The following is a 62,214-nucleotide window of genomic DNA, read 5'->3' as shown; positions in this document are numbered from 1 at the left end:
AAATTTTAATTAATTATATATTTTTTTCTCAAAAATAATTCTTTTTACACAAATGTACACACACAAACACATCACATATATACATGTATATTTCTCTACCAACATTATAAATTTCTTCTTTTAATCAATAAAAAATAAAAATAAATTTCCATCACCACATACATTTTTTTATATGAGCAACCATTTTTTATGTATATATATATATATATATATATATATATATATATATATATATATATATATATATATATATATATATATATATATATATATATATATATATATATATATATTTCAATCATTCATCAAACAATTCTTCACACACATGTAAACATATCTAAAACCCTAAAAACCATACATTAATTTAGATAGAAAAACATCATACTTCCACACATGAATTTTAAATCATGAACAAATCATAAACTATAAAATAACACACATAAAAATCATAGAAATTTAAATTGAAACTTAAAAATAAAACTAGGTTAAGAATTACTCACAATTACACAAGGACAAAACACCAAAATTGATGAACCAAAGGGGTGATTAGGCGTGAGGATTAGAGCATTTGGGAGTGTTTTCTTTACTTGCAGATGATTTTGAAATGAAAGGATGTAAGGTAAGGAATTAATTAAGGAATTATGGGATTTAATTGTGATAATTTCCTTAACCATTCAATTGCCAAAATGGAAGTTACAATCTTCCCCAAATCCTTCATGTGGCCGGCCAAACCCATACACATTCCCATTTTTTTTTTTTTTTTATTTTTTTTTTTGAAATTAAAGATAGATTAGGAAAAAGGTTTGGACTTAAAATGGTTTTTAATTGCCTTAAAAGTTGAAGTCTCATGATTTAATCTACTAACAAAATAAATAATATAAAGAAATATATTTTTCTAAAAAGAATAATAATAATAAAAATAATAATATTACTAGCAAATCATTTAATATATCGGGAAAATATCGGGGTGTTACATTAAGAGTATTAACACTTACACTAACATACACAAATAATAAATATAACATATCCTTCATACTACTCCCTGCTATTCCCCAAATAGTCCTATTTGATTGGACACATTTGTCAAAGCAATAATTCTATCAATAGTATCTCTAATTGTGTATACTTAAAAATCGTAAAAAGTTTATAATAATAATCTTGAAACGAATCAAACAAAATTCTCATCATCATCATCATCCTACCCAGTATATCCTGCTTTTAGAAAACTAAGGCCAGGGTCTGGGGAGGGAAAGACGGCGGCAACTCATACCCATAAAGGAGAGCGCGGCCAAAGGAGTCTCCCGGCTCGAGGAAGATAAAGAAACGTGAATTACACATGCAAGTAGAGGTGTTCATTCGGGTTATCGGGTCGGTTTCGGACGGGTGTCATTCGATTCGGTTGTATTTCGGATCGGTTATATTTCGGATGCGTGTTGCGACGGGTCATACTCGGTTCGGGTCGATTAGTCACGGTTCGGTTGAAGATCGGTTATTCGAACTATCGGATTAGTATCAGGTCGGTGTCGGTTAAAGTTCGTGTCGAGTTTCAATCGGTCTCGGGTTGTCATCGGTTAATAATTGGTTCGTTTTACCAGGTACAGATCGGGTTCGGGTATTTTTCAAGTAGCATTACTATTGATCGAATCAGTATCAGATTATGTTGTTAGTCATTTTTTAATTAATGATAAAGTTCCTTTTCTTAAAGGCCTATAAAAAATAAAACCACTAGCTAAGAGAAATTGTGTTAAAAATCAAATGAGACTAATAAGAGTATATATAGTAGTCTATATATCAAGTAGATTCAAATTTCTATCCTATAGATCACCTAATCCAATCAGCGTTCGTTAGATCATCAGACTCCGTATTATTATTACACATAGCAAATTAAGAGATATAAACACGTTCACCATATAACGGCAACAAATGACAGCAAGCCACACATGTAACCTCCCGGAAACAACACATCAAACAATCAAACCCACGTGTCAGCACCCTAAAACCCTACTAACGTTTTCTATTTTCACTCTTTTAACATTAAATAATCAATTAATTATGGTCTTCATTCTTTATATAAAGAGAACAATAACATACAGCACAATATCCACATCCACATTCATAACAAAAGCAACTTAAAAGAGAACGAAGAATGGAAACAGCAAAGCAGAAGGCGGCAGATGCAGCAGCGTCGGCGAAGGCAGGAGCCGAAAAGGCGAAAGCGACGGTGAGTGAGAAAATGGATAAGATGAGGGGACATGATCAGGTTGATAAGGATATTGCTACTCATAAGAAGGAAGAGCGTCAGGAAGAAGCTGAGCTTCGTAAGCAACAAGCTCATGCCCATAATGAGGCTCAGAAACAAGCTAATACTGGATATCGTGCTCCCAATATTTAGTTTTACTTTTAATTCTAGCTACCTTTTCCTTAATTAAAATTTATGTTAATTACTGATTGTATTAATAAGGGTAATGATATGTTTTAATTGCTTTCTGTTATTAGAAGTTGTTTTGTTGACTTGTTGCTGGGGCTTAGCTTGCTAGTAGTGACAACTAGTAAGTTGTAATGTTTTTTAGTTTGATGCTTCAATAAATTATTAAGCCTTTTTTAAGTCTACTTTTATATGAGACTCAAAACTTACATTTGAAAATACTTATTTATTTTGTAATTGTTAAATATGAACTAAATTGACAGAGATCACATAAATAAGTAAACAGCTACCTTCTACGCGTCTCTAAAGCACGGATTGTTAAAATTTGATGGCTTATTTATATTATTTTTAATGACTACTTATCGTATTTTTTATACTGACTTATTAATATTTTAGGTGTTTATTTATATTATTTTTAATGTTTATTTATAATATTTAAAAAGATATATAATGGACAAATCTAATGATAGACGATTTCTTTAAAAAAATATATAATGGGTTAATTTAATGAGAGATGGTCTATCAAGAATTTGTGATAAGTAAATACTACTTTCTTCTATTCATTCTACTTGTTTTATTTACTTTTTCACCCATATTCGGTTAATATTTTAACCTTTAATTTTAAATAATCAAAAATTATAAAAATTTGATATTAATAATCTTTGTATTGAGGCGAACAAAATAAGATCTTATTTTGATTATATTTTAATTTATGGATTAAGAATAAAATAACTAAATTAACTAAAAAGCAAATAAAATAAATAAAATAAGATTTTAATTAAATAGATTAATTATAAAATATAAATTAAAAATTTATTTATTTTAATTGAATAAATTAATAATAAAATATAAATTAAAAAGAATAAATAAATAAAATATAAATTAAAAAGTAAATAGTAACCAAAAAGTACTATATAATCAAAAAATTAAATTTCAAAAGTGTACATTACATAGGAGTACGTTTGAGATGTAAGGAGTGAAAATATTGAGTACACTACACCAAATTTAATTTTTTGCGATATTATATTTAGTCGCATTAAAAAAATATCACTGATTTATATTTTTATTTTTAGTGTAATAATTATTGGTTTTTATTTTAAGTTTTATTATAAAGTAATTTAGCGACATTTTATTTGGTCTTTAGTGGCATATGTAACTGTTACTATAGTCGAAATGTCACTAGATTCTATGTCGCAAAAAGATTTAGTATGATTTTTTTATTATGCTGCTAAAGGATCTAATAAATACCACTAAATCCTATATTATATATCATTAAAAATTTAAAATAGCGAATATATCTCACCAAAATAATCCTCTATTATATATCATTAAAAATTTAAAATAGCGATTATATCTCACCAAAAATAAAATAAATTATGTTGTAGTTACGTTTATATATTGTTGGTTCACTTAATTACAATAGTTATTTTTTTCGTTATTTAGTTCATAAATTCATTTTCTTTTATATCTTCAGATTGGTATACTTATTTTCACACTTTCCTCCATAGCAAAAACTACGACGAGAGAAGTAACATTTCGTGCCATGATGATGAGTTACTTATTTAAATAAATAAATTCATAATTAAAGATACAAAATTAAAAATAGACGAAGAACCTCAGAAAAAATTGATACAGAAGTACAAATTTTACCAATTATCATTTAAGCTTATACATTTTTCCGTCAAATTATATAAAAATTAAGAAATAGTGAAATTATTTGATTTATTTTGATAATATAAAAGAAAATAAAAATACAAAAGTAGGGGAAAAAATCATAAAAGAAAATTATATTAAAGTAAAAGGGATAATTAAAAAAGAAAGTGTAATAGTCTCTTAAGAATTAAAAAGTGTATTGCGGCTAATAATATATGTAAGAAAATGTGTGAGAAAAAATAATAGGTAAGGGAAAATTTATTTGAATTGTCCAATTAAATATTTTACAATATTAACTTATTATACTCACTTGTTCCGATTAAGAAAATAGTAGTTTTACATTTTTATTTAAAAATCTCAATTTTATAGTGTATCTTATTGTATATATAACACCTAATCTTATTGTATATATAGTGTATCATTTTATTAGGAGAAATTTGCAAAGAAACACCTTATAAAATCAGTTTTTTGTAAAAAAACATCTTTTAAAATTTTTTTGTAAAAAAATACCTTTTAAGAGATTTTTTTATTAAAAAAAACACCTTAAATCAGTTTCCGGTGACTTTTGTCAACTTTCAGGCGTTGACTATGCCATTTGTCAACTTTCAGGCGTTGACTTTTGAGCTCAAATGGCATAGTCAACGCCTGAAAGTTGACAAAAGTCACCGAAAACTGATTTAAGGTGTTTTTTTTTAATAAAAAGTCTCTTGAAGATGTTTTTTTACAAAAAAAATTTTAAAAGGTGTTTTTTTACAAAAAAAACTGATTTTATAAGATGTTTCTTTGCAAATTTTCCTTTTATTGGTCTATTCATATTTTTCTTTAATTTGCAAAAGTTAAATAATAATTTTTAAATAATATTTTTAAGTTAAAATCAAAGACTTTCAAAATTAAGATTTAATTAATATCCCAAAATATAAATATTTAGAATCAAAACATCCAAATTATATACTTTTTGTAAATTAAATTTTCATAAAAAATCAACAAGTATAATTAAATTCACAAATTACTCAAATTAATTGCAATTTGGTAACATAGAGATTGGAGAGACCCAGAGAAGAGACTACTTTTGTACTAGTAACGCTATACGAGTTACTACCACTTAAACCTTGAAAAATCGGATATGGCGATATGGTGACTATCGATCTACAAAGACTTCATCTTCTCCACCATGCAAACCATTTGCAACGACTCCATAAAAACTTCAATATTTGCTGCCATTTCTCTTCCTCCAACTCTTCCACTAAATCCTTGTATCTTAGGATGGGGTTCTGTAGCCCCATTCCCCCCTCTTTATCCCTTATACTTTCTTCTTCTACCCCTTCTATGGTTCCCTGGCTTCGCGCTCCTTCACTAATTCGCTATTCCCCGTCAAATTTTAAGATAAGGTACGGTTTTCTTCCATTTTTTCTGGTAATTATTCATTCCAGTTATATATGTACCTTTGTAATTGATCGCCATGAATATTTCCAGCTAATTTGGTGCGCTGATTACTGTTTCATTTTAAGCCATATTGTCGGCCAATATATTTGTTTTGTTAGGTTTTTGTATTGGCATTTCATCGAACAGTTGGTAGGCGAAGGCAATGTAATAAATTAAATACTCCATATTCTTTGGCAAATTTGATCGAATTAGCCGGCGAATTATGTTACAATGGTTTGATTTGGTTTTGCCCACATAATCAGATCAAAGGGTGTTGATAAATGCTTTGGACGATTGGGCTCTGTCCAACAAGCTATTGAGAATTCATGTCAGTGGTATTAGCTATTCAATTTCATGAACAACATTCCCAAGTTTCTGCTCTGAATGATTTAATCACCATTTACAATTTTACAATGTTAACTTGTTCTTGGTTAAGGTTGATTTTGAACAAATTGTGAAAGATTCTCCTGTAAATGGTGGTGGGTGGTGGTTCAGGTGACTATATGTTTGCATTATTCAAACGCATGAGGTGTACATGTGGTTTGTGGCATTTGGGAGTTATTAGAGGATGTGAGGATAAGTGTAGCAGGTAGCGTAGACGCTTAGGGGTGTTTCCTTCACTGGTGTTGTAAAGTTAGATATGAATGAGCTCCTCTCGAGTGAGTGTTTCATGGACTTTGTTCAAAAATGGAGACATCATAAAAATGCTAAGCATAAGATTAATTGCGAGTGGCTTAAATGAATGGTTGCCATCAGAAAATGAGGTGGGACTTGGGAGTTTAGCAGATTACCAGTTAAAGAGACACTACTATATGAGTTTGAATGTTGGGCTTTTAGTTGCATCATTGTAAGAAAAAACGGGTAGTTGTGATGCGTATGTTAAAATGGATGAGTCATGAGTGGACATACATTTAAGCATATAATTCACATAACGACTTAAGATAGGGTCTCGAAATGTTAAAATGGATGAGTCATGAGTGGACATACATTGACATGTTCTCTTCGTCTGATCTGATTGGATCTGATCTGAATTTACTAAGGTCTGATCTGATCTGGTCTGATCTGGTCTGATTCAGTCTGATCTGATCTGAATCTTTCTGATCTGATCTGGTCTGATCTGATCTGATCTGATCTGATCTGGTCTGATCTAATCTGATTGATTTGGTTTCATTGAGTTTGTTATTAATAATAGTAGTTAGTATTATTATTATTATTATTATTATTATTATTATTATTATAATAATAATAATTATTATTATTATTATTATTATTATTATTATTATTATTATTATTGTTATTATTGTTATTATTATTATTATTATTATTATTATTATTATTATTATTACATACTACATAGTTTCTCCATCTAATAATAATATACATTACATTCTACAAATTAAACATCAAAAACTACGATGTTTCTGCTTCTCTTTGAATTGATGCCCAAATATCGTTGGCTATATTTAGTTGGATTCTATCCATTTCATTCTTGCGCTCTATGTTGAACATGTTGGTATCACTTCTTGGTTCAATGTTAACCCCACTTGATATTTGGATACCTAATTGATGTAGGCGAATAAAATTATGAAGCGTAAATGTTGACACCATAATAGCCAACTGATATTTGATCTCCATACTAGGCATATTTTTCAATATCTTCCATTGATTTTTTAGCATTCCAAAGCATCTCTCAATTGTCGTACGCAAGGATGAGTGTCTGTGATTAAAATGTTCAAGCATCCCTGTAGGAGGTTGACCAACACGAAACTGAGGCATATGATATCTAATATCATCATGTTTTATTGGACTGAGGTATCCAAGAGTGTTAGGATATCCGGAATCGACCAAATAGTATTTTCCTAAATTTATAACAATAGTTAGACATTTATATTTAAACATGGATTAATAATGTATATGTGTCGATGATTATTAATAATAATAATAATAATAATAATAATAATAATAATAATAATAATAATAATATTATTATTATTATTATTATAATAATAATAATAATAATAATAATAATAATAATAATAATAATAATAATGGTATGGTTTGATCTGATCTGGTCTGATCTGGTCTGGTCTGGTCTGATCTGAAACTTTCTGATCTGATCTGAATAGTTCTGGTCTGATCTGGTCTGATCTGATCTGATTCCAATAAGAATAAGTAATAAGTCAAAAAAATAAGTTGAAGAGAACACCTTCTTAAGCATATAATTCGCATAACGACTTAAGATAGGATCTTGGAATGAGAGAACGCTGTTTACGTTGGTTTTATAATGTGCGAGGAAGATTAAAAGATGTTCCCATTGGGAACATGGAAGATTAAACTTTGAGGTACTTAGAAGAGTAAGAGGTAGTTGAAGATGATCTAGATAAGTGAAAAACAACATAAAGAGCTTGGCTTTACTGTAGCGTATGACAATGGATGTGAACCGGAATGAATGGAGGAAGATAAATGTTGATGATCACATGACCAGTTGATTACACCTTGCATATCAATCATATACATATCCAACTATTCAGAATTAGCTTCCATACCAGAACAAGATTCTAAAGAAGCTAATGCTCTAACTATGAGCTTCACTAAAAGAATATTACCTTTACAAAAAATTATCATATTATATGTTTTTTTCTTGTTTAGAAACTTCCAGACAAAGGATATGTTGCTTTCAATTGTTTGAAACTGTTTTACTTTGCAGGTTGAGATTGACAAGCTGTGGAGAGCTTCTTAAAGTCAAGTTTGAAAAGCAGGGACTTCGGGAAGGTTTATTGTTGGAATACAAAAAAGATTCTGAAAGGGTATTGCTAGCAGTTGCTCAAAAACCTGATGGAAAGAAAAATTGGATCGTATCTGATCAGGTTTCTGTAAAATAATGAAGAGCTTTCTATTAAAAGATAATGAAAAAAAATATTCAAGTATATGGACTTTCAAAACATATATCCTTTACGCTTTTTTCGTCATATATTTCCTTGCTCAGAGTGAGCTGACTTTGTTTTGTTTTACTAATTTCTTTCTATGTTTATTTTTTGATTATGTGCAGAATGGCACGACATGCTCGATAAAACCACAACAGATAACTTATGTTGTTCCTGGTGTTGAGAATTTTGACTATACCCAAATTCCAGATTTTTTGCAAAGAGCAGATGATAACTTGGTTAGTTGTGTACTGTAGTTACTCATGATGAGAAAAATGCCTTGTTGAGTTTTTGAACTTTGAACTTCAACAGAAGTAGATGACTTGATGCAGGATCCATCTCTCCTTGAGCTTGCCTGGGTGGAGCTGCTTGAAAAAAATAAATCATTGACTCCTGAGGAGCTGGCAGAGGTACTTTATTCATTTATTTTCATCGTTATGTCTTATCGTTGACCTTGATCATGTTAAGCCATTGAACAGATCATTTATGGTACTGCTGAACCTCTAGAGAGCTATTGTGCACATCTCTTGCTCTCAAAAGATGAGATATACTTTTCTACGGTGGAGAGTAAAGGTTATTTTACTGTTTACACTCCTCGGCCTACTGATCAGGTAAAAGCATTTGGTCTAGACTCTTCTCTCTGCATTTTCTACATCCTTCTTGGACCCTTCACACTCCTATTTTTATTAAAATAGAGAACACTTGTGTCATATGATAATTAAAGAAAGTGGAACCAATTTCTAATATAAAAATTTAGCAAATTGATTAGAACAAGCAAAAATAAAGAGTGTAGCAAATTGGTTGGGACCAAGGGAATATATTATAAGATATTGGTTCAATGCATAGACTTGGTTGATTTTATGCTTTTCCCTTTTTCATCTCATAAATGTGTATTCATTGATTCAAAGCTTTATCTGGCTGTAAAACACAACTGCTGTTATTTACATCGTGATTGAAGTAGCGGTCAAATACCTTTTTAGGGACTGCAATTTTCTCAATCTTTTTTTCTTTTTTTTCCTCTTCTTTATGCATTTTAGCTTGCTTTTGGTGCTACATGAGATATCATCTGGTTTCTTATGAAATGTTAGGTTGAGGAACTTTTGAAGAGAAAACTTGTCAAGGAGGCTGCTGAAAAGGAATTACAGGAGTTCGTACAGCTATTATATAATGCTAAATCAAGACCTATTGATTCAAAGCCGCCTAGATCCTCATGGACTATGGAAGATAGAATCCGTGATCGTATTGAGTCTCTTGTTGCTTATACGGTTGCTGCACATTGCAGTGATAGTCAAAAGAGAACTGCTGAGACGGTAGTTTCTTCTCCTTGACTAATCAAAATTCCTCAATCACTTGTTGATAATTGAAGCTAACTGTTGATTATAAGTCTAACTAGTACCACTTGTTACTGGCTAGCTCATCTTAATATATGCGTCCCTCATGTAGTGAGTAGTCATGTCTAAGGAAGTAATGAATCGATCTATCTGAAGTGGGTACTTGCAGTAGATGCATTCTTAAAAGTTGAATAGGGCTAGAGAAATTTCTATATTTTCACTGAGTGAATGATCCTGACCTGAAACCATATCTTTATCTGCTACCTCTTTAATAGGAGGCTGAATATATTTTAGATTTTGTTTAGTTTTAATAGTAACTTTGTTCTTTAGTTTACTGCAATATTATACACAATGCTTTAAAAGTGCAGCTGGAGGACTGGTGTTGCCAGTGCAAAGTGTAGAAATACAAGACAACCTAGAGACAGTTTTGATGGGGGAGAGAGTCTTCTTTTCTTTTGGCATGTTATCATTGCTTACTGTGTACTCTAAAAATGATGTGTACTGCAGAGCTTAATACCTTTTTGCATCCTGTTCAGATTCTCGCAGCCATGGGTTTGGCGAAAACAGCAACGTCAGCATCAAATCTCCTCATAGATATTGGTTATTTTCCAGTGCATATTAATCTTGATCTGTTAAAGCTGAACATTCGCACCAATCACTCAGAAGATACTGTAGCAGCTGCGGAAAAATTGTTGTCAGAGTCTTGTGATATTGATCAGGTTATTGTAATGATCTTCTGTTTTAAAGGCTAATTGATTAATAGACTCTGTAATTGTTCATTGATATCTTTGAGAGAGGTTTCACTTGGAAGTTTGTTCACCTCGTTTATTGTTTATCACTATAACTTGAATATTTCTTTCAGATTTGTAGGAAGGACCTTACGCACATGAAGGTCTATGCTATTGATGTTGATGAAGCGGATGAGGTAATTATAGTCAATGTGGCTCCATTCTACACTCACACTTTCTTATCTCTCTCTGGGTGTGTGTTTGCCTGTGATTATGTGTATGAATTACCCGACATTTCCGATTGTTGTAATATGGAACTATAGAACTCTTAAAACAATCCCAAAGCCTAAATTCCAAAATCCAAATACGATTTTTTTGGTGAAAAGCTACTTGCAGCATCAAGTTCGGTCATTGAACTGAATAATTAGTTTTACTTACTCAAGTATGATCATGGCTGGTTACCAGTCACTAGTCCACCACTCTGACTCCAATTTTGACTGTTACATTAATTTCTTAAATGCACAACTTCTTCAATGCTTGTCCTTTTTCTCATACAAATGACCACATGTTGTTAAGCTCTTGAACTATTCTTCCATGTCCAAGTAATTTGAATATTGAAGGATTCTTAGAGAAAGTTCGAGCTCTTCAGTGGTGACCCTTGTGCAGCAACCTAATTTTTGTAGCTGCTGTTGACTTGAACCTCGCTCATTGACCACGTGAAAAAGTGTAAACATAAAATTAGGCTCTAAATTATGGGAAAATATCCAAAACATGGTGTTTCCTCGTTGTTTCATAAGATGAACTTTTTCAATAATGAGCCCGAACTTGGAGGGCTGCTACATCAGGCAGTAAGCTTGGAATAGTCTAGTCTGGAGTAAATAGTTTTTTAAAGTAAAGGCCTGTAGTTGCTTGGCTTGGTAGCTTTATCCCATTGAACTAAATCAAGTACCTTATCGTTTATTTAGATAAGATTCTTTGAGCTCTCAGTGGCTCAAATTGTATTTTCACAGGATGGAACCAGGTTTGCAACTCCTTGAAAGAGTTAAGCAGCGCTCTTGATTCAAAGTTCCTCTTCTTATTTATTTGGAGATGCAAAATGGTGTTAGCAATCGTTTGCCAATCGAAAAAAAAACCTGTTGTTATAAAAGTAAGAATTAAGATTCTGTACATCTTACTCCCGAAATCCACCTAGGTGGGTGCCACTTGGCAATGGGGTAATGGCATGTTGTGTTGTTGCATGTTTTGGTCAATGAGTCCTTTCCAATACTCACTATACATTGGCGACTAGCCTTAGCAAGAGCTTCAACAGAAGATAGTCTTCTGCACCTCTCCACTATTCTGCTCAGTTATCAGTTGAAATTGCTCTGTTGGCTCCATACTTCTATCATTTAGACTATGAACCTGTACCTTGATGTATTTTTCTGTCACAACACAGCTATTATGATTGACTTTCAAACAAGTTCTGCAGCACTAGGGCTTGCTTCCTTTCGGCCACGCTCAACTTTCTGTTTAATAAATTCTCGTTCAGGGTTGTGATTTTCATCTATAGAAAATGAGACTCCCACACTGCTTGCAATTTAAAATTTGATGGTACAACTTCCCCAGATATTTGTTGGCAGATGGCAGATTGCAGATAGAGAGACCATAGTTGATTTGGGAATAGCCTGAATGAGCTACTTGATGACTTTTATTCTATCAATTAATATTTCGCTCGTATTTGTAGCTTGATGATGCACTTAGCGCGTCAAGGTTGCAAGATGGCCGGTTAAAAGTTTGGATACATGTGGCAGATCCAACCTGCTTACTGCAACCTGGAACCATTCTGGACAAGTAATTTTATGATATTATGTAAAATACTCATTTGATGTCATTGTGCTATGTTCCACTACCTGTACTTTCCTCAATCCTTTTTTAATGTTATAATCATTTAACTTTGTTATTGTTGCATTATTACAACCTGCAGAGAGGCCATGAGCAGAGGAACTACAATCTTTCTCCCCACAGCAACTTATCCTATGTTCCCAGAGAAGCTTGCTATGGAAAGAATGAGCTTAAAACAAGGAGAAAACTGCAATGCTGTGACAGTATCTGTTTTGCTGCATTCTGATGGCAGGTGACTACCTGGTTGATGCACAGATCTATTTTTGCTGAGCTTTCTTGTGATCTGGATTAGAAATATGTGTATACTGTTTTATATGAATAAAGATTACTACTCTGCTTTTACTTCATTTCTATGTATCGAATGTTTTTGCAGGTGAAGAATTTGCTTACACTTTTCTATATTTGTATCATAATAAATGTGATCATTCTGGTAATTTTAACTGCCTAAGCAGTCTATGCAAATAAACAATCTGAGTGCAATGTTGCCCAGTACTTGCTATTCAGAAAAATGTTGTTATATGTTGATAAAATAATGTGATTGGTGTTGAGTGTTGACACTTGTGTTTGCACAAGTTGGCACCAAAAGAATCAATGGACAATTTCATGTTAATTTGTTGGAAATGAACGTAAAGCTTGTTTAAGGTGGCATTTGTTACAAAATTTTCCCAATCATATGATGAAAACACAATGTGATTGATGCCTTCCTGTCTCTATCCCTCTCTGTTTTTCAGCATTGCTGAGTATTCTGTTGAAAATACCATAATCAGACCTACCTACATGCTCACTTATAAAAGTGCATCAGAGCTCCTTCATTTGAATCTTGAAGAAGAGGCCGAGTTAAAGATTCTGTTTGAGGCCGCAGCTTTACGTTTGCAATGGCGCAAACAGCAGGTTTGATTTAGCTTCCAAAATCAGCTTCACGTTCCTTTAAAAACTTGTATTGGCTGCAAGATGATAATTTCTTCTTATAATGTTTATTTCACGACTTGACTGTTTTCTGACTTATCAAATAGTTGTCCAGTTCATAGTGCAAAAACAAGGCCTACATCACATCACATCTGTTGCGCTGTAAGGTGTAAAAAATGGTTTTTTTGGCCATATCAAGGGCTATCTCATTCTTTCGGTATCTAGGCGTTACGATAATTGTGTCACTCCCATTACCATATCACCGTTCCGTTACTGCGATTGCGACTATTACCTCATTTTTGCACGGTGGTCTAGTTTCTTCTAGCAATTTTGGCGCAAGGAATTTCTTTTTTGCTATCTGAATTTAGGATACATTAACATTCATGGATTTTGTCATTGAGGATATGTGATTCTTATTTGTATGGCTTTGCCTCCAAATCATTTGGCCCTATTAAGTAGTTTATTATAAAGGAGTAATGCATACAGAGATTTACGAGTTACACTCATAAATTCTCATTGACTTGCTTCTTTTCAATATAGGGGACAGACAGGGACTAGGTAAGTCAATAGGAAGGCTGAAAAAGGATATTATGTTAAAGATAGGCTAGTAGAATTAACCATGTTGCTCGTTAACTTTTTTTTAACTCCTATGATGGATTGAAAGTTTCTCATATCATTTATTTTGTCAACCGATAAACTGACATATGCTGAGATTATAATGTTCTATGTTTCTGTAATGATCATCTTTGTAGATGATACACAATTACATCCGTGCAGCTCAAAGAAAACATCAGCATTATACTACGAATCAAACACAAGGAGGGGTACTTTGGGAAATGCATCTAAATCGGTTAGCAATATATTGCAGGAAAAAAGTGGCTGCAATTTGTGAGAGGGCATTAGTTGAATAGAGGCTCAAGTTGGTTGAGATAGGCTTGTGTGAGAAGGCTAGCATTTAATTAGAGGGAGAAGGGGGAGATTAGGAAAAGGAAAGTCACAGAAAAATATTACTATGATTTATGAGCATTAATTTCTAGTTTATCTTTAGCTTTGAGCTCTTTTCATTGTGCTTTTGATTCTATCTGCCACAAATTTTCCTTTTTTGGACCTGGAGTTATATTTGTTATTTGTTTCTGTAGCTTAATGTGCTCTTTTATTTAAACATTAGTGGATTATTTTTTTAGGGTGCTGTTGACACCACAACATTAGAAGCACGTGTCAAAGTGGCAAATCCCGATGCTCTAGAACCACAGATCAATCTTTATGTGGAGAATCAAGCTGACCCTGCGATGCGCCTTGTTTCCGAGATGATGATTCTTTGTGGAGAGGCTATTGCTACATATGGCTCTTGCAACAACATTCCTTTACCATATAGAGGACAATCTCAACCAAACGTAGATGCTTCTGCATTTTCTCATCTTCCAGAAGGACCTGTCCGGAGTGCAGCTTTAGTTAAAATTATGCGTGCAGCCGAATATGATTTTAGGAAGCCAATACATCATGCTGGTTTGGGAGTTCCTGGTTATGTTCAGTTCACTTCTCCTATACGTAGATACATGGATTTACTTGCTCATTATCAGGTTTTACTTAGAAGTTTATCAAACATCACTTTTTTTTTGTTTCATATTTTATATTCCTCGAGTTCGTTTGAGTGTAGAGGATTCAACATGGGTATTTGAGTTTAAAATAAGAGTTCAAACAATGTAGTTTATAGAATAATCAAACTGCACATATATTTTTATATACTAATCAGCTTGTATGCATAAGTCCTAGGACCTAGAGATTAATGGGTTTCTCCCTTAGACTGAATCTTGGCTCTTCATAGAATGGATGATGACTTTAGCATTTTGACTTGACCGATGACTAATTGCAATTAGGCAAAACCAAAATCATTATCTACATGCAAACATCCTTTCTGATCATGAGTTGATTCTGTTCCTTTGCTGCATACATGGATTTTTCTGTTTTTGCATCTAAATTTTTCTTTCTTTTTGTTGCACTTAATGTTAGTTGCCCTTATCTTTTTGAAGCTCACGTAGGAAAATACTCAATGAATCTCATCTCTCTTCATTGTCATCTTTACTTGATTGTGTGCTTGTAGGTCAAGTATTTTATTAGGGGTGACAACCTCCCTTATTCGGCAGCTCAGCTAGAAGGGATAGCTTCAATAGTTAATATGCAACATAGAGCTGCAAGAAAGTTGTACAGTAACAGTCTCCGGTATTGGGTATTAGAATATTTGAGAAGGCAGCCAAAGGAAAGAAAGTTACGTGCACTGATACTCAGGTTTATTAAAGATCGCATTGCAGCATTGCTTCTGGTTGAGGTATGCATTTTTTTGTTGACATTACCATTTTAGATTTTGCACATAAGATTGGAATTCATAAGAAAATATGTCTGGTATGAACCTTATTAGCTTTCAAAGTGTTTTTCACTCGGGGTAAGGTTGGAACCCCTATAGGTAAGCGGAAAAGGGAAATTGATCCTTCTTGTATGTGCTGAGAATCGAAGTCTTGTCACAAGGATGAATTAGAAAGCCTTCAAGTCTCAAACACTAGGGCAACCCATGATTCCCGAACCTTATTAGCTTTTAGTTTATGCCTTCTTATATGTATTTCCTTCTCTTTTTATTGGGGCAAAAGGCAGTGTGAACTTTTAGCATTTTTGTAAGGTGGGGGAATGAAAAGAAACTCTTAAAAATAAATATACAAGTATAGGAGTATGTTTTTGTTGTTGCCGAATAATATTAATATACCAATGGAATGAGGGGACAAGGATATAATGGGCAAGGGAGTGGAATTTTTAGTTGAGGTAAACAAACATCAATCCTTATTTCAAGGGAGCAAGAGAGGCTATGAGGATTAGAACCTCAAACATTTGTTGGAGATCAAATGAAAAAATTAATAAGCATCCCAAACTTGTTTGCCTGTTATTCCGTTGCATGTGTAGTTTATACTTTATAGTCCGGATTTTTGATGATACAGAGAGTAACACGGTTACCTATTGAAATATTAGTCTTAAAGTGACATGTTATGAAATTGAATGAAAAACTTAAAAGTCTAAACCTCTATACGTAAAATTTGAAGTACTTTGGCTAAATCTACCAACAAATATGATCTTTTCTGCATTAACGTAGAAATCCATGCAAATTAAGTTATTTACTCCGAGTTAAAACAAGTTAACTCTCTTTGATGTCTAGATATGAAATTGTAGCATGCCTCAAGATCTATGACACATAATTTTTCCACCAATTCTAAGTTTTAGGATTAGATTTCTAATTATTGAGTTCGAAGAGATAATTATTGAGCCCTCAACATATCCACTTTGTGAACTGGATTTTCTATTCCTGTTTCCTCCTGTTTTACTGCTAATAGGACGCTTGATTCTTGACAAGGGCACTAATGGTTGACCATCTGTTTTCCGTTGAAAAAAATGAAAGACAAAGACCTCTCGTTTCCCCAGTAGCTCTCCCTCAATTAGCCGGTTAATTTTAACAATTATCCAACAGGTCTGTTTTGTTGAAAGGGGTAGTGCATGTGGGTCTACTCTGATTTGCAGCAAGCCGTTTGATTATAAAAAATGAGGGGTGGTATCAACATATATGGTTCACTATTATCAATTATCATAGTTACATCGACGATAAATCGTAGTATTTGTTTTTTATATTAGGGATTTGTATCATTGTATCCATTTTATTAAAAGAATTTAGCTTTCGCTTTAAAAATCAAATAAAATTGTGCTGTAATGATTTTCAGGTCGGGCTGCAAGCTTCAGCATGGGTAGTAAAGGGTTCCCAAATCGGAGATGAAATTGAAGTCCAGGTAGAGGAAGCACACCCAAGAGACGATACTTTGTCCCTTAAGCAAGTTGCTGAATAACGTGGATCTCAATTCTCAAGCGCTCATGTAATCACCTGAAAGAGAAGAGCTCGTTTCTCATTCTACTCGGCAAAATGTGATGTGCTAGAGATGATGACTTTCTTTAGTTAGCAGATCCTCTGTTAGCTCATGATGATTGTATTTGGTTAATCATCAGCGGCATCATTGCCAAAGAAGATGAGCACTGGTGACTATTGATATGAATTTGGGTAATCGGCTTGCTGTAAATGTCAAGGCTAAAGGATTTCACATGAAAAGTTCGGTTTTTCCCTGGCTTCATTCTTAACGTCGTGGCAAATGAAAATCTAGTTTCTGGTTCTTTGACATTGCATTACTAGAAGTGACTTTTGATAAATATCATTTAGATAGCAGTTTGCATTTATGGAATATAGGGGAGCCTTTAGGCAAATCTTCTGTTCTGCATAATTGTGCATATTTTTCTCATTTACTGTTTGCAGGGCTTACTTATGGAGGAATGGATCCATTCGCATCACACATTCACAGTGATTTACGAGTTACAACTATCTTTCGGAGTTTAATAATAAGTGATCCATGATTACTGATTTTGGAGATGCGCAAGACTTCATTTATTTCTGCGGCAACCTTTTGAGAACGACAAAGAACATTGAAGAAGGTGACACCGGCTACACTTCTAATTCGAACTTCGAAAATGTAAGGTCAGGCCAGCTATACTTGTACATTGTGTTTCATATAGATCCTTGCCTTTTAGGACACTAGCTGAACATTTCTAGCTGCTAAGATTAAGAATGCTATTTGTTCGATCCCGTTGAATTACATCCCCTTATATTGATGAATATGGGTGTACCTTGTACAGTGCTGCTTGAGACTGTTGCTGCCTGCGGGCGAACATTGCTAAGGCTACTACAATTTGATACACTAAACTCTTCGATGTTGTGATCATCGCACTAATGCCTAAGAAGAAAGTCTTAAAAGGATTCAACTTTTAACGTCTTATAAAAATATATACATTACTCTTTTAGTTAAAACCGCCATGAAGAAAATACCATGTAATTCTTTTTAGCAAAAATTGATAATTGTTTCTTTATAACCATTCATTTTTGTGATTTATTGATTGTCAAATAAAGACATAAAACATTCGATTTTAAAATGTCACCTAAGGTCTCATACCAACTCTTAGATGAGGGCAAAGTTTCTCTTTTAATTTTTAGACATAAAACATTAATTTTTTCTTACATGCCAAATAAGGTCCTAAAACATTGTAGTTTATCTTTATTATTATTGGATGTGGACTGTTTTCTTGAGGCAAGAGAGGGAGAGAAATTTGTATTCTTTTCGGTGGTGAGAAATTGATAATCAAACTCCTATTACACAGGTGATAGTGAAAATCTTCAACAACTTTGATAACCCATGAATTATTGAATAGAGTAAACTACGCGATAAGTGAAAATTCACTCAAGACCGGGTCGGGTTCTGCAAGACTCCGATCTAGATCCTAACTTTTTTATTGGACTTAGGCCCGGACCCGAATCAGTAGGGTTTAAAAATTTTAGACCCGGACCTAGACCCTTAGAGTCTAGATTTGGGTCCAAAACAATTTTTTTTTTCAGGAAATTTTTTTTAAAATATATTACAATTTTCGACCATTCGCATAAAATTATTTAAACATTTTCGACTAATGAGGATCTTTTAATACTTTATACTAATTGAGCGAAATACATGAATTTTTCCAACATTCAAGTTCTTATAACGAAATATTTATCAAGTCTCTAATTTTTAAAGTATAAATAGAACGACTACATTTTAAATTACTTGAACTGACAAAGTTCATTCACGTAATGTTCAAAAAATATTACAAAGCTTCAAATCAAACAAATACACATAATAGCTAATATATAAGTTTTTAAAAAAAGATCTAAATGGGTCTATGGGTTGGATTTGGGTCGAATCTGGGTCTCAAACGTATAGATTCGGACCCTGAGGTCATGGACCCAGATCCGACCCGGATCCATAAGATCCGAAAAATAAGTGGACCTAAACCCTTAAAATTAGGATTGGATTGGGTCTAGATCCTTAAGATCCAAGACCCATGTCCATCCCTACTCAAGACCTTATAATACTTGTACTTGCTCTCCTAGACTTGATTCTCAACAAACATTTTAACTACACCGAACCGTAAGATACACGTACATGCAAAACTAATTTCATGGCACCGAATATAGGCAGAACATCATAAGTTTCTGCAGTTTAGATTAATTTCTCAATTCACAACATGAATCATCAATTAAGATGATCATGATGCACATCCATCTATTCTACATTATACACGTACTAATTACTTAAACACGTGTACAACTGTAGTTCTTTTAAAGCTTCTTCAACGTGTCCTCTTTGTTCTGACTTCCAAAACCCTATAAAACATTCACAATTCCCATTTCCCCATTCTTCCTTATCCATACATCAGTTTAAGAATCAAATCAAACAAGCAAGAAGAACATAAGCGAGATCATTTAACACAAATCAAAGATGCAGACAGGAAAGAAAGCAGCTGATTCCGCCAAGGAATCAACCACAAACATGGCTGCATCAGCAAAATCAGGTATGGACAAGACTAAGCCAAACGTCCAAGACAAAGCTGATCAGTCGGAGGAGCAATTATCCGAAGCGGAACTCCGTAAGCAGCATGCCATGATTCATAACGCTGCTGAAAAGGATGCTAAGGCGGCAGCGGCTAAAGCTGGAGTTAAGATCGCTGGAGGTGGAACCCGAAGCGCCACCACCACAACCACCACCGGAACAGGAACTGGTTTTAATGATGAGAAGTGATGTGTGGTGTTTGGTGCGTGTCACACATTTTATATATGTATGTTTGAAATAGATGTATGAATTTATATGTAATAAAAATTTGTGTGGCTTAGTTGTTTTGTTGTTTAAAATATGATTTTTATGGAGTGTTGTAAATCCATACTAATAAACTATCTATAATTAAGAGGCGCCTCTTCGAGAATTGAGAATTGATTTGACTAAGCTGATAGTCATAAACCTAAGATCATCATTGGCATGAGTTAATAGCAATCCGACTACGACAAACAATTCGACAATATATTAGAACAATGCATAATTTTAATGTTATAAGATCATAATTAATAACATAGCCAACTCCTAGTACAGAACAAGGACTAACAGACTCCCGATCTAAATTACAATGTTAAGCAGCTCCTTTTGTTTTCCTACTTTTCTCTTGCCCAGATGGAAATTAGCCAAAAGTAAAGAACATTTTACCTCAATTTTTTTTTCCAGAAATCTCTCTAATCAAGGTGGGAAAAGCAAACAGTAAATCATCCAACCATAAAGCCTAAACAAAACAAGCAAGTTATTAATTAAACAAGCGAATTCGCCAACCCCTAGGCATCATTGAACTTCATTTACTAAAAGAAGTCTATATTGGGTATAGCCACATTCAAAGATTAGAGCTTCACAAAACCATGAAGATTGACAAAATTTCGTTCTGCCGAAGGCGCTCTCAATTACCGGACTTTCGTAGCTCAGCAGCGCCATGAGCAAAGTGGCACTTGTCACCAAAAGTACATGAACCCTTTGTAAAGTTCTCACATAGCTTAGTCTTATAGCTGTTTGAGGCAGGTCCGTGAGCTGGAGTTCCTCCGGAAGCTTTAAACGAACCATTTACACTTAAAGTTGCTACAAGATCATGTACCATGTCGCTGGCGATCTTGATTTGATCAAAGGTTCCTTCAAGTTCAATGTTCTTCTTGGTAGGATCCGTGTCATGATCTCGAATAGAAAGCTTCACACCTGTTTGACGGCAAATCTGCTTTGAGTTCACGCCGTTCTTACCAATAATGGGTCCTGCAAGATTAGCATCAACGCTAATCTTAGCAGTAGCGGAGGCACCAAATCCAGCAGCCAGACCAGTTGGAGCAGGAGGATCGATTCTCCCAGGAAAGCGTCCATGCATAGGATGGGCGCCCATAACACGAGGATCATCAAAGGTTGGAGCAACAGGCTTATTGAGTTGCCACTCACCATGAGCAAAACGGCACTTGTCACCAAATTTGCACCCTTCAGCACTGTTAAACTTGCTGCACAGGCGGGTTTTGACACCAGCATCAGAGCTATTGAGTGCCTGTGGAGGAGGTGGAGGAGCAACCTTAGATATTAGTGGTCGGTTTATCATCTGTGTAACAGCTTGGTAACCACCTGGAACATGGTGCAGGAAGTGACAACTTTCCCCAAAGGGACATCCAGATGTACTGCAACACAAGAATTGAGATGCTAAATCAAACTTGTATGAAATGTGCATAGGAGGGCCGAATAAAGCAATTCTCATCCACAAAGAAAGGTCTCAACTAATCTAATACGGGGATTTTCCCTTCCATAGAGACACAACAGAATACTTTGTTGAATTTGAAAGCAAGCACATGCAATCATGTACCATAGCCGCTTTAAGCTAAAACTAGTATACCCTCCACATAATCCAGTACAAGCTCTTCTTCCAGGAGCATACAGAAACGGAGAAGTCTAATAAGAAAACTGCTATCTAACCTTGGAAAAAACAGAAAATGCGACATCTGGCAAGTTACATTATTAACTAAACAAACTTCAATCGGTTCCAATACTTCAATAAAAATCTCAACCCAAAAGGTTATCACCTAACATGAACATAAGTACTTTTACAGATATAATAATTAAGAATATATACATACCCTGAACTCCCCCAAAAATATCTTTCACGCTTATACAAGCACTAGATTACTTGAGTTTTATGAAGTTTATACAAACTACTAGACATACAAAGTAACTAACCATCCAAGTAACTCCCAATAGTATCTATCCATTCATTGATGAACCTCAACAAGATTGATAATTTTGTTGCATAGCTAAATTTCTAAATAAAAATGACTATCTCTTGTAGTTTTATACTACTCAAATTCTTAGTGTACTATACAACAAATCCACACTGATTTGGTTGCAGATAGAAGATATAGCAATAAAATAAGCAGAACTTCCTGAAGACAGGATCACAAATCATCCATATTAAAATCATAAATTGCCAAATCTAGCAGTTGGGCACAGGATGTAAACATTGTAATTAAGAATCATAACAGAAACTACTAATCTTTAAGATAAGCTAGATCCCCACAATGTTTCATGCTCAAACTTACAACAAACTAAATTTGAGGACAACTACATGAACCAAAAAAACCAACATGATGGATCATCATAATGAATCAACATGAGATATCGTCATAATAAATCAACTTGATTTAAGAGAAAACTGAACCAAAAATAGATGAAAAAAATTTAATTGATATCCAAATTAATTTAAATAATTTGTCCTATCAAGCTTCTAAAATGAAAGACTAAATGCAGCAACTCAATCAAAGCGTTCTTCCATGTAGAGGCAGACACGGCTGCTTAAAAAACAAAATCTGCAGAACTTTTGACAGAATATTCACTAACAAAACCTATCAGCAACACTTTCAACTAAGGGCAATAGGAGGGAGATATAGAAAACTTGAAAATGCCAAAATAGATAGCTCAAAAACCAGGAAATAAAAGACTTTCAGAAAGACAACAAGCACTACCAATACAAAGCAAATGAATAGACAATGCAATCAAGTGATTCATTACAGTGGATAAATCCAATCAAACGGAAGGAAAAATGCTTCTCTCATGGACCGTGGACGGCTTACAACTCTACTAAAACATGAACTTAATGTCAATATTTATTAGATAGTTAAAGATTTGAACCTGAAGAACTTGGTGCAAGGCTTTGATTTGCTTCCTATACCAATCTCCAATTCTGTTACAAAACATTAATTATTTTTGTGAGTTCTTTGTACCTTCCTTGCTTTTAACTTAGTTTAAACAAAAAAGATTAATTGGAGTGATGCACAAATAGCTCCATCACCTTATAATATGTTTAAGTCTACTATCAATACAAAACTATCTAATTCATGTAAGACAACTGAAAAATTATTCATAATACATAGTAATTTGGTAGCTTGATTTGCTCTAAGGTAAGTAATCCCTTGGAATAAAAATGTAGCAAACTTGCTCACTTCATAAATCCTCAAGGCCAGAACATACATAAGCATACCGATCCTACATATATATATTGAAAAATAAGTACGAATGCGACAACACTAGAAGTTCCTTCGGCACGTGCGAATCAAGCATACTAGTATAAAGTGAGTCGAACACTCACATCTACATGTGAGTTGAGTAAACCCATTTACTATTCTATGTGTGTTGAGTAAACCCATTTACTATTCTAATGTTATATGCTACCCAATTAAATATTAATGCGGTTCTTAATTAAATGATCCGGGCCCAAACTCCTTCCCAAACAAAATCATCAAACGAGTAGACACTATTAAACTAAAACAGTTCGACCTCTCTTCCAAACCGTAAACAAGGTAATGTAACAACAAGAGTTACGAGCTCCCCCAAACATCAAGCTCCAAACATAGACAAAATGTCATTGCCCCACAAAGGGCCTTTGGAACAAAAGTACGAGTTTTTTTGTTCATCCTTATCCTTAAATTAAAATGCAAACTACATATCCATATGCAACTCACACAGTATATAAAAAGCACAAATGAGTAATGAGTCATATCACTATTATATTTCAAAACAAAAGAACCTTAATTTTTTGGCTCTAATTAGAATGGAAATAAGCTCCAAACAGGGAGTGCCCATAAGTTTTGTAACCCCCTCCAATGTTGCTAAGAGCTAGAATAAGCAAATAAAATTAGTCTACCTAGTACCAAAATCAAATCTAACTAAAACAAAATTTATAAAGCTCTATAAAACACATTAGTGACATCATAAAGTGAGGAAGTACAATTACCATAAATGGTCGTATAACCATTTTTCAATTTTTTGACTACAAAAAGTAGTACCACCAGTGACTTCATTTTATTTTTTTTTAGGGTGTACAAAATTATTTGGTGGATATTTTCTGTCCTGAAAACGAACATCTTAAAATTTTCATTCTAACAAAATGGCCAAATAATAATCAAACAAAACCTTGAAGCAAAAAGCTAATATGCTATTTGTGACATTTCTAAGTTCAGATCCAAGACAATAAGCAACACTTATTCAACAAATACAACTCAAACAAAATCACAAATAAACTTAAAAGACATGAAGGAACAAACCTTTCTTTTGCTTTTTAAATCCGCCATTAGCGTTTACAACTCCCGCTTCACCCCTTCCTCTTTTCCGAGCATCCATTGAAGTAAAAATTTTAAAACTAAATCGAACTCAAACAAAAAAAAAATCAAAATTTTCAATTGCAACACAAAAATTTCTTAGAGCAGAGATCTAAAAACCTACGCAAAACATGAAAAAATTGAGTAAGATAGAAACCCTAGGAGAGTAGAACTAGGGTTTAGAGTTAGAGAAGATGGGGAGCCTCGAAGAGAGAGAGAATTGAGCGCTGAATTTTCGTTTTTGGAAAATTATGGATTTATTATTTTTTTTGCTTTGGTCTGAAAATTGTAAAGATATGAAATTAGGGTTTTCTGATTTTATATAATGAAGGAAAATAGTTTAAGTCGGTTTTTGATGATTTTATTTTTAATTTTGAATTAAAAAGAAGTCACGTGCTATCTTGAGTCTCTCATTCATGAATAAAGAATCCAATGGCTAGATTCATGATTTCATTATGGGCTTGAATCCTCCTCCACATTTGTAATCGAATAGTATCATAAGATGTGTTTAGAAAGAGCTATTTTTGAGAGATTATTTTTTAGTCGGATGATTAAAACAAAAGCCATATATGTTAATTATATTAATTGCGCTTTTTAATCTATGTATAAAAAGTGTGATAGAAAGACCGTATCACATAAGTTTCGTTACGATTTAAAAATAAAGAGTTCATATTCTTATAATTTACACTATTATGACTTTTTAATCTTTATTTGTGTGTTTTGCTATAATGGTTGAATTTACATATAGTAAATGAATTGGATTATATTGTTCATATGTCAAATTTATTTAAAAAGTGGATTCAGTTTATTTGATCGGATTGAAGTATTTGAAATTATCTTTGTTGAATTGAAATATATTAAAAGAATAATTTTTGAAATACAGTCTTAAAATGTAGCACTTTTGCGAATTACAGCTTCAATATTTATTTTTTGCGAATTACAGCCATCAAAGTATCAAAGTTTGCAGTTCAGGCCAAAGCACAAAATTCCGACCATTTTGGTGGTTGGAATTTTAGGTTAAGTGGACGGAGTTCAGTATTTTTGGCCTAAACTTGTAAACTTCGATACCTTGATGACTGTAATTCACAAAAAATAAACATTGAGGCTACAATTCGCAAATTATTGATATTAAAATAATTTAATTTGAATGTATTAGTACTAAAATATATGAAAAAAATATTATATAATAATGATAGAATTTTAATTTCATTATTTTAATGTCAGCCACATGAACCTATATATTAGTTTTAATGATTATTTATATAGATTTTTCTTTGCTCTTCATTTCATTTTTCTACAACTTCAATATGTAAGCCTAAATTCATATATTATACATTTCCAGTCAATTCTTTAAGCCATTTTTTTATTTCCTTCATCATTTTAAGTTTCGAGTTTCAACTTTTTATATTTTGTATAGATATCACTAATACCTCTTTCTGAAATAATTTTCTTTCACCATTTTCAACTTTTACATCTTTATTTCAAATTTTATTCTTCAGACATAAGTTTTTAAATTAAAGTTTATAATTAAGTGCAACTCTATTTAATTTCATTTTGTGTTCCGTCAACAATAGTTCAATTTTTCATATAATTCGATTTAATCCAATGCACTAAGTTCATTTCAACTCAATATCATTTAGTTCAATGCAATTTAGTGTAAAATGTGGAAAGATTGAAAAAAATAAGATAAATAAACAATTTAATTCCGAATATAAGATTCGGGAAAACTTATGTCCCAAAATAAGCTTCCGTACATCCAAGCCTAGCCTCGGGTAAGTCGCTGTTAGTAACAGCGAATGAGGAGAAAAAAAAAAAAATTAAAAGGCCCTAAGCCGCTGTTAGTAACAGCGACTTAAGGAGTTGACCAGTCAACCCCTTAAGTCGTTGTTACTAACAGCGACTTATAAAAAAAAATAATAATAATAATAATTTTTTTTTTAAAAAAATTCTAATAGTACTGAACTTGAAGTAGCTGTATTTTTTTTTTTTGGAGCAGCTTGTTTTTTAACCTTCAAACAATTATTTAATAGCAGATGAACTAACTATATAAACTTGTTATTGTTTGATTAATCTTCCGATGTGGGATTGTTTTCTGGAACACATCAAAATAAATGAAACCAAAAATTAGCTCACGAATAGAGCACCGATGTGGGACTAAGTTATTGAAGAGGAAGACATCCACCATTGAAGAAGACCACTATTTGTTCTCCATTGAAGAAGACATCTAGGTGAAGTGTAGTATGGTTTTATGTAAGTTACTGCTATACCATTGATCAGACAAGACTATCAATGATGGCTGACACACTTCTTGCTCAGAACTCTAATTCCATGAGATTGATGCATGGTTTGAATGGAGGGATTTTTGCTTCAGAAAGTGGCTATCCTTCTGATCCTACCATTTTCTATGATAATGACCCCAATATAGGTGAAGTGTACGCCTCCATGGAAAGTGCATCTATTGCAACCTATACTGGTAGGAATTAATCAGTGAAAGGGAGAGTAGATTAAGCGTGAGGGAGAACAAATAGTGGTCTTCTTCAATGGTGGATGTCTTCCTCTTCAATAACTTAGTCCCACATCGGTGCTCTATTCATGAGCTAATTTTTGGTTTCATTTATTTTGATGTGTTTCAGAAAACAATCCCACATCAGAAGATTAATCAAACAATAACAAGTTTATATAGTTAGTTCATCTGTTATTAAATAATTGTTTGAAGGTTAAAAAACAAGTTGCTCCAAAAACAAAAAAATACAGCTACTTTAAGTTCAGTACTATTAAAATTTAAAAAAAAAAAATATATATATATTTTTTTTTAATAAGTCGCTGTTACTAACAGCGACTTAGGGCCTTTTAATTTTTTTTTTCTCCTCATTCGCTGTTACTAACAGCGACTTACCCGAGGCTAGGCTTGGATGTACGGAAGCTTATTTTGGGACATAAGTTTTCCCGAATCTTATATTCGGAATTAAATTGTTTATTTATCTTATTTTTTTCAATCTTTCGTAAAATGTGCTCCTATGGACTAACTTAATAATCGGAAAGGAAGCCCTAAAAGTTCAAAACGCTCCAAACCTTTATGTTACGAGAAGAAGAATCAAGAATTTGTTTTTTCACATATCTCAAATAACAAAATGATATAACTAGATTTGAGGATTGTAGAGTGTAGACTGTAAGGAACAGCTACTCAAGGAATTATACTGGAGATTACATGCTCAACTCATCTAATTTCTAAAGCACTAAATTAAACTCACTAGTTTATAAAACATCCTCTAATTCTAGTTTACTCCTATCAGTTTCGCACTTTCGCCTTTCTTTTTCTGATATACGCAGCTCTCGATCTATTTTCATCACTTTCCGGTGAATTTTCCACAACCGTCTGTTCCTGCAGAACTAAACCTCGGTTCCTTGATAATTTTCTAATGGGTGTTGTTGTACACGTTGTTGTAGGATCTACATTTTCAGATTCTGTTGGACTCTCCGAATGAGCAGATGTGTCTCCTTGAGCCCTGTGTGGCATTAGCTCCTCACCTTCCCTGACAGAATCTAGCATCAACTGTGAAAACAAGCACGCAATAGAGAAGTATTAGAAAACTTAATTCTCAGCCAAGTTATCGGCACACAGCAATTATACTAGGGTCGTCCTCAAACATTTAAGGGCCTTAAGCAAAAGCTAAAATATGAGCTTTTCAGATACGAATGTGCACATCCAATTTCATTGGTTCAACATTAGCTCCATCAGCTTGGCTTGTAGTATCAACAGTTCCAACATTTTCCAAGACAAAATCACCCAATACATCCCGAAAGACCAGGCAACAAAATAACATGAATACCCAAGAATCCCAAACCTGACCAAAGAAACCTAAAATAGCACTAGGAAGCATTAGACCAAACAAGAGAACAAGACGGACAAAATTAAGCAAAAGTCTCGATACCAATTAAAAATTGAAACAAAAATGTTTTTGAACTTAAAACATTTGAATGATAAGAATGCCTCCCAACCAACCTGTTAGACACACCTAAGACCCCAAAACTTTTTGCCAAAGAATAGCGCTAAAAAGTTGAAACAAATTTTATCTCTGCACCCTAAAATCCTTAATACATGTGAGCTTAGCATGTTTCTGTAAGTTCCATACTTAAAATTTTGATCATAGTTACTGGGACATGTCGATTCTCAAGGCATATCTAAAAAAGTTCCAGAATTCCAAAATTAGGACTAGTGGATCTTCCAGAACATTAGGACATGCAGAGGTTTGTGTTTAGACTCCATCTAATGGTACCCATATCAGAAAAGGACATTAGGACATACAGAGGTTAGTGTTTAGACTTATCTACAAAAATTTAAACCCCAGAAATGGAATTATTTTGTAAACAACAAAATGAAATTAACAAAACTTAGCTGGTCCAAACCGTTAGTCCTGACAGCTTGAGCAGAATTGCAAACACATTAGAAATTCAAGATTGTTAAAAATATCAACTTTCATTTGCTCAACAAATAATCAAAAACACAACTACAGAAGGCATAAAAATACATATAAGATTCAAACTACAAATTTACCTTCCAGTCCTGGAAGTCAAATCTGAAGATAAAGTGACTGTATGAAACTTTCCCTGAAGCAACTGCTTCAGCAGCTGGAGCATTTCTTGGGCCTATAAAAGAGAAACATAAATTAGCCTAAAACTGCATCTATAAAAATCTACGCGTAAATTTGCACCAGTTAAATTAGGAGGTGCTCTTACAAACAAAATGGCCATTCTCATTTGCAGTGATTTCAGCTCTTCCGTCTTTCACTAAAAACGACAAAGCAAATAAGTTTTCTACTGTCTGTGAAAATGACTTTCTGTTCAGGATCAAATTTTCCAGGCGGACCCTTTTATTTTTCCTCAAAATGCCAAATATGGTTGCCATATTCTTGTCCGTATCAGTTTTTTCTTCCGCAACATTATCAAGCTGCAAACCAAAACCAAGCAAAAGAACAGACATCTGATAAAAAAACATTTAAAATGCATATGCAAGTATCAACTGGATATAAACTGCCATAACTTGCCTCTTTCTGAGGCATATAGAAGAGTAATATTTAATTAGTAGATAAGAAGCTTCTACCTCTTCTGGCCGAGCAAGTTCAGTTGGTTTGACATGTTTTTTACGTACTACAGTCTTTCTTTTCTTTATTTCATAACTCATTGGTCCTAACCTGTAAAAGTTAACAAAGATAAACATAAAATTCAAACTCCAAAACTAATGAAGGCATTCAACCATACATTGAACAGTTTGCAGCAAGTAATTACATAGTACAACATCCAGAGCCTTTTCTAAATATATGTGAAACTGCTATCCCAATGTCTTTCCAAAGTATCAAATTGCTGAAATCAGAACTGCTGGTAGCTCGACCTTCCCGACCAAAATCTCTAAGCAAGCAAGACACAAAATCAGATGGAGTTACCCCCTCATTTTTTTGTGCCTTGACAGATTTCACAAAACTGCTTGTAATGTCCAACAAAGCCTCAGCATCAGCCACTTGCTCGCGTGGCTTCCGAACTGAGAACGATGCAAGAAAAAGAATGTTAACAAGTGCTATTTAAATAGAAGTAATATATTGTCCCAGACTCATTTTCAATTTTAATCTTTATGAAAACCCATGGCCACTTTACAAAGTTGCATTCTAATAAAAGAAAAGTTACCATACATTAAGCTGTAAAAGTTATCACCAATTGATTATACATTAGCAATCCCCAACGAAATTAAACCTCGGTTTCCTCTCAAACCCTGCAATCCCATGTGCGGGTGTAGCTTATGAATAAAAGTTATCACCAAATGATCAAGTTTCCATAAGGAACTGTCATCTGCGGAGGTACAAATTATGAGAATTTTTTCTCTATAAATGGTGCACGTACATAATGCTCTCATACAGAACCTAAACCTCCCAGTCAAAGAATTAGAGCATGAACCCCAAAAGTAAAGTAATCATAGAAATTCATCACCAACATATAACACTAGCTTTAAATGGAACATCACCACAATGACAAACTACCTATTCAGTTTCAGGCTTCAAGCTACCTATTCAGTTTCACAATTCTAGTAAGACCCTAACAAAAAAGAACCACCATTGGCCAAATTGGTTGGTAGCAAAGTTCTGCTAAGGTAAGATTTCTTGTTTGTTTCATTAAATTCATAATACTCATCAAATTACATTACATAATAATGAATTTTCTAATAACCAACATTAATTTATATAACAAGTTACAACAGAAACCCTAGTATTTAAACAATTTTGAACTTTTGTAAATTGCAATCAATCAAATCTATAAATGAATTACCAAAATGGCTCTCTAGGAACTCCAAATATGAAACCTTCACATTATTTGGTAGCTCATTCAACACACCCTTTAAACCAAGTGTCTCCCCTCCAAGAAAACACTTGTACTAAAGGGAATTTAGGCTCACGGCTGCTTAGACTATATCCCGCATCACTTGATCAAACACTCTATTTGTATTAATTAGTAAAATACTTCTATAACAAATAAGAATGTCTCCGAATTGGTTCAAGCTGTTTAATTTTTGGTTTACCCTATACCAAAGGTAACCCTCTAGTGAAATACTCGAAATGAATACCTTTCTGATGTAAATTCTCAACTTCTTCCATCATAGTCTTGAACTTATCTGAATCCGGCCTTGATAAATCCTCTTCTGCACGTTCAAAAAATTAAATTGAAGTCATTAACACCACAAAATTTTTTTTTTTTACCAAAACTCGATGTTGCCAATAACACAACCAAATTCATTAAAAAATACCAGAGAGTTGGTTTTTAACAGCAAGATATCTGGAACGAAGATTTCTCCTGACAACAACTTCATCATCCTCTTGTTGTTCATTAATTCCGTTTCTCTGATTTTCATTAACGGCGGCGGAACCATTGGAGGTTGAATCAACTTTAATCCTTTTACCGTTCCTCGGATTTGCGGGCTCATTTGAAGTAGAATTAACTCCAATTTTTCTACTCCTCAAATCCCTTGCTGCAACATTTCCATTATTACTAGTGCTTCCTAATTCTTTCTTTACTCTCACCATTATTGCTAAACCCTAAAATTTGAAATTAAAATCAGGTGGTTGAGAATGGGGTGGAATGAAAAGGAATAAACCCTAATTTAAAGAATTTAGAAAATTTGAGTGACATAAACAGGAAAATCTGAATTGAAGAAAAGATTTGAGTTGAAATTAAAAGCGTCTAACAAACAGATCATGTGACGCAAAATTTACTTTAAAGGTGTTTATAGAGAGAGGAGTGAGGATTCGAAATTTTGAACGAAGAATTGGTTTTCCGTTTTCCCGCACTCTCCCTCTTGTTTAGGCGATAATTGAAAACATATTACCCTACATGTCTTTAAAGAAGTTTGAGAAATTTTATATGGTGATTATGAGGTTTTTTTATATGGTGAACAAGTATTTTTTTTATTAATATGGTGAGTTTAAGTTTATAACTTTTCTAGGTTATTATTATTATTTACCGTAAAGAATTTGTTATAAAAGTAAACGTCGTAATTATTATTATGGAGCACGTATTTCAAACATATATTTTAAATAGTACTTAATTTAACAAATAACTTAACTTTTGGTCTATCATATGAAAATGTTGAAAGCTGTCACCATAAATAATATCAATTTAACTATTTATTGATTTTTCTACAATAATCTCAACTTTTGATTAATCATAAATAATACTCCATCAATTTTAGGGTTGCTTATCTATGAACATTGTTACTCAAATATTGACATGTGTTTTAAAGGTTACTTGCCCTAAATAAAAGAAAAAAACAAAATAAAAAATTAAAATTATTAAAAATTAGTTAAAAAAAATTAATTGATTTATATATATATATATATATATATATATATATATATATATATATATATATATATATATATATATATATATATATATATATTATTTTTTAAAATTTAATTTTGTATTTATCTTTTTAATGCAAAATAATTTGTTGTATAGGTAAGAGGTTATCTTGGTGCATTCTTAGTAAACACCCTAATAATTGAGATTATTCATATATTAATCAAAAGTTAAAATTATTGTAGAAAAATTATTAAAAAATTAATTTTATTTAGGACCATTTTTTCTAAAATTAATACCAACCTAAGTTTATTTTGGAAGCTAATTTCTCAAATCAAATTATACATTTCCCTTTGATTAATTTGAATCAAATATATTCCTTCCTTCCCTTGAGTATGCTACACTTTATATCATTTAGATTTGCTTCATTTTTTAATAAACAGTATCCATAATTTTTTTTTATCAATATATTTTTTTTTCTTCTAATATCACTTTTCGACATTTTATTTTAATTTATCTTTTTTTTAAAAATAAAACTTTCTATAGCAAGTCATCTGGTCACTGGGTTTACTCTAAGAAAATACCCCTCAAAGTTGAGATTATTCATAATTAATCAATACGTGAGATTATTGTAGGAAAATCACGAATGAGTTGGATTATTATATTCTAGGTAATTTTTCCTTAGTATTATTATAGAAAAAAAACCTTACGTTGGTATTATTTATGGTTAATCAGAAGTTGGTATTATTGTAGAGAAATTAACGAAATATTGTACTCTCTCTACACCAATATAAATGTCTCATTTGCTTGGGCACGAATATTAAGAGTGGTGTGGGGTTCATTAAAAAGGTGATAGTTGGATAAATAGTGAAGGGTAGTTGGGTAAGTAAGGTACATGAGGGTATATTCGTAATTACTTGTGTGAATTAAGGATATTTAGGTAAAAAAAAGATGAACAAAAATAAAAATGGGACAAATGATATAGTTTTGCCAAAAAAAAGACATTTATATTAATGTGGAGGGAGTATTATTCACAATAATTTTTCATTTGTTTTATCTATTACCAAATATATTCACTTTTTAAAAATTTTATTTCAAAAAGTTGATATACAAGTGGTGTGTTGTGGACCATGTTTTTTTGTTATTTCTACTATCTTTTATAAGTTGTCCCAAAGTACCATTATCCTATTAACATGTTACGTTGATAAAATTTAACTCTTTTCATACTCTTTATTTAGTATGTCTTTTTATTTTAGATATTTTCTACTCATAAAAATAAGGTGCATTTTTTTTCTAGGGAGCCCATTTGCTAAGAACTCCATGTTAAGCGTGCTTAGTGGGGAACAATCTTAGGATGAGTGACCTCATGGAAAGTTTTCCCGGGTGCACACGAGTGAGGCCAAAGTGCGCTGAAAAGACTTGTGTTGGTTTGTGGGGTTAGTCTAGAATCTCCATGAGTAGTCACCAGCGGTCCGAGGGGCCGAGGTGTTGCATTAATAACGCACTATTTTCTTTTAAATGCATCAATATATTTTAATAATCTTAAAATTTTTTTCACACGATTTATAATCTTTCTTTGTTTATTTTTCAAAAAAATTATTTTAATTAAAAAAATCAAAATTTTCTTTGTTATTGTCATGAAGGGACATGGTAGTAGTTAAAACTTTTGTGTATGTAGAGATAAAGAAAAAAATATCTCTTGCGAGTTTCGACATCTTGTGTAATTGTGTACTCTTCTCTCAACTCTTTAAAACAAAACAAGCCACATTATCATACCATCTCGAATTCTCAATCATGTTTTTATTCGGCTCAAGCCTCAAGCCGTTTAGCCGAGCCACTAAAGACCAAAATTGAGCATTCATTGAAAAAAAAAAAATAATGACAAATCAAAACACAGGAAAAACCCAACCCAACCCAACACCTCCATTTCTACGAAACAAAAGCTCTAAAACAAACTAGCAGGCGGCCATGGCTGAACCTTCAACATCACCAGATCAAAATACAACCGCCATAACTACAACTACATCATCTTCTTGGGGAACTCTGGAGGAACTTTTGCTAGCCTGCGCCGTTCATCGTTATGGTACCAATTCCTGGGACTCCATTGCTAGAGAACTCCAAAATCGCACCACTTTTTCTCTCACTCCTCATATCTGTCAACAGAAATATCGTGACATTAAACGCCGTTTCTCTTCCGATGAGAAAAGCGCCGGTGATTCTAATCACTGTCTCGATGAGTTACGTCGTCTCCGAGTCGCCGAACTTAGACGGGAACTTCAACGTTACGATCTTTCTATTGTGTATAATTCTGGATCTAAATTAAATCGTCTTAAATTAATTTTCTAATTTCATTTATTTTGTATATTCTTGATAAAAAAATCCGGTTTCAGGTCACTGCAATTAAAGGTGAAAAAATTGAAGGAAGACAGAGGAAAAAACGTAAAGGATGATATCAAAGATGAGGTCGATCTACAGAAAACTCAGGAAAAAGAGACAGAAATGATAATGAATAAGGTGAAAGCTGAACCGCCGGGTCAAAGCGAACCGGAACCGGTCGAACCAGTAAACGCCGAACCGGAACAAAATCCCGAACCGGAAAATAACTCGTGCAATGGAAGCTCCAATTCAAAGGAAAAGCAAGCAGGTCAGCAGGAGAGGAAGAAGAGAGTTAACTCGGACGAGTTAGTGGAATCGGTGGCTGAGTCAAAGGATGATGTTGGTAGTGGCGGTGGTGAAAGGGAGGAGGCCGGGACGAAAGAAAACAGTGACGTTCAGAGTACGGCGAGCTTGTGGAGGAATGAAAATAACAATGGAAATAAAAATATTGATAGAGGGAAAAAAGGTGGGGGGTTGTCCGGAACTAGTAGCGGTGATGAAAATCAATCGCCGGCGATTAAATCAAATAGTGATGTGAAATCACAGCCGTTGATTGAGTTTCTTGAGGTTGTTCTAGCTCGTAAGCTTGGCTCGTTTTTTGAGCGCCGGCTCGAAAGTCAGGTAATTGATTTTAAATTTGGACTATTATTGGCCTAATTATCTGCCACATTTATTTATTTAATTTTATATTAATTACAGCTAATCTCTTAAAAGATCGTTTTCAAGCCCAATTCATGAAAAATTAATATCTACTTTTCGTATTTTTAATGCTAATTTATATTATCCCCAATGCTTACTCTTATTGTCTACATTCAATATCTTAAATATCTACTCATATTATTCTTAATACCTACTTATAATATTTAAAAAAATATATAATAAGTCGGCAGGAAAATAAATGGTAGGGACTAGGGACTAAGTCTTAAAAACTCTTGTATATTTAGTGCGTGGTAAAATAATGCATTCTAATTTCTAATCTTAACGTGTTTATGTAGTTAATGGATTTAGAAGTGTGATTTTTAGAAAAGAGTGAGAAATGGCGTTTAAAAAATTATTGTGTGTATAATGCCTCTAAAGTTATATATAGGAGTACTCTATCTAATTTAATTATTTTTGTACTATAAATTATTTTGGCGAAAATTAAGAGAATAGTGTTATTGTCAAATGTAGAAGGTGATTGCGAAGAAAAAAATAATAATCTCATTATTTTGGAAAAATATATTTTCTTTTTATAAAAATGAGGTTGATTATCTTTCTTTTCTTTCATCTTTCGTATATCATTTTTTTAATTCTTCATCTCCCCTTCTAATTCTTCTTTATTTGCATAGTTTATTTTTTATTCCCTTTAAATATTTACCCTAAATACAAATATTTGTATTTCATTTATGCATGTTTATCAATATATTTCAAATATCTCTAATTGTACTCTTAAAATTAAAAATTATAAAAAGCTTATAATATCTTACTCATTAGTCCTCCGTTCCACTCATCTCACTCATTTTTCATCATTTTTATATTTGGCCAATAGCATACGACTTTCTTTTAACCTCATTTATACATTTTAACTCTCTTATAATTTCATCCATACAATTCATTCTCTCTCTTTATTTATTATTAATATCCATTTTTTTCTTTAAAAATCCCCTATTTTCTTTTTGCTCCAAATCCATTCGGACATAGTAGTTTACATCAAACGAATCAATAAATATTCCAGTTAACTATATTTAATTTATAAAATAAGGGTCTATTTGGCATTGTTGACTGATTTAATTGACTATAAGAGTTATGCAAATATTTGTTAAAATATTACTTAGTTGTTTATTGTTTGACAAATCTAAAAAAATTAAAAGTCAACAAAAAAACTCAAATTGCCAAGCATCCCGAAGAAAGGAATAGTGTTAAAAGAAATTAAGCTGATTATGGACTAAGGTTTTTTTGAGAGTTTGCCAATATTTTCAAATTGAAATTCAAATTTGGTTTGTGTCTTTTGTTTTGCAATATTTTATTTTTTGGTAGTTTTTAGTTTTCTTTTTATTTAATATTATTGTTTTATTTTCTTTCACTTTCATTCATATTCACACAGTTTAATTATTCCATGCATTTTCTTATCGTTCAATTAAGTATTGCATTGTCAAGAGGGCAAAGGGAGTAGAATTTTTTCAGTTTATTATACTTATAATTAATAATGGTTTTCCACTCAACATGTAACAATCAGTTAGCGATTATTTCAAAACGGAGATATTAGTATCTTATTACACTTCTACATTGCTACGATATTAACATTGATTTAATAATCTAAATAGCCTCTGAATGGCTGAGGAGTGATATGTTTTGGCTTTTCGAGTAAAAAACAAATTCAAAAATATTTTAGCCGAGTGTTTGGGCCTTTGGGGATAGCGAGTTTTGAATTTTGAAATTGGACGTTAATATCTAAAAACACATAGTTAATACTTCTCAGCCTAAATGTCTAATTTGACTTTTCACACTTGCTGAGACAACATTTTAACCTTTAATATCTTAAATTATTCTTAATTAAAAATTATAAAAAAGTTGATATTAATAATCTTTGTATTGAGACGAATCAAACAAGATCGACTATGTTTTAACTTATAGATTAAGAGTAAAATACAAATTAAGAGTGGTAAGTGAATAATGCCAAAAATCAAATGGGACATTTAGGCTGAATAGGAGGTAGTATATTTTAATGTACCAAAAGATGAAATGAATTGATACATGTTTTGTTTCTCCCTATTAAATGCACAATTTTTTGTTTTTAATATTTTTAATTACATATAATTAAAATTATAAAAGTTAATATAATAATTATTACATATTGTAGTGTTGAAAATATTTCACATTTGAGTAAGATCTCACTTCGTTAAAAATAATAGGTTGTAGATTTGAATATAATGCTTGATGGGTAATCCTCTTAATACCATATTGTTTTGAAAATGAGTAAACCTCATTAAGTATGCAAGTCGACGCTCATAACTCGTAGGTTTGTGAGCCTATGGGTGTTTGTCCACACAAGTAAGCCCACGGGATATGATTATGTAACGATTTATCACGGCCTAACAATTGCAACAATACTATTAGCATATATAATAAACAATGGTCAAGAATAGCAATGCTATAGGTGATTTGAAGTTTTTATAAACTATAAGATGTTGTCTTCATTTAGGGTCATAGTTTTATATGGTTTATCCTTTCATTCATGTTATAGGCTCATAGCCACGTTATTCCTCCTTGCCTAGAGGATTCTGTTTGGTGTTAATAAATGTGGAAGTTTATCACAAACGCAGGAAAATCCCAAATATAAGAACCTAATACGGCAGCACATTGATCTGGGAACCATCCAAAGAAGGCTTGAAGAAGGCCAATACACCGATTGTCATACGAAATTTTACCGCGATGTTATGCTCCTCATCAACAACGCCCTTATCTTCTTTTCGAGAAAAACCACAGAACACAAAGCTGCACTTGAGCTCCGCCAACTACTCGACAAACAGTTCCGACCACATGTATCATCTCCACATGATCACAAGTCAAACCCTTCAAAGCCTATCCAATTAGTACCAATACCAAAGCCAACAAAATCCGAGGCCAAAGAAGTTGATCTCAAGCCTAAACTAACAATAACTGGTCCAATTATTGCTTGTAGGAAGCGGAGCTCTATAGCAGGAAAATCGTCACAAGGAGGTGAGAAAAAGGACGCATCACCGGCAACACCACTTATTGACAAAGATTTGATTCCTTTGGGGGAGTTGATGAAGCAGCAAGCAGAGAAGACTTCATCAACGTCATTCAATGCTGTGACTAAGAAGCGATCAAGAGATGGGAGTTTTGGGTCTAGGAGCTCATCAAGCAAGAACGATAACAGCAATCCAAGCCCCAGCACTCCTGTGTTAAGCAAGGGAGAAAGTACTGAGGCTAAGGCTGATAAAAAGAAGCCGAGTCCTGGAACCTCCTCGAGTAAAATGAAGCAGAGTTCAGGATCAGGTAAACTTTTACTGTTAGAGTCGTTGAAGAATTCAGATAGGAAGACGAGTAATGACAACAACGGAAGTAATGCTAAGACTGACAAGCGGAAAGATGAAGGTACACAAAGTAAAATTGGTAAGGAGAAGACAAAGGGTAAGGAGGAAAGACAAAGTCTGGGGAATAGGAGCAGTAGACGGCCACCTAAGAGGGCAGCGGCGATTGCAGCAATGGGTAAGAGAGGTCGAGATAATGGTGGTGAAGAACCACAGCCAAAGAAACGCCAAAGGAAGTAATGGAGGGAATTTGAGCACAATGTTTTGTATAGTAAGGGCCTAAGGGGGGAGTTTTGAGTCAATTGAATTGTTTTGTAATGTTTAGGCAAGTAGAATTGTGATGGGCATGCCTTATTAATTTTGATTGAATTTGGTTTGTTAAGAATTAACATCAATTCTGTAACAGAGTCCTGGGGGCATGTTTTCTTGTACTTCTATAATTGTATGCCTGATAGGTGTAACCACTATTTTTAGCGATAATTGACAGGGGTTTTCTTTTGGAATTCTACTATATGTGATTTCTATTTTCCATTCCAAGCAAAAGGAAATAAAAAATTCACTATTGAGTATTGACTACGAAAACAAAGCCTTTTTCGTTTTAGGGTCAAAAAGGATTTCATTTTGGCTTGAAGTATTACATTATTAAAAATTCACAAAACCAATTTTTATAATAATTTGTTTCAAAAACTAAAAATACACTACTCCCACTGTTACTGTTATTTTAGTTCGTCCATTTTAGATTTTTTTTCCATTTTAGACGAGAAAAATTTAAATTAAATTTTTAAGAAATATATTGAAAATAAAACATTTATATAAAATCTTATTAAATTCACTTTAATGCATAGTGTTTTTTATTATTATATTTTTACAATTTTTATGATGCATACTTAGAGATATAAAAACTAAAAGTTTGATTTGAAATGTGCTATAAGCAAAGAAGACAAACAAGAGTAATTTTTGATTTAATACACTATATAATAATTTCGTTAAAATTTATCTCATTTTAATAGATCATACAACAAATAGTCAAATAATAGTTAAATACTACTACATGTGAGTAAATGAGACTGAAAAATTAATTTAATAAATAACATTTTAGAAAAGGAAAAAGCTATTATGCACTCGCATCAATTTTCCTTTGAACTGAGAAGCACAGACTATCTTGATCATAATAATCAATCAAATGCATCTATTCAACAAAAGATCAAATATCCATTTTTACAAACCTATTTTTACAAAAACTAATCATTACTCTGTCGATTTAATTAACGACTTGCCAAGTGCAGTGCATCTGATTCGTAGCACGTACAATAACCAACATCAAGTCAATCGATGAACGTCAAACAATTCATGAAGTTAGTAGCGGTGATTTTGTGTTCGTCTCTTGTGTTTTACCTTTTCGCTAAGCTCCGGATGCAATCAGATATTGAGACTCTAGTATTGTTGATCTCCATCTGGTTGAAGTTCGAATTTTAATCAGTTTTGTAAGGACATGCACATCAAAGAAAATTGAAGCTAAACGATGAAAATGGAGCCAAGCAAAAACATAACACATTTCACAATAGACTAATGAGCCTCAACTCAACTCGACCGACATTGAGCCAAGCAACGCCAATTTGCCATGCTGCTTTTTAGGCTGAACCGCTAAACCGTCATGATGCCGCTTTTTAGGCTGAACCGCGAAACCGTCATGGTCCGAAACAACCACAATGTATTGAAGTACATTACAGTAGCCCTGAACATGGTCGACAGTTTACTGCTGATATGACTAGCAAAAATGAGCAAGCTTATATTTTTCGAGCTACTATGACCTGAAGTTAAGTATTTTAGTGTTGGTGCCATCAAATTTTATCAGGTTAAGGAGGACGGTTTTCAGTCAAACTAACTTAGAGAACTCCAATGTTATACAGGAGCCTGTTAGTTGTTATCACAATCACCATCAGATATTCTATGGAGTGGGTTACCGTTAATATCAGCATCCGATATGCGAGAAAGTCTTGAAATTGCATCAATAAGTGCTTGCTCGTGCTCCTGCAAAAAATGTAAATTGGAACAAAAATCAATGACTGATTTCTTGCATGAACAGGACAGTCATATATACCTTCAACATTTGCTTCGCCTTTTCAATTTCAAAACAATCAGGATTAGGTGCAACCACCACCTTTTCGACCTAGTTTGAGTAAAACAAACGTGTTAACATAAATATAGATGCAATACTACTACCAAACAATGCCCTTTTTTTAAGGAACAAATATATACCTTTTTAATCAATGTATCAGTATGTAGAATTTCAATATCATCTGTCACGTTTCTAGTGTCATTCTGAATTTCACTATTACATTGTTTTCTTACAATACCAGGAAGAGTAGCATGGTTCAAGGATCTCTTTTCTCTGGGACCACCTCTATCTGATAATACAGTCTCTTCATTCACCCATCGGAAATCCTCAAAAGGCATCTGTAATAATAAGCCAAAGTTGAAGACTACGTAAAAATGCCTCCTTCATTCATGTACACCAATAATCCTAGTTGAAGACTAGTGGTCCACATGCAGCTATTTTTATGATCTTCTATTGAATTCATTTGGAAGTAGTGGAACTCTCTCTTGAATAGAGGCATAGAATTAAAAGGCGCGAGGTGCCCTGAGGCACCTAAGGTCTGCAGAGCCTAGGCTCTAGGCGCCACGCAAAGGCACTAGGCATGAGGTTCTCCAAAATCCAGAAAAAATAAATCAAAATACTCAAAAAATTCAGAAAATAATTTCGAAGAGAAGAGAAGAGAAAACATATATGATGGGGGCCACATCAAATGGGCTTCTTCTAAGGTTTAAACCACAAGGCGCTTGCCTTTAGGCGCTATGAGGTGCTAGCCTTAAGGTATTACCTCCGCCTCTGTCTAGGAACGCTTTTTAAAATTTAAGTATAGAGCAATGTATCTATTACAGTATTACCCACCTACCTTGTATATTAATGACATGTTAATACTGTGAATCTTCCACAACCCTCATGACCCATGCCCTACCCCTTGCCAACAATTTGAGCAGACAGTGCAACTGAATAGCCCAATCATGTCATTTAATACTTATACTACCCTTTTGTTGTAAAGGTAAATTCACTTAATTTATTAATCTAAGATTTCATCGCTTTTTCTTGATTTTGCTTCTCTAATGAGCTTAGTTCTTTCTTTGCAAACTCGTTATAGTTCCATCTCATTTTTTTTCTCGCTGTTTGATGGTGAAGTTTGTTTAAATTGAATAGTTATCAAAATTGACTAAATTTTTTTTAATATTTATTTGATGCTTTTTTTAATGTTTTATATCTCCGTTGCTTTGCTGTTCTTAGAGTTAGCCCATATGACAAAGCTACATGATTATGTTAGTACCACAAGATGGAGGCCAAGGGCATAAGACTTGAACAACATTCTAAAAATTTAAAGTAAACAAAAAAAAAGGTCAAATACAACAAGCGAGAAAGAAATTCTAAGCTAGAAAAAAACATAAAAAATAGGGCTTTGAAAAGAGCTTTTTACGTGGATCATAACGAAATTTGAGTCAACGTCTTATTAATCATAGCCGTCAATTAGCACGTGCAAAGCGGTCTATAGCATCGAGTCCCATTATCCAAGGGCCCCATATATCCAATTTTATACTTATTTAATTTATTGTTTCATTTACCTTAAACACATATATGATGTATACTATTTTACATCGTAACTCAGTAATAATATTATTAGTTGTTTCAACATCTGTGAACTAATAGCTAATAACTTCTACTATGCTATCTCTTTTTCAAAATCTCACGTTTGTTTAAAAAGTTTAATAGTTGATACTAAGTTTAATTAATGGAGATATTTCATCAAAAACTAGTATTTTGAGTTTTTCTAAAATTGTAAGGATTTATAATATAAAATCGACATTTGGCCCTAAAATTTATGAAACGGCCCCTACGAAATCATGTTTTTGGAAGAGAAATTAGCAATATAGAGACATATATGCTAAGCTATGAACCAAAAATCACAAAATGCCAAAAATTCTTTAAAAACAAGGAAAAGCTAAACATATGCCCATCCTTTAAATTCTTGGTTCATTCAGTCAACCCCAACACTTGGGATAAAGCTTTAGCATTGTTATTGTTGTTTTTACTCATCCCCTACTAAGAACCCCGCATAGTACAATCAATCTCAGAATATAGTTGGACAGTTGGACTCAATAGCATGGTTTTTGAATGACAAAATTTAGAATTTTTCTACACTAACCTCCTTAAAATCAACCCACTCAAAAGATTCTTTTGGTGTATGAATATTATACAATAATGCATGTCGACCCTGAGAAAAACACAACACGATGAGAATGATTCTACTTTGAGAAAATTGAAATCCAATTTGGAAGGACATAACATACATCAGATGGATTGTATCGAGAAATTAAAGCCTCACAGAAATGGTTGTCATCAGGCCATCTGATCATTATTTTCTTTCCTACCAGGTCTTCACCACTTCCAGACATAATAGTTCCATGTAAAGCATGGTCATTATAAGGGAACTGCATGGATCTCAATGAGGTTAACATTCTACAGAATGGAGTAACCTGCCGACAATAGATGATATAATTCTACATAGAGTCTACAAACCTGTCTAGTTTTTCCGCCTCGAGGTCGCGAACTAATAGCTCCAGCTGAAGGTGGTGCTCCATGAGTTGGAAAAGATTGTATTGTTCGCTGCTTCTTGCGAGAAGCATAGGTTAGACTAGACACATCATTGGTAGGATGTGATGTAATCATAGCCTGGTGGCCACCACCGTTTCTCCATTCCCTAAATAATAAGTAAAAAAAAAAAAATCAAAGCACTTTTTAATCACACTGGAGAAAATGAATCATAATTTTGTATAAAAGGAGAGTAAAAAAAACTAAGATTATGCATTAAATTAAGTTTACAAACATCAAAACCAGAACTTCCAAGTGCGAAGTAATTTAAAGGCATGTTGTTTTATGCAGTCTTATGCCTAAACTAAACCCTCAACAAAGATCATCCTTTCCCACTTTCTTCAAGGCCACAAGATAATTTACAAATCCGTCTCCCTCTTCCTACGTTTAAACACTTATTCTAAAAGATTTATCTTGATCCGTCTCCTTTCATTCTATCCCACAACATTCTCAAGCCACTAAACACCAATTCTCTTCTTGCCCCTTGAATCAACATGCCAATTCCCTCCCATAATCAACCATGTCACTCTCTCAAACCCTCATCTATCTAAAACCCTAACGTGTCCTTGTGCTGACGTGTATCACCCAGTTTGTTACACTCGGTGCTACATCATTGTTCAAATAGAGCAAAATTTGAAGAGGGATTTTTAACAGAAGTTTAAGAGCTCATGTCAAAGTCCAAGAATAGTCATATATTGTACATAAAACAATAGTACCATAAAAACTAAAAATCATACATGATTCTGCATATCACTTCAGCATTATTAACTCTCGAGAGTACCTCTCTGTGTTCATCAACTGAAACTCTCAACTCTTTTCTGAGTTCTGTCATCAAACTTTCTTTATCCTGAAGCATGAGTATTAAGATGATTCAACAACAGAGAATATGAAATTTGACACTCAACTGACATCCCATAAAATAAATACCCAAGTAAGTGCATGAGATTGAGCTTTAAAGGCTAGAAGAACAGCGTAATAGGCTTCCTTTTCAAGATGATGAATTTGCTCCTGCATGTCTACTTGTACTCGATGAAAAGTTCCAGAACCTAGCATTTGATTCCGTTATCCAGAGATCTCGGAGGTCCAGAGATCTCGGATGTACTACAAACTCTGATTTGATACGAGAAAGATCTTCATTAGTATCCACAAAGTTATTTCAAACAAACAAATCCTTTTGGGGTGAGGTTCTGTGTGTCACAATGCCATAAGCTAAATACCAAGATGTAATAAATCTGATAAAACAGAAAAAAAAAAAAAAAATCGACCATAAAAAGCTATCAAGCAAACTAAGCAAATTTCTAATTGTATGATCAAATAATCCAACCTCAAACATCTTAATATTCCGGCATCATTAGCTAGTTAAAAAAATAAAGGCACCCGGGTGCATAAAGCCTCTTGGGACAGCAAGGGTCCGAATAAGGTCCCAAGGAGTATAATGGATGCAAAACTGTACCATGAAATTTTGCAAGAGAATTCTCCCACGACTTGAATCAGTAATTTTTCATTCACACAGACACAAGAACCGGTGACCAAGACTTCCCTTCTCATTCATTAATTACAACGGACAAAAAATACCCAAGAACCATAAGCACATTCTTCAGCAACAGTCCAGCATCTCGTCTTTCCAACAGAGTATTAACGCAAACGAGGGTAGTACTTCACTTATACTGATAGATAAATGTAGCTCTAACTTCACAATATACTACAAACCCTAAAAATCCTCCAAGTGAGTGCCGTTAAATTTTAGTTCCTCCATTTTGCACCAATATTAGAACTCCACAAACTACAATAATCATATCTTCAAGCTATATGCACAGCAAAAAGATTACTACATTCTGTTGTTTAAAATAGGTGCTTAATTTAGGAGAAAATAAAAGGAACAATCACAAACGTAAGAATTCAAATGCTCAAAATCCCAATAAACTTTGAACTTAAAATTGGCGAATATAAAACCCTAAACCCCCAAATTGAACCCAATGCAACAATGTGGCACCAAGAATTGAACATGTCAAACATACCAGTAGTCAGAACGACAAGGCTTGAAGACCATCGGCAAAATGAAGGAATATTAGAATCTTTACTTCAAATAGATTAAGAAAACTCAGAAAAAACCCTAAAAGTTGAAAATTGGGGAAACTACGGATGTCACCGAAGAAGCTGATTAAGCTATTTGCTTGAAAGATAAAAGAATGATCAAAGAACCTTGGAATTTGTGGGTTATGGTCTTGTCCCTTATATGGGGATGATTAAGAAAGAATACCGAGTCTTCTTTAATCACCAACACGTTCAAAAATCAACTTAAATCAGTAGTTAATATAAATTGTTGTGAGAAACGGTATATTTAAGGGACACATTAAACATATAAACTAGATAGTCTAATTAATACAAATTAAAAGGAAAAAAAAAATGAGATTTTTATATTTTGAAATCGCCTATTTGAGTAATTATTAACTGTGTATCAAACACAATCAACATGCAAGTATCCCAATCCTTATAATTCGCCACCCTTTTCATTTTTTCGCCACCCCTAGTAAATTACCATATTGCCCTTGGTTTTTGAAAAAATTACAATTATGCCATTGAAGCTAAAATACTCTATATAAACCACAATCACACTAAAAATACTCTCACTACAACTAAAAACCAACATACAAAAGCAAAATTTGGGAGCAAAAATTAAGTTCAATCCGGAATTTATCAATCGAGGTAAGTTATTTGTAATTAAATTTAATCACGGAAAAAAAAAAATATATTATAGGAGTCGCCCAGATCTGGGCGACTGGACCCCGGTTCAGTCGCCTAATTTTAGGCGACTGAACCGGGGTCGAGCCGCCCAGATTTGGGCGACTCCTATTATTTTTTTTTTTTATTTTTATTTATTATTAAATAAATGTTTATGTTTTGTATATATAAAAATTTTTGTTTTTTAATTTTTTCCTTATATTTAGGAAAAATATATTTAAAGTTTGAAATTTTAAAAAAAAACCTGATTTTTATTAATAAATTAAGTTATTTGTAATTAAATTTAATCACGAAAAAAAAAAATAAAAAAAATTAAAGGAGTCGCCCAGATCTGGGCGACTGGACCCCGGTTCAGTCGCCTAATTTTAGGCGACTGAACCGGGGTCGAGCCGCCCAGATCTGGGCGACTCCTATAATTTTATTTTTTTTTTATTTTTTCCGTATGTATTTTATTAATTTTATTATTATTATTATTGTATTGTTATTTTTGTTAATATTAAATATATGTTAATGTTATTATTATTAATATTATTATTATTATTGTGATTGTTAATTTTGTATTATTAAATATATGTTAATGTTGTTATTATTAATTTTATTATTATTATTGTTATTGTTATTTTTATTTATTATTAAATATATGTTTATGTTTTGTATATATTTTTTTTAATTAAATGTTAATAATTTTTTGTTTTTTTTTTGTTATTTTTTTCCATATTTTATTTATGATTATTATGTATTTAGAAATATTATTATTTATAATATTGAATGAAACCGTAAAAAATTGTAGAAAATGGCTGGTAATCAAGGAAAAGGAAAGGGTTTTTTTAGGCAATTGTTGAGAGGTAATAGTTCTAGGCCTACCTTACTCAGAGGGGACCCGCATGAGAGAGGGGTCACGGGTTCTGCTAGGAGGGCTAGGCAGGAAGAGGCGGCCAGACACAGTGAGGCCCAAAGGTCGAGTACGCTGAACCAAGTGCGTACTCATTTTGATGACCAGGCTGATAGCCTCCAGAGTAGTTGGGGGGTTTATAGTGATGATGATAATGATGCTGATGATGTTCAGTTCCAAGGTCCTGAGCCTGCCCCATTGGACTGGACTATAGTTCGTGGCCCCCAAGGCAGATTTGCCCGTGGCGGCCCTAGTTCTTCCGCCGCATCTGAGCGTGCAGGAGGAAGTTTTGTCGATAATGAGCCGCCACGGGGCAGGCCCTCACAGTCCACTAACACAGACTGGTTAGTGACATCACCCCAGCCCGGGGGGCCGACAGATACGCGACTGATCCCTAGCTATGGCGGGCACATAGCTAAACTTATTTATGACGGATCCGAGCGTACGCCTCCGATTCTGGAGTGCCGTATTAGGAAGAGACCGGTGGAGTCCATCATCGGATTGAGGGATTTGTCCGTTGAGCTAGTCGATTTTCTACCTTCCACTTCCCTCGGTCGACTACCGGTCATTATGCACCAGCACATCGACTCTGCTTTGATATCGGCTGTCGTATGTGCTCCCGAATATCTACATTAATCCTCGCCCTTACATGACCATCTCTGTACACCAAGAACGGGTGGTTATGTTTTCCCTTTACACCAGGACACACCCTTACCGTCCAAGGTCTTTCTCCTGGTTTACGACTACTTCCTACAATCATAAATTTACACCCACAACTCCTACTTTTAGAACCAGGTCGGGCAGCATTATCTACATTATCTACATCACCCCTAAGTTTACCATAGCGGTGACATCTTAAATAACAACTAACTCTGGAACGTCCTTCTTTCTTTTTATAAGAAGCACGTGTAAATAGAAAACCGATTGTAATTGCTATCGCATCGGCCCAACTATGTAACTCATCTATGGAGATAAATTCCCTATCCGTAACAAAGCGACCGGAGTAGTCTACGTTGTCTCCAAAATTTTCAAACTCCTGCACATTTGAAATGATATAAATTAAGTACATTAATGACTACAATAATAATATTTGGATTAATAATAACAACAACAACAACAACAATAATAATAATAATAATAATAATAATAATAATAATAATAATAATATTTATAATAATAATAATACTAATAAATAAATAGATAACGATAAATCAAATTAATAATGACAATAACAATAATAATTTTAATAATAATAAAAACATTACGTTGACAAAAAAAATTTAAAAACATTTAAAATAAATAAATAATGACAAGAAAAATAATAACAATAATAATAATAGTTATAACAATAATAAATAAATAAATAATTATAACAATAATAAATAAATAAATAAATAATAGTTATAACAATAATAATAATAACAATAATAATAATAATAATAACAACAAATACAACAATAATAATAATAATTATAACAATAATAAATAAATAAATTACGTAAATTAAAATATTAAAAAATTTAAAAAATAAAAATATCAACAATAAAAATTAAAATAATGACAACAACAATAATAATACTAACAATAATTATAAAAATAATTTAAAAATACATTAATACGTAAATTTTTTTTTAAAAAAAAAAAATAAAAAAAAAATAGCAGTCGCACAGATCTGGGCGACTGAACCATGGTCCAGTCGCACAGATTTGTGCGACTTGTTTTTTTTTTTTTTTTTTTCCTTTGAACGGCAATTTTACGTACCGCATCCGACTCATAGTCGCTTTCGTTAGCCATATTCAACCAACTACGCCTTACAACTTCATTAACACTTTTTAGAGAGATAGTACCAGTTTTTAGTGAGATAGTACCGTGTTTCAATTCGTATTTCAAACGCATCTCAGAGTTCGATATATATAGACAAATCATCCTCATTAAATTCTTAATAGTGTTATTAAGCGTGATTTACATTTATTAAGCGTGATTTACATTTATTAATTATTTTTCAACTCCAATGGCATTTTTGTAATTCTTTTAAATCCAGGGGCAATTAAGTAATTTTGGAGGGGGGGTGGCGAAAAAATGTAAAGGGGTGGCGAAAAATAGCAACACCCTTTTGTTAGATATTAACGGGTATGAGTTTTGTCGGGTAACATAATGACTTGATTCAGGATGATTCAATTACAAATCAAGTCAAGTGTGGGTCTTTGTAGAGTCAATGCCACGTCAAGTCAAAATTGATTTTTGATCGTTGAGATTTGATTTGGGTTTACATTGGGTCAAGTTAATATGGTTCGAGTCCAAGTCAATTATATTCTTGGTCAAATCGAGTTTGGTTAGAGACTATGAGCCGAGTTATTTTTTATTTCAGTTTAACATTAAATTGGATTATTTTGAATTTGAGTTTACTTCGAATCAGTTATATTATTTTCAGGTTAGGCTCGAGTAGAAATCTTGGATTCTTGTTATTTTTGGATTAGGTAAATTTAGGTGGGATTTATCACAGTGGAGTAAACATTCATGATATGTTGTAATAAGTTGAGATAAAATTCCCGTTATTTTTAATTTTTTTTTTCTAGAAAGTCACGTTTATAGTAAAAATTTATTCAAAACAATATGATTTTAATTGATTTTAAAAAAAATCATATTTGTTGTTGTTATTCACATGTAAACTACTTCATATGTAAAATTTTAAAAACAAAGTTTTTGTTGAGTCAAGAGCAAATTCCCATGACTTTGGTGATGAGTTTGATCACTTGGTTGCTCATGTCTTATTTTGCACTCTTGAGAGTGAAGATGTGAGGGTCATGAGTTATAGAGGATTGAAGTTTGGATCACTTGATGAAATGATCATGGAGGATGGCATGGTATGCTTTGATAATAGCAACGGAATGTCAAAGAAAGTGTAACAACCCGACTTACCGTTGATAGAGTTAATAGGGTCATCACAGGGATTACTTCCCAAGAAAACTCAAATCTCAATTTCTGAAACTTGCGCAAATGGGCCTTTAGTTCTAAACATAGCTAAATCAGCTAATTCTCAATCCAAACATCTATCTACATCATAGAGTAATCATAAAAGTTTTTATAAAAGTCCAACATAACCAATACAGTCTAGACTAATATACAATTACCAAAGCTTAATACAAACTACAAAATTCTAACATGCTCAGCTCATTATAACATCCTTGGAAACTCTAATCAACTCCGCTAATCCATCATTCCCGACTGGTTCCGATCTGTAAACAAACTAAAAGTTGGAAACAATAGAGTGTCAAATTAAACTGAATGAGAAGTAACAATCCAAAACAACAAAACACAGTAATTTCCAAACAAAGATTTAAAAGCAACCCCAGGTTCCTAGATCTATGTGCGCACAGGGAGTCTAGTTTGAGAGGTGCCCCATAGCTCTAAGGGTATGTCACTCTCGGCTGAAGATAATCAAAATTTGAATGACAACTCGCATCAAAAACAGGGAGCAAGGGACAATGTCCGTCAACTCCATCAATAACCAGCTCGCAAGCCCGATCCATTGACCATATAATAATATCAACATAAGCAGTCACAACAAAATTTATCTCAACAAATTTTTAATTTTTAAAGAGCTTTAGTAAAAAGTTTATTTTTAAGAATGTAGTCTGGCAAGACCCTTTAAGGGACTGCTACTACTCACCGAAAAAGATGCTTCAAAAAGTCAAAACCAAATCACAGCTGTCAACTAAAAGGGTTCTTCGATGATGTCGCCTCCTGGAGCATAATAAACACAACATCACGAAAGAGCGTTCGATACTAAACTACTAACCTATAACTTATTACATCTCCTCCTATGTCTATAGATCAAACAAAAAGTCTACTCCAACAATCTATTAATGAATGATGCACGTTCTAACTCAAACCTCCAATATGTCATCAAGATATTATAATCGTGATCTAAGCTAGTTTATACTCTTTTAAAGATTACTCATCCCGGTAATTCTCTTTGCATTACCAATTAAACACAATATGTATATTTAAACCCAAAAATCAAGAATATCCAAAAGAATCTACTGATCTCATCAAGAATATCAAACCATCTAATCAATATAAACAACTAGTATTCTATCCCACAATCAATGGTTTTCCAAAGAATCTCATACTTCAATTAAGGACACTAATTATTAAATTCTTTCGCCAGTATCTAACATTTTTCAACAAAATCACAAGACTCATAATTCTTATTAATCTACAAGACTCGACAAACTTACTTAACATTCGATAATTTGCTACTAGATCATGTTTGTTTAATTTAATGTCTAAATCATTTATAATTAATAAATCCTGAATGAATAACTTAGTCCTTCTTGACAAGTTTCTTTGCTCGGAAAATAAATGCGATGACAATATTATTAATGATCTAAAACTTTTAGAATTACGTAAGAAATTTGATAGATAGAACTTACCAACTTAATAGGCGACAAAATCAGAAAATTGAAAGTTGCAATAGTGGTTCGAAAATACAGACTTTGTTCGATGCAGCTAGTATTTCGCTTTCATTGAGTAAAATCATTAGAAATTTGTGAAATACTTACTATTCTTATTTCAAGAATTAGACAAGGATTGAAGATGAAGATTGTTTCCTTACCAAATTTCAGGGAATCCAGTGCTAGAATCAAGAAGAGGGACGCCGGTTAGGGTTGCAGAACCACCGTGAGAAGTGGTGTTCGTGGCTTCGGAAGGCGGGGTCTGCTGCATAGAGAAGAGGGAAAGGAAAAGAACCAGTTTGAGTCAAGAGGAAGAGGATGAATCTTGTTTGTAGGCATTTGAAATTTTCAGAAGAAGGAAGAAGATGATGAAGGTTCTTAGTTGCCTTGCTGGGTTAATCGAACAAAAAGGGGAAGGAGAAATGTTTGGGTATTGCTGGGTTAATCGAAAAAGAGAAGGAGAAATATACTTATTTATTTATTTATTTTAAATTCTCAAATTAATTTCTCGAATGTTACAGAAAGGGTTGCTCGAATGGTCGAGCTCAAGGGCTCGGTCGAGCAATACAACAGATTCAATTCAATAACTTCTAAAACCCCACTTGACTTGGTCGAGCGGACTACAACACCCAAAAACACAAGTATTCTGTTTTGTTCTCGGTTTGTAGTGGGCCTTTTGGGGTTTTGTCCTAAGGCTTCCTAATATGTTATGGGACTATAAAAGGGTTTTAAGGCATCATTAGGATTAGTGAGAGACTAAGACAAGTGAGGCAACTAGGGTTTACACCATTAGAGTTTCTTCATCCTTGTATTAGGTTGTTTGTGTGAGACCAGCATTAAAGGTGAAGTCTTTGCTGTGTGAGTGTATTCTCAAAGCTTGTGTGTGGCTTCTCATTGATGTATGTTGATATATTAAGAAAAGTAAGTATTGTTTGAGGGGAGGTATCCTTGGATACCTCATATTTCTTGTGTGTTGGTCTATTGTTGTTCTTGCTCTGTTTTTTGTGTGTTTCTTTATGCATCTTTATTCTTGTATGTTTTTCACAATTGTCATAGCCAATTCACACAATTTTTTTATTCGAGGATATGTTAGTGAGTATTGTTGTTATTCACAGATCATAGATTATAGACTCGACTTTAGTTGCTAGTTGGTATGCTGAGTTTGTTTGTTTTGTTACATTTCTTCCTCTGTTTTAGGAAATATTTTATTATGTGTAATTGTGATTATATCTTATAAATAAATAAAAATTCACAAATCACACTAATTAATTAATGAAATACACATCCATAATCTCTATAGGTTAAAGGCAAGTCTTATATGAGACCGTCTCATCGTAAGACCGGCCCATACAAGCTCCCAAATTTAAAACTTACACAACAGTTAACTAAAAAAATTGTTTTTTCATTAAATTTTAAGAAAATAAAAATTGGGTCAGCCCATATTAAGTCGTCTCACAGTAAGACAGTCTTAATAAAAATTTGTCTCATAATCCCTATAATCTCTCTTTTCCTCTAAAAATTCCAAAACACCATATTATGCCATCATAGCTTTAAGATTGTTATTATTTTTTTCACATCAATAAAACATCTAGACAAGTAGGGGACATGATCCATATTGGATGAACCTCTTAAATATTTTTGTATAGTTTCATTTGTTACTAGATTAGTACTATTTGTTGATTCAAGAATTAGATTTTGCGTTATTTAATTTTTCCAATTTAATTAAAACCTCTAATCATTGATTCTTTGTAAAATTAAGTCTTCAATTACATATAGATCACTCTTAAATTTCAAATACTTACAGATGAGAAACGAGAGCGAATTAACCCTACTTGTTAAGTTATAAGAATCAATTCTTAACCCTATTATAAGAGTGAAAGAAGAAACTCAACTACTAAGCTAACTCAAAGAGGAGTTTACTGTGAGTTTGCTTTTTGTTATTAAGTTGAAATTAGAGGTTGTGCATATTTGATTTAATAAGCAAAGTGGTTGAACTATATGTATGTAAAATTTGGGCAATTCATAATATTTTTGAAAATATTATTGTTGCGTGTTTGCGTATTGTTAAACTAATTTAATTTTCAAAAAAAGATATTATAATTTGACTTCGCTTGAGGTCTAAATGTTCGAGGCAGACCAAAGTTGGCGAGCATAAAATATGAGTCGTTTAAGGTGAAAAAGTCCAACTAATTCTATTTGTTTTTAAAATAAGAGTGTTTATAATTAGATTCGAGTCCGACCCATGATTATGGTCGCTAATTCAAGCCCCAACATATATTATAATCCATTCGCTATCATTATCTTTAGATTTTTGCTTAATAAAGTTATTTAATTTATTATAAATGAAGAATATAGAAGGAATCCACATAATGTGAATATCAGATTCGTCTACTCAAAACAGTCAGTGGGTTTGCTCACTTAGCTGTTCTAAGTGAAAAAATAAAACAATAATTTGGATTAAATCTAGTTTTCAATTGGCTCTTTAGAAATACTATATAAGACAATCTTACCGTAAATGCTGTTTATATATAAGTTGAATAACCCAATTAATACAAAATATAAAATATAAAATGTTTATTTTAAGTTTGTTTTACTAAAAGACGATATCTATAACTGTGGGTTTTGAGTGGAAGAAAGATCGAAAATTAGGCTTTATTTGGCTTGAATTCATGTGATTAATCACATGTTTAGATATAGTTTATTGCTTTTGTGTTGTAACGAAGTCAGATAACACATTTCCTCAATTCAGCATCACATGATCATTTCAAATTTTCAATTATAGCCTATTAGAATCGATTTTTATCTTTAAATATTTACAACTTTTTCTAAATACAATTTTAGGCTTGATTCTAGTTAGTTGACTCTTTCTCTTCTCTCAGTCTACGTTGTACTTAAAAAAAATGAGACTACATTTTTGTACCTAAGTGTACTATTACATTATTTTTATTTACGATCAAATAAAAGTCTATAAAGTTGGTGAAAACGTAAAAATATAAACAAAAAGATATATATAAGATTGAAAAGGGTACACACAAAGATCCTATTTAGGAAACAGTACATGTTTTTGCTATCAAAGAAAAACAAAGTTGTAAATATTAACAAAAATATCATTAGTAGATGCGAGATCCCTTCAACTCGATATAAACCTATTTTTTAGTTTTCATCAATTTATTAAAGTATGTTATGAACTTTCATTATATCACTTCATATTTGATAATTTTATGTTATACATGCATTATTGTGCTTTTTCTTTGTTAGTACTATATATTTATGTAGTGCTTTTTCTTTTCTAGCAATTTAAGGAATATATTCCTACTTGGAAAACAAAAAATGCCAACCACATAAACATTTTAAGGGCATACAAAAAGGAAAGAAAATGTTAGAGTATATAATTTATCCTGGCCTCAATTATTAGCTTAAACTTTTGATTGAGTTGGTTTCTTGACATAGTATCAAAAGCCAACGTAATAAATTACAAGTTTGAATCTCAACTACCCCTCATTTAAGTGGAATATTTAACACCAAGTATGTGGAGGGCGTGTGTTGTATCTACACTTTTAGCCCAAAAAATTCTCGTATGAGAGGACGTATTAGAGTATATAACATATTACAAAGCCTCAACCATCAGCTTAAGTTTTGGTTAAATTTGTCATTTGAGATGAAAAAACCTACATAATTGATGAACTACACTTAATACTCTCTCTCCAATTGCCGATCTAGCACTACAAGATTCTCTTAAATATAAAGTCCAAAAAACTTATATAGATTTTCCAAAAAGATGCATAAATTTGGTCAAAAAGATTACACGGTTTTCAAGTTCCAAGTGAGCTTTAACATTTAACACTAAATAAATTATATTAATTCTCAATCATTGAATTTTTATTGTTATATATTAAGAGTATGAGTTGTTTTTTTCTTTTTTTGACTCTAATTATAGTTTTCTATGAGCATGATATACTGATTATAATAATGATGATGAATATAATGGAAAATTAAAAATTAAAATTTCAATTATCCTCTCGGTTAATAAATATCTCACATTTATATTTTTTTTCATCTAAAGCATTTTTTGTTCAATTTTTATTGCATCTTTATAAATGCATTTGAACTCTTTATTGTTTTTCCGCAACATGATGGAGGGTCACCAAGAATCGATAATAACAAATAAAATAACCAAAAAGTACATTCGATAAATAAATAGAGTTTTTATAAATTATTCAAAAGGACTTTTTTGGTCCTATAGCTATGGTATATATGTGAAATTTTTCAATTTTTAATTTTCCTATATTTTATCTATGGTATATATGTGGCATTTTTCAATTTTAAATTTTCCTATATTTTATTTTAATATATATGTACCCTTTCGTTTTTAATTGATGATTTTATATAAAAAATTCACGTAGAATATTGAGAAAATAAAATCTTTAACAGAAAAATGAGAATCATAAACATTTAAAAATATTAAAACAAATTTTTAAAAGCCATGGTGACTAATTGGCACTAAAATATCTTTAAAATAAAGTTAATGAGAAATATATAAAGATCATATTCATAAGTATTACAAAATGTTCTTTTTAAAAAAATTATTATAAAATATTAAAATATGTTGTTAGTGAAAAATATATTGTTATAAGCATTTAAAATGCTAAAAAATTGAATAATGAAGACTATTTATATATGCCATATAAATAAAAAATATTCTTTTGGAAAACACAAATCAAACTGTAAAAAAAAAAAAAAAAAGAGAATATCAAATAAGAACCAAGTTTTTGCAAATTTTTGAAAAAAAATGTAAACCCATTGTAGAGCACATGCCCTACACATGCAAGCACATCACCCTTAAAAAGGTTTATATATATAAAGCCAATTTAATTTCCATTACACCATCATTTTATTAATCTCATATAAATCTGATCAACAATACTCAAAAACAACCATCTCCCTAGAAATGAAGATCTTATATTGGAAAATTATGCTTACTATATTTAGCATAATCTCAATCATCATGTTCATATTCTATTCCTCATGTAGTACGATTTCAGATCATCAACAAATTTCTTTTCAATCAAGAAAATTATTGGCAATACACAAGCACAAAATGGAAACCATGAATTTGCATAAGGTAAATAATGGAGGAAAACCCATGAAAGAGCCCAAGAAAGCTGTGGATTCAAGCTTAAGAAGACGGCCGCCGAGTAGGGCAAATCCTACACAAAATAAGTAGGAATAACTGAGATTGCTACATTTAATCTTCAAAGCTTTCATATTATTAATATGCGTAACGTAGCAATCTCACATAAAAGTGTTGGTTAGTAGTTAAGTTAAACTAGCTAATGATGTAGCTAGGTCTAGCTAAGTGGCCTCTAAGATATTGCATATTAATTATTTCATATTTTTTTGATAATTTTTTCTTTTTTTTCTATTAGGCTCCCATCTAGATGCAATTTAAAGACATTCGATAAGATATCGAATTTATGCATTTTTGTTTTTTAACAAAGATGTTATTTTTGATTGAATTTTTTGTATTGTTTAGTTCGTAAATTTTTTTTGGTAGTTAAAGGTGATTTTTCTTAGATTTCAAGGAAGTAGCTAGAGAAGCTACCATATGTATATGTATAAATGTAAAAAAACCTTATAGATTTAGAAATAATAACAAGGTTTTTTAGAGTATGATGAGAATATATATATGAGATGCTCTTTGTTGTCTATAGTCATACTTGCCATTTATTTTAGTGATTTGTTCCTAAATTCCTACAAACGATTCATCATAACATGAAATTTAAACTCAGATTTGCTTAAGTCATGATTCATACAATTATATTTTATAATATATAAATACCTATTTTTTCACATAAACGACAGTTAAAATAGTTATACATATAAATATAAATATTCGGCAATTTGTATTATTATTTTGAATTCGCCTTTATTTAGTATGTGTTGCTATAATATTTCACCTCTAACTCCTAAGGATGGAGATTCAATCATTTATAATTCTTTTACTTAAAGTGGTTAACCCGTAATGCTTACTAGACTAGATCCGATCTAGGCTAAGATGAAATTAGTAGTAGTACTTCATAAATCATATAATACTTCCTCTAATTTGCCTCACTTAACGTTTTATAATTTACATTTTTATCTCTTTTACGCATAATTTTTTTACTTTTTGATAAAGTATTAATTTATCTATTTTTTAAAATTTTTACCAACTATCTACAGGGTAAATTTAGGGCTACTGACTATATAAAGGAAGAGAAACAAGTAAGTCTATATTAGTTGGTTTTTAAAGTCACTGATCACAATCATGCAATCTCATCCGTTCATTATATTAAGATATAATCTGAATCATTTGATTTTTTTTATTAAATAAAGTATGATTATAATTATAAAATGCAAAAAAAAAAAATAACAAATGACTTCCGAGTAAATTTATTTTTGACATATTAAAATTTTATATATTTATTTTTTTAATTAAATTTATTAATAATTAGTTTTAAAGCCAACGACTATGAAATTAATCTTATGAGAAACCATTCTAGGGTAGTAATGGATTCTTCGGCGCTCAAATGATCATATGAATCCAAGCAGCAATAAGTCAAAAATATTAGAAAATTATTGACATTGCTAATATGCCAATTCATACACCATTATATATTATTCCACTTTGAATCTGGTCAAAACTTACACGAAGCCGCAACCAACTACACAAGCATAGTGTAATCAATTCTCTTCCCACCCATATCACGAAAGCCCAACATTCATCTTTATATATGCGTTAAAATTGAATAAAAAAAATATATGCTAAATTAAATTTATTACAAATTCTTATATATTACCCTTTTTCTCTAAAAGATAGTCATATTTTTCATTTTAGTCTTTTTCTATTATTTTGTCACAATTTCTTTTATGAAAAAGTTTATATCTCTTTCAGATCTTGTTTTAATCAATTTTACGTATTTTAACTTTTTTTAAATATTATCTGCATAGATCAAATACTTTAACCATTTCTTATCATTGTATAAAATCTCATTGTTACAATTTATTAAAGGCAGAACTAAGTATATATGTACACAATTGAATGTCATTTTTCACTTGTGAACATTGATTCTTCCTTTGTTAATTTCACACTAGATTATCACAATTAAATGACTCGAGTCCGGACTTTATTAGACAGACTCAGACTTAAAGTAATATTTTCTCCTATTGAGGTAAGACCCACATCTCTTTATGAGTAGTATTAATAATGCTTTTGTAACATCTATAAATTAGCAAGTCTTGTATGAGACTATCTCACCAAAAGACATGAGACGGTTAATGTATAATATAGTAGGTCATCCCAATAAAAAAATCTCACCATGAGACCGTTTTATTTGAGAATATATGTTATAAAATATTTTCTAAAAATTTTACAATAAAAATAAATAAATCACTAAACACCAATGATGTTTTAGCCATCAATAAAAGTAAGAGGTGAGTATTTTAAAACAGATCTACAAGTACTTTTATGCACTTGTTGGGTTACAATGGCCTAAACTTCATTGGCCCAATTTCGGTGGTTGGTGTTCATAGATAGCAACGTGATACATTTACAGGGTAGACAGTTGTAGTATCAAACGGTCCCACTGCAAAACGCGCTTTATATAAGAATTAAATAGCATAATTAACACAAATTAAGATAATATTAACTTTAAGTTTTAAGATTGTTTTACTTGCAAACAATCATTCACAAGAGTAGCCGTAGAATAGACTGAGGAAGTTCTAGTATTCTCCATGGCCATCTTCCATCGCCATTTACTCCCAATTAATTGAAAATATTTCCTTCCATTTTAAAGAACAAAAAGCTAATTGAAAAGCTTATTAAATAAAGAATAAATTGCAAATTATAGATTATTTAGTAGTTGAAGACTTTTGCAGGACGGAGTAAAAATTGGCAATTTCTATGAAGACTATGTAATTTTAAAAATTAAGATATTTTTCTAACAATTTTATCGTTTTCCACGTCTAACATATGTAGTACTAAGTAATTTAATGTTGAAGTCTCTAATTTTTCGGAACTATATGCCATTAAACATGCTGAACATACTCAAAACCTCCCATAAACTTTGTTTATATATTTATCATAAGTTTTGAATTTTTGATCTACTAATCTACATAAGAAATTAATTTCCTTTTCTATTCACACAAAGACATCAAAATGAAGCAAGTCTTGGGGACAACAATTCACAAATAGGTAGAGTAACGACAAATAAGGCTTTGAATTCCTATTATATATTTCTATTCCAAATGGTGTACTTAATAATGGCCGAAATATGCAGCTGACAGTTTGAATTTTTGCTAAAAATTGGGGCAGTAGCGCCGTACAAAATCGCTTATTATGGTACCTTTTGTTACACCAATTTTCCATCTAGAGGAGTAAGGGAAGCTTCATGGTACTAGAATATGGTAGGGATTTCTAAAAAGGTCCAACACAATAAATCACATAGATCTCAAATAAAAAATTTATATTGTCTCATAATGTATATGACATCGCTATTTAATATATATATACAAAATGCATCTCTCGGTAAAATCATTTCATATAATAATTTGTGACTATTCGGTCCCTTTGAATCAACAATTAAGTGAAAATCGATTATTTTTCAGAAAAATATGAGTATTTGATATTAAATGTAAAGATATTAAATAGTATTGATGAAATTAAAAGAGCTAAAATATGTGAATAACATTGTCATAGTGATATAAAATAAGTGGAATAAACTAAAATAACAAATAATTTTAAATAAGTGGGACATATAGAGTATCTCTCTAGTTGAAATAATCTTGATCAAGATAAATGGTTTACAATAATTTGAAAAATATAGGATCAAACATAATTTGTCTACTAAAATTAAGATAAACTGGTGTTTTGACAAATAATTTTTTGATTGACTTATGACTTATATCTTCTAGCTTTGGTTTTTAATTTGTTGGTTGGTCAAATTATCAAAAAATATTTGATATTTTCTATTGGTTTTAGGCTTTTTAATATTTAATTTTTTCTAATAAACAACCCACAACTAATTTTATACTAAACATATTAATAACATATGATCTACTTGCATATAATAAATAGTTTACCGGAGAACACACTTGATATTTATAGTTAGACTTTAAAAAATGTTTATATAAAAATTTTTTAACATACTGTTTAAATCATCTAATCACATACTTTTATAATATTAATTTATATAACTTTGAGTTATACATAATTTAAGATATAAATAATTAAATAACATATTTGATTAAATAAAAAATAAAATATAGTAAATATAATAAAACGAATAAATCTAAGTATATCAATCAAACTTCTTCTATTAACACTTGCAAGTCACTTATGAGTTATGACATTGAAATCATTTTCTATCATGAGAAGAGGCAAAAATATGAGTGAAGAAGGTTAGTGGGGGAGTAAACATACACTTTAAAGTATAGAAGTTTTGGGTCCCAATGTCATATGTTAGGTTGGATCTATAGCCCCACCTCATTCCTAAGGAGATCTTTTGGATCAAAAAGTCCACACTTTTGACAAAATCGCACACTTATCTCAACCTTAGGATTAAGGACTATTAATTACGCCAATAATGAGCATTTAATACACAAAAACATTTAAAATTATATATGATGATAAACTTAGGAAAGATAAGTTTTTGTGTACATCTATCTCCTCCAAATTACCATTTAGTAGGAGTCACTTAACAACATTGAAATAATAAAATATTGTGAAGTATGTATTAATGACATACATGATCTATTTAAGTGGATTTGCATCAACACAATTTTGAATAGGACGGACCTGTAAGGGGGCAAGAGGGGCTTGTCCCTCGAACCCATCCAAAAAATTTTAAAAAGGCGCATTTATATTTTAGAAGCCTATAATAGTATATTTAGTAATTAGGAACCCATAATTAATATTTCGTCTAAGTCTCTTGAATCTCAGGGTCGACCCTAATTTTAAACAATATAGTATTTATAAGTTTAAACATATTAAATATTATTTCATATTCTTAGGGAAGATAGGATCATCAATTTTACATCATTATGTTTTGATGAGCAAGTAATTGTAAGTTACGAAACCTTTGGGTCTTGTGTTTATTAATCATGAAATGCGAAAAAGAGATGAGTTCTTTTACTTTTGTGAGTGAATGGGGACACATGTTCTTCCAAAACTTGACAATCATGATCCTAATTTTCAACACTAACTAACAAGTTGTAAATAACTTGTATAAACAGATTGGCATCCTAGGTAATTTATCACTCCATATAAATAATAGTCCCTCTATTTATATTACTAATAGACATTAATATATAATGGAATCTAAATCATCAACTGCGTAATAAATATATTTTATTTGTCTGTTAATAATAGGTAATTTATCCATTATATCAACTGTGTTTTTTAACTATTAATTTTCATTTGATTTTTCAAGGTTGTAAGGAAGTATAGGGATCATATGAATAAGACCCACATGTACTTTGATGAAGATTTAATTTAGAGAAAAGTGTGAAAACCATATGAATAAAGATCAAATTGATAATTCTTTTATTCAAAATGAAAATAAAAAACTCTTCGTAAATTGATCTAAAATAAAAATGATAATTGTTGTCCAACTTGAACAAATATGAATCTTATATAAGGGCGGACTTATTAACTAATGCATTTCAAAAAATAGTGATTTAATTAGTTAAATTTACTATGCTTTTACATTTTACACTAAAACAAAACAAAAAATTAGGAAAATTAAAATACAATTTTCTTAACTTATTATCT

At 32.1% G+C, this 62,214-nt stretch overlaps 6 protein-coding genes across 14 annotated transcripts; 3 read left to right on the top strand and 3 right to left on the bottom strand.

Moving 5' to 3' along the window:
* The first annotated feature begins 5,114 nt into the window (after positions 1-5,114).
* LOC130826310 (ribonuclease II, chloroplastic/mitochondrial-like) lies at positions 5,115-18,769 on the top strand. 3 transcript variants are annotated; one of them, XR_009047053.1, is made up of 15 exons: positions 5,115-5,466; positions 8,208-8,367; positions 8,550-8,663; positions 8,757-8,834; positions 8,904-9,035; positions 9,513-9,734; positions 10,292-10,474; positions 10,618-10,680; positions 12,207-12,313; positions 12,447-12,596; positions 13,096-13,255; positions 14,455-14,850; positions 15,372-15,596; positions 17,026-17,405; positions 17,607-18,769. XR_009047053.1 is itself a non-coding variant. In XM_057691930.1 (14 exons), exons 1-14 carry the CDS (start codon positions 5,210-5,212, stop codon positions 17,146-17,148), a joined length of 2,370 nt encoding a protein of 789 aa, XP_057547913.1. In that variant the 5' UTR covers positions 5,115-5,209; the 3' UTR covers positions 17,149-17,467. The 3 variants fall into 3 exon arrangements, 2 of the variants coding, with proteins under 2 accessions (XP_057547913.1, XP_057547914.1); XM_057691930.1 differs by lacking the exon at positions 17,607-18,769 and having other exon boundaries at positions 17,026-17,467; XM_057691931.1 differs by lacking the exons at positions 5,115-5,466; positions 17,607-18,769 and having other exon boundaries at positions 8,299-8,424; positions 17,026-17,467.
* Positions 18,770-19,653: 884 nt separating this feature from the next.
* Positions 19,654-19,953, top strand: LOC130825941 (11 kDa late embryogenesis abundant protein-like). Its single transcript, XM_057691393.1, has one exon. It carries the CDS (start codon positions 19,654-19,656, stop codon positions 19,951-19,953), a length of 300 nt encoding a protein of 99 aa, XP_057547376.1.
* Positions 19,954-20,232: 279 nt separating this feature from the next.
* On the bottom strand, positions 20,233-24,685 carry LOC130826311 (zinc finger CCCH domain-containing protein 31-like). The gene is made up of 3 exons (XM_057691932.1): positions 24,312-24,685; positions 22,900-22,951; positions 20,233-21,398 (listed from the first exon to the last, which is right to left on the bottom strand). Exons 1-3 carry the CDS (start codon positions 24,385-24,387, stop codon positions 20,651-20,653), a joined length of 876 nt encoding a protein of 291 aa, XP_057547915.1. The 5' UTR covers positions 24,388-24,685; the 3' UTR covers positions 20,233-20,650.
* Positions 24,686-27,459: 2,774 nt separating this feature from the next.
* LOC130826309 (non-structural maintenance of chromosomes element 4 homolog A-like) lies at positions 27,460-31,754 on the bottom strand. The gene is made up of 7 exons (XM_057691929.1): positions 31,156-31,754; positions 30,976-31,050; positions 29,652-29,901; positions 29,467-29,557; positions 29,103-29,313; positions 28,921-29,012; positions 27,460-27,918 (listed from the first exon to the last, which is right to left on the bottom strand). The coding sequence occupies exons 1-7, from the start codon at positions 31,430-31,432 to the stop codon at positions 27,655-27,657; spliced, it is 1,260 nt and encodes a 419-aa protein (XP_057547912.1). The 5' UTR covers positions 31,433-31,754; the 3' UTR covers positions 27,460-27,654.
* A 2,140-nt stretch (positions 31,755-33,894) lies between these two features.
* Positions 33,895-39,097, top strand: LOC130826308 (uncharacterized). Its single transcript, XM_057691927.1, has 3 exons — positions 33,895-34,507; positions 34,598-35,204; positions 37,886-39,097. Exons 1-3 carry the CDS (start codon positions 34,176-34,178, stop codon positions 38,855-38,857), a joined length of 1,911 nt encoding a protein of 636 aa, XP_057547910.1. The 5' UTR covers positions 33,895-34,175; the 3' UTR covers positions 38,858-39,097.
* Positions 39,098-39,754: 657 nt separating this feature from the next.
* LOC130826306 (protein EMSY-LIKE 1-like) lies at positions 39,755-45,591 on the bottom strand. 7 transcript variants are annotated; one of them, XM_057691921.1, is made up of 10 exons: positions 45,335-45,568; positions 44,244-44,426; positions 44,054-44,163; positions 43,245-43,425; positions 43,016-43,156; positions 42,871-42,939; positions 40,877-41,074; positions 40,719-40,787; positions 40,582-40,648; positions 39,755-40,071 (listed from the first exon to the last, which is right to left on the bottom strand). In XM_057691921.1, the coding sequence occupies exons 2-10, from the start codon at positions 44,367-44,369 to the stop codon at positions 40,052-40,054; spliced, it is 981 nt and encodes a 326-aa protein (XP_057547904.1). In that variant the 5' UTR covers positions 44,370-44,426; positions 45,335-45,568; the 3' UTR covers positions 39,755-40,051. The 7 variants fall into 7 exon arrangements, with proteins under 7 accessions (XP_057547904.1, XP_057547903.1, XP_057547908.1 ...); XM_057691920.1 differs by having other exon boundaries at positions 39,755-40,648; XM_057691925.1 differs by having other exon boundaries at positions 39,755-40,648; positions 44,098-44,163.
* Positions 45,592-62,214: the final 16,623 nt, after the last annotated feature.

The sequence above is a fragment of the Amaranthus tricolor genome, chromosome 10, assembly GCF_026212465.1.
Source record: "Amaranthus tricolor cultivar Red isolate AtriRed21 chromosome 10, ASM2621246v1, whole genome shotgun sequence".
Classification (NCBI taxonomy): domain Eukaryota; kingdom Viridiplantae; phylum Streptophyta; class Magnoliopsida; order Caryophyllales; family Amaranthaceae; genus Amaranthus; species Amaranthus tricolor.
The sequence above is the reverse complement of the archived record's forward strand: the minus strand, read 5'-3'. Positions and strand labels throughout refer to the sequence as shown.

What these genes read in the sequence shown, in the direction of transcription:
- LOC130826308 (XM_057691927.1), top strand. Translation starts at nt 34,176, where the DNA reads ATGGCTGAACCTTCAACATCACCAGATCAAAATACAACCGCCATAACT. An exon ending in CGTTACGATCTTTCTATTGT is followed by an intron (nt 34,508 to 34,597) that starts GTATAATTCTGG and finishes ATCCGGTTTCAG; the next exon opens with GTCACTGCAATTAAAGGTGA. An exon ending in AGCGCCGGCTCGAAAGTCAG is followed by an intron (nt 35,205 to 37,885) that starts GTAATTGATTTT and finishes TCACAAACGCAG; the next exon opens with GAAAATCCCAAATATAAGAA.
- LOC130826306 (XM_057691920.1), bottom strand. Translation starts at nt 44,369, where the DNA reads ATGCTAGGTTCTGGAACTTTTCATCGAGTACAAGTAGACATGCAGGAG. An exon ending in GAAGTGATATGCAGAATCAT is followed by an intron (nt 43,426 to 44,053) that starts GTATGATTTTTA and finishes CTTATTATTTAG; the next exon opens with GGAATGGAGAAACGGTGGTG. An exon ending in GAGGCGGAAAAACTAGACAG is followed by an intron (nt 43,157 to 43,244) that starts GTTTGTAGACTC and finishes AGATCCATGCAG; the next exon opens with TTCCCTTATAATGACCATGC.
- LOC130825941 (XM_057691393.1), top strand. Translation starts at nt 19,654, where the DNA reads ATGCAGACAGGAAAGAAAGCAGCTGATTCCGCCAAGGAATCAACCACA.
- LOC130826311 (XM_057691932.1), bottom strand. Translation starts at nt 24,387, where the DNA reads ATGGATGCTCGGAAAAGAGGAAGGGGTGAAGCGGGAGTTGTAAACGCT. An exon ending in ATTTAAAAAGCAAAAGAAAG is followed by an intron (nt 22,952 to 24,311) that starts GTTTGTTCCTTC and finishes GTTTTGTAACAG; the next exon opens with AATTGGAGATTGGTATAGGA. An exon ending in CCTTGCACCAAGTTCTTCAG is followed by an intron (nt 21,399 to 22,899) that starts GTTCAAATCTTT and finishes CTTGTGTTGCAG; the next exon opens with TACATCTGGATGTCCCTTTG.
- LOC130826309 (XM_057691929.1), bottom strand. Translation starts at nt 31,432, where the DNA reads ATGGTGAGAGTAAAGAAAGAATTAGGAAGCACTAGTAATAATGGAAAT. An exon ending in AACTTGCTCGGCCAGAAGAG is followed by an intron (nt 29,314 to 29,466) that starts GTAGAAGCTTCT and finishes TTTGGTTTGCAG; the next exon opens with CTTGATAATGTTGCGGAAGA. An exon ending in TGAGAATGGCCATTTTGTTT is followed by an intron (nt 29,013 to 29,102) that starts GTAAGAGCACCT and finishes TCTCTTTTATAG; the next exon opens with GCCCAAGAAATGCTCCAGCT.
- LOC130826310 (XM_057691930.1), top strand. Translation starts at nt 5,210, where the DNA reads ATGGTGACTATCGATCTACAAAGACTTCATCTTCTCCACCATGCAAAC. An exon ending in ATTTACTTGCTCATTATCAG is followed by an intron (nt 14,851 to 15,371) that starts GTTTTACTTAGA and finishes GTGTGCTTGTAG; the next exon opens with GTCAAGTATTTTATTAGGGG. An exon ending in CAGCATTGCTTCTGGTTGAG is followed by an intron (nt 15,597 to 17,025) that starts GTATGCATTTTT and finishes AATGATTTTCAG; the next exon opens with GTCGGGCTGCAAGCTTCAGC.